Source organism: Spinacia oleracea, chromosome 3 (genome assembly GCF_020520425.1).
Source record: "Spinacia oleracea cultivar Varoflay chromosome 3, BTI_SOV_V1, whole genome shotgun sequence".
Taxonomy (NCBI): Eukaryota; Viridiplantae; Streptophyta; class Magnoliopsida; order Caryophyllales; family Amaranthaceae; genus Spinacia; species Spinacia oleracea.
In genome coordinates this window covers 51277661-51349749 of record NC_079489.1, presented here as the reverse complement: position 1 = coordinate 51349749, position 72089 = coordinate 51277661, and the positions used below count along the sequence as shown (strand labels likewise).

At 35.8% G+C, this 72089-nt stretch overlaps 2 protein-coding genes across 3 annotated transcripts; one reads left to right on the top strand and one right to left on the bottom strand.

Moving 5' to 3' along the window:
- Positions 1-11858: 11858 nt before the first annotated feature.
- Positions 11859-55059, bottom strand: LOC110797511 (transportin MOS14). 2 transcript variants are annotated; one of them, XM_056840292.1, is made up of 24 exons: positions 54583-55059; positions 52511-52609; positions 52098-52322; positions 51898-52017; positions 51556-51639; positions 51339-51398; positions 48964-49092; positions 48772-48833; positions 47004-47060; positions 46615-46738; positions 45508-45642; positions 34613-34693; positions 31249-31362; positions 31057-31136; positions 30034-30169; positions 27857-28006; positions 25471-25553; positions 22797-22984; positions 21686-21778; positions 15458-15645; positions 15242-15350; positions 14652-14809; positions 14023-14139; positions 11859-12681 (listed from the first exon to the last, which is right to left on the bottom strand). In XM_056840292.1, exons 1-24 carry the CDS (start codon positions 54802-54804, stop codon positions 12451-12453), a joined length of 3045 nt encoding a protein of 1014 aa, XP_056696270.1. In that variant the 5' UTR covers positions 54805-55059; the 3' UTR covers positions 11859-12450. The 2 variants fall into 2 exon arrangements, with proteins under 2 accessions (XP_056696270.1, XP_021858318.1); XM_022002626.2 differs by having other exon boundaries at positions 15242-15353; positions 54583-55057.
- Positions 55060-60788: 5729 nt separating this feature from the next.
- On the top strand, positions 60789-66210 carry LOC130469004 (uncharacterized). The gene is made up of 11 exons (XM_056838044.1): positions 60789-61105; positions 61204-61419; positions 61505-61774; positions 61887-62279; positions 62385-62645; positions 62738-63063; positions 63143-63322; positions 63415-63519; positions 65546-65615; positions 65727-65825; positions 65927-66210. Exons 1-11 carry the CDS (start codon positions 60821-60823, stop codon positions 66023-66025), a joined length of 2304 nt encoding a protein of 767 aa, XP_056694022.1. The 5' UTR covers positions 60789-60820; the 3' UTR covers positions 66026-66210.
- The last annotated feature ends 5879 nt before the right edge of the window (positions 66211-72089 follow it).

The following is a 72089-nucleotide window of genomic DNA, read 5'->3' as shown; positions in this document are numbered from 1 at the left end:
AAATCGAATTACGAAAATTGATTGAATTTAGAAAACGATCCTATCCGGTTTTGAATTCGAATCCTAAAACTAAACTCCTAAATCTAGCCCAATTTGATGAAGCCCAACATAATAAACCCAAATTTACTTCCTCCCTTCTCTTCCTACTTCACGTAAAAGAAAAAGAAAAAAAAAAAAAAACCCCTCTCCTTCACTTCACGTGAAACCCTCCATTCACGTGAACCTGCAAAAACGCTCAAGTCACTTTGTCCCAGCCGCCGCCAGTCACCGGCCACCTACGACCATCGGACCACCGCCAACCTCCCCTTCCGTCCGGTAACTCCTTCCTCCTCTCCTTCGTTCTTCTCTTTTTCTCTTTTGGTTTCGGTTTCTTGCACACCAATTAATCGGTGTTGCTCTGTTTTTGTTTCGCTCAGCCGTCGCACCACCGCTGCGTCGCCGCCGCTGACAACACCAGCCGACGCCCTCCTTCATCTCTCCCTCTGGCTCGTGGAACTCTTCCACTTCACTGCTTTTTTTGTTTCTTGCTCACAGCCACGTGCGGCCACCTGACCAACCACCGCACGGCTACCATTGCTTGCCACCAGTCGCGGCGCCTCCCCTACTCGCCGCCGCGCCACCCTGTCCACCGGCAGCCTCTTGTTTTCGTCTCTATTGGGTCATTTCTTAAACCCTAAGCTACTTAAACTAAATGTTTTAATTATATTATTAATTTAATTTATGTTTTGATTGAATTAAATTTATGATTTTTGTGATTTATTTATGAATTTCAGACTTTAATATTGCATAATTGAATTACTAATTTTCAGATTATATATTTTGATTAAAATAGGGGTTTTAATTATTAAAGCATGGATTTTTAAGGTTTTAATAGTTTTGAAACAATGGTAGGATGATTATAAGTTATTAAAGTTATTGTTTTTGTGATTTCTAACATGTTAATTATGTTTTGGAGTAGTTTGAAATTAGTTACATTGCTGGAATTTAAAGTATGATGCTTTGAAGAGTTTTCAACGAATTTCAAAAATTAATATAATAATTATGATGCTAGGAAATCAAATATTCAAGTTTTGATATTGGGGAAAGTTCTAAATATGTTTAGGGTGCATTTAGAATGCCTTATTATGGTTGTCAATGATTAGAAATTGATTGAGATTACTTGTTGGTTGTTTAGGCAGAGAATTCTCTTTAGGCGACTTTTGAAAGTGTTAAAGTGGCCTATCAGTTTGTTTACACAAGGTACGTACATACCTGTGTGCTTGGAATGTGTGCTAATTGTTGAAACCATGTTGAATCTTGTTGTTGAACTTGGTTATGTTGATACTATTGTTGAACTTGGTGATGTTGATATTATGGACGAACTGGGTTATATTGAATGTGCATGTTTAATACTGTTGGACAAACTTATTGAACTTATTTTGCACTATAAGAACTGTAACATGTTAGTATGGATGTTTGATACAAACATGTTGGTTGGGAACACTAGATTATTCTATATGATTGGGTTGGATCAATTGGTTGTTGTTCCCTTTCTATCTTTTCACTACTTTATAAGGGCGGAGGACCTTGTTTAGTAAGTTGAAACTCTATGCCCATATACAGGGTTGCTCATGGTTAAAGGAAAGGTTTGTTAAGTTGGAATGAGTCTTGATTGATGCTTTTATGATCACTTACTTAATTCCAAGATAAAAACAGTTGTGAACAAATGTGAATTGTCTGTCTTATGTAATGGTTGAGTCATAACGGAATCTCAATTTGTAAATCATGTAAAGTGAAACTGAATAGCAATAGCTTTAGACTGTGCACGTCTGAAGTGACGGACAAACAGGAGTTGGGGTTCATGGTGGTAGCCCATGGCCTTTTCTGGGACCGGATTGATCACCGTGTCCTATTTTTATTTAAACGTTCCTCGATATCGCAGGTCACTGAGGTTACGGAGTCGCGCCCGTACCTCGTCTTCCTTAGTGAAGACTTCTGGATGGTCAACTCGGTCCATTGTCTATTTCAACTAAAATAATATTATGGTTATTAAGCCCAGCTTAGTCTAGTCAAGTATAATCGTCAATTTATTATGTTTTGCCTGTCCTTACTTATATTTATTAGTATCATGTTAGGGTTGTTGGTTTGATAGTATCATGCTAGGATCGTTGTTGTTTTAGTATGTAGTACTCAGCTTTGCTGATTACGTGCTTGTTTGTGTGTGTTGATCATGGCTATGCCTTATTGATCCTGTGATGACCCATCTTTGGTGAGCAGTCTTTAAGGATCAATAAGCGTTGACCATCTACAGGTTTGAAGATGATGCATCATTGGGATCGGGATTAGAGAGCTTGTAGTTCTATTCGTTTAATTAAGTGATTTAATTTGTTAACTTGGATTTGAAATTTGTCGTACTATTCGTATTTCCTTAATTCAGTTAAATGGGTTTGGACCTAATATGTAATAGATTATTTATGAACCTAAAAGTTAGTTTTATGTTTTCCGCTGCAAAATTCTGAATAAGCCGATACGTTTTCACACGGGCGATAATGCCTTGATAATTCTCTACGTTTTATATTAAAAGGTTATTTTAGAAAAAAGGGAATTGTCGGGGTGTTACAAAGTGGTATCAGAGCTAAGGTTTTACTTTAACAATTTTTTTTAGGCGCCTAACTATCTAGTTATTTAAAATAAATTTCTTAAAAATCGAGCTTCTACGTATTATAGTGTTCAAAAATTGGTACTTTTTTTTGGGGGGCCGATTTCCTTTTATCTTGTTTGAAAGTATATAATATTTCTTATTTAAGTTCGGAATTAACTTATTTATTCGAAACTTTTCGTTTATGTGAATTAAGTACGTTTTTCTTTATTTTCGAAATTAAATTAAATATATTCGAAAAAAATAAAATAAAAATCTTATTCCTTAAGTATATTTATTCGTTTAATATTTATTCGTTTAATAAATATTTATTCGTTTATTATTTATTCGTTTAATAAAAATTTCTTATTAATTATTCGTTTAAAAAAAAAAAAAAAAAAAAAATTATTTTATTTATTCGTTTATTATTAATTCGTTTAATAAACTTTTTTCTTACTAATCGTTCTTGTTTTATTCTTTAAATTCTTCAATGTTTGACCTATTATGATTTATTATGAGAGATGGGTAATATAGGAAAGGGCATATAGGATAGAATTATATGTGCATTAGTAGTTAATTGCTAGCATAAGAAGTTAATTGCTATGTGCATGTGTTAAATGTTTAAGTGTTGCATGTAAATGTGCATAGAAATTGTTTGATTCCACAAAACTTATTGTTTTATTGAATTCTGATTATGCTTTGGCTGGGAAATCGTTAGTAAGATCTTAAGTTGTTTGTTTCATGAATAAAACGCTTCTTTCCAAGTACACCAACATAGGATCCTTCGAGAAGATCGACGAATACTGAGGATCTAGATTTCACTTCACAAATTTCCAAGGAAAGAACAGATAGACAAGATGCCTTAAACATTTGAAGTTGTAATAGTTAGTTTGTTCTTAAATGTTTTGGAGAATAAGTAGCGAAGCTACAACAGTTTAAGGTTAAAGTTTATTGAAGTTTGAAATGTTCTTTATTATTTTGAAGGATGTAATAAACCTTTATGGAGTTAGCAATAAAAGTTAAAGTTTTCAAGGAATTGTTCTTTATTCTATTTTGAGGATTCCATAATACCCCAACCTTAGGTAACACGTCATGGATTAATTTTTCTATTGGTTGCATACTCAGTGTGAATTGTGGATCAATTTAATTGCCACAATAATATTAAATGATTTGAGTACATAAAGGAAGTGAGGGCCAATCTAGACCCTCATGACCAATATGATTCAAAATGTTATGCCTTATGTGCAGTGTGTGAATGTCTTTCGTGAATTATTGAGGATGATTATTTTTCAATGATTATTGCATCTTGTGGACGATCGTTGCACCTTCATAAACGATTGTCGTGCCTTCGTAAATGATGTGTATTAATGTGAACAGTGTTGGTTGAGGCGATCTTTATGGTCAATTCAAGTATTAAATTGTATGGGATAACGTATAGGTGATGTTTCAAACCTAAAGTAGAGTATTCTAATTGCAGGTCACGTTCTAGAATGGCCAACAACAATGATCTAGCCGTGGCTATTCGCCTTTTGGCGGAAAAGCTGACTCAGGAAAGAACTGAGCGCCCTAATTCTGCAGGGGAAATGTTTGAAAGACTTGCTAGGGTTAAACCACCATACTTCAAGGGACAATCAGACCTTACCTTCTTAGAAAATTGGATTAGGGAGTTTGAGAAACAGTTTGAGGCTGTGAGTTGCCCTATGAGTATGAGAGTAGGTCAAGCTGTCCTTTACCTAAAAGATGAAGCCGATCTGTGGTGGAGAGAGAATGAAACTAGGCTAAGTACTGCCGAGAGATATAATTGGGACTCATTTGTTGTTGCATTGAGGGAAAAGTTTTATCCTCCTTTTATTACAAAACGAAAAGCGCAGGAATTCATAAACCTTGGGATGGGGAGTATGACCATCGCTGAATATTATAGCAAATTTATAGCGTTGTCGAAGTTTACACCTGAGATGGTAGCCATAGAGGAGACAAAGGCTCAGATGTTTGAGCAAGGGTTGACCGATGAGATCCAGTTGGAATTAGGTGGAGAAACCTTTATACCTTTAGAGAATGCGTATGGGAGAACCGCCCATATTCATGGTTTACAGTCTAGAAGGGACAAGAAAAATGTTGTTGGGGAGAAAAGAAAAGAGTTTGATGCTGGGAAAAACCGAGGGAATTTCAAGAAGAATAGAAACGTGAATAGGAATGAGAGTGGAAATGGAAATTTTCAGGGAAGAAGCAATCAGGGGCACCACAACAACTCGAACCAATCTAAGAGAGTGCATCATTGCAAGATGTGCAGTAGCAATCACCCTGGTAAGAACTGCAACGGAGAATTAGTGACCTGCAACTATTGTCAGAAAAGAGGACATAGGGAGTATGAGTGCTTCACCAAGCACAGAAAGGAACAAAATAGTAATAAAGCTGGAAACCAAGTGAGGTTTAACCAGTCTGGAGGTCAAAATTCAAAGCCTGGAGGGGCACAAAACAATCAAGAGAACTATAATAAGCCTGCAAATGATAACAACAACCCGAATAAGGCTCCAGGAAAGTTGTACATGATGAATCAGAATGAGGATGAACGATCTGCCGATATAGATTCTGGTACTTTTCTATTAACTCCGCGCAAGTTAAGCATTATTTAATTCGTGGTGACTTGTTCTTTTGTTTCGTCATCTGTTGTGAAAAGTCTAAAGTTAGTAGTTTTAATGAAATGGGAATTTTGAAAGAGAATTCGTCGAAAGAGAATTCGTCGAAAGAGAATTTTGGGTTAGCTATTCCCTGAGGTGAGTTACGAGGGCGTAACTCGTTTTCTTTAAGGGGGTAGAATGCGATAGAAATTCGCGCTTTTTACCTATTTTTATGGTATTTTTATGCATTTTATGCTTATTTTTAGCAACCTTTACAAGTTGATGCAAAGCAAATAGATTCTCCGCATAAGAAAAGGTGTTCATGAGTAACACAAACAGCTTTAAGTTGGAAAAAGTGCACATGAATGGCACAAGTACTTCTTTACGTAAGAATAAGTTGTAAACTTTTGAAAAGGGTGTGAATTTTCGTGTCAAGTTTCGGGACGAAACTTCTTTTAAGTGGGGTAGATTGTAATCCCCCGTAAATTTAGAAATATTATTTATATATTTTAACGTATAGTTAATTATATTTAAATAAGAATTTACGAATTTTAGAAATAAATATATAATTAAAGTATATTTATTTTATTACATTTTAAATATTTTTAATGATTTATGAAATCAAAAGTAATTTTAAAATTTTTCGTTGAAAAGAAATCGAATTACGAAAATTGATTGAATTTAGAAAACGATCCTATCCGGTTTTGAATTCGAATCCTAAAACTAAACTCCTAAATCTAGCCCAATTTGATGAAGCCCAACATAATAAACCCAAATTTACTTCCTCCCTTCTCTTCCTACTTCACGTAAAAGAAAAAGAAAAAAAAAAAAAAAACCCCTCTCCTTCACTTCACGTGAAACCCTCCATTCACGTGAACCTGCAAAAACGCTCAAGTCACTTTGTCCCAGCCGCCGCCAGTCACCGGCCACCTACGACCATCGGACCACCGCCAACCTCCCCTTCCGTCCGGTAACTCCTTCCTCCTCTCCTTCGTTCTTCTCTTTTTCTCTTTTGGTTTCGGTTTCTTGCACACCAATTAATCGGTGTTGCTCTGTTTTTGTTTCGCTCAGCCGTCGCACCACCGCTGCGTCGCCGCCGCTGACAACACCAGCCGACGCCCTCCTTCATCTCTCCCTCTGGCTCGTGGAACTCTTCCACTTCACTGCTTTTTTTGTTTCTTGCTCACAGCCACGTGCGGCCACCTGACCAACCACCGCACGGCTACCATTGCTTGCCACCAGTCGCGGCGCCTCCCCTACTCGCCGCCGCGCCACCCTGTCCACCGGCAGCCTCTTGTTTTCGTCTCTATTGGGTCATTTCTTAAACCCTAAGCTACTTAAACTAAATGTTTTAATTATATTATTAATTTAATTTATGTTTTGATTGAATTAAATTTATGATTTTTGTGATTTATTTATGAATTTCAGACTTTAATATTGCATAATTGAATTACTAATTTTCAGATTATATATTTTGATTAAAATAGGGGTTTTAATTATTAAAGCATGGATTTTTAAGGTTTTAATAGTTTTGAAACAATGGTAGGATGATTATAAGTTATTAAAGTTATTGTTTTTGTGATTTCTAACATGTTAATTATGTTTTGGAGTAGTTTGAAATTAGTTACATTGCTGGAATTTAAAGTATGATGCTTTGAAGAGTTTTCAACGAATTTCAAAAATTAATATAATAATTATGATGCTAGGAAATCAAATATTCAAGTTTTGATATTGGGGAAAGTTCTAAATATGTTTAGGGTGCATTTAGAATGCCTTATTATGGTTGTCAATGATTAGAAATTGATTGAGATTACTTGTTGGTTGTTTAGGCAGAGAATTCTCTTTAGGCGACTTTTGAAAGTGTTAAAGTGGCCTATCAGTTTGTTTACACAAGGTACGTACATACCTGTGTGCTTGGAATGTGTGCTAATTGTTGAAACCATGTTGAATCTTGTTGTTGAACTTGGTTATGTTGATACTATTGTTGAACTTGGTGATGTTGATATTATGGACGAACTGGGTTATATTGAATGTGCATGTTTAATACTGTTGGACAAACTTATTGAACTTATTTTGCACTATAAGAACTGTAACATGTTAGTATGGATGTTTGATACAAACATGTTGGTTGGGAACACTAGATTATTCTATATGATTGGGTTGGATCAATTGGTTGTTGTTCCCTTTCTATCTTTTCACTACTTTATAAGGGCGGAGGACCTTGTTTAGTAAGTTGAAACTCTATGCCCATATACAGGGTTGCTCATGGTTAAAGGAAAGGTTTGTTAAGTTGGAATGAGTCTTGATTGATGCTTTTATGATCACTTACTTAATTCCAAGATAAAAACAGTTGTGAACAAATGTGAATTGTCTGTCTTATGTAATGGTTGAGTCATAACGGAATCTCAATTTGTAAATCATGTAAAGTGAAACTGAATAGCAATAGCTTTAGACTGTGCACGTCTGAAGTGACGGACAAACAGGAGTTGGGGTTCATGGTGGTAGCCCATGGCCTTTTCTGGGACCGGATTGATCACCGTGTCCTATTTTTATTTAAACGTTCCTCGATATCGCAGGTCACTGAGGTTACGGAGTCGCGCCCGTACCTCGTCTTCCTTAGTGAAGACTTCTGGATGGTCAACTCGGTCCATTGTCTATTTCAACTAAAATAATATTATGGTTATTAAGCCCAGCTTAGTCTAGTCAAGTATAATCGTCAATTTATTATGTTTTGCCTGTCCTTACTTATATTTATTAGTATCATGTTAGGGTTGTTGGTTTGATAGTATCATGCTAGGATCGTTGTTGTTTTAGTATGTAGTACTCAGCTTTGCTGATTACGTGCTTGTTTGTGTGTGTTGATCATGGCTATGCCTTATTGATCCTGTGATGACCCATCTTTGGTGAGCAGTCTTTAAGGATCAATAAGCGTTGACCATCTACAGGTTTGAAGATGATGCATCATTGGGATCGGGATTAGAGAGCTTGTAGTTCTATTCGTTTAATTAAGTGATTTAATTTGTTAACTTGGATTTGAAATTTGTCGTACTATTCGTATTTCCTTAATTCAGTTAAATGGGTTTGGACCTAATATGTAATAGATTATTTATGAACCTAAAAGTTAGTTTTATGTTTTCCGCTGCAAAATTCTGAATAAGCCGATACGTTTTCACACGGGCGATAATGCCTTGATAATTCTCTACGTTTTATATTAAAAGGTTATTTTAGAAAAAAGGGAATTGTCGGGGTGTTACACATGAGTTTGCTATTTGCACTAGTGGAAAAAAGGTCATATTCCTCACTTCAAATGTACCACTTTTTAAAAAAAGTGACACATTTGGCTATTAATAATTTTTTTAAAAAAAGAACTTATTATATGTGGCACTTCAAAAAAAAAGTGGCACATTTAAAGATGTAATGTGCCAAATGTGGCACTTATTTTTCAAGTGCCATATTTCCCAAATTATTAGAATTAATCGCACTTACCAAGGGCGCGTTCTATTCAACTTATTAGACCTGAACCATCAAAACTTATCTGATCCGAATTTATGTGAACTGAACAAACCTTAATGGACCTCATTGGAACTTATTAATAATAATAAATATAATAAAATATAAAAATATAAAAATATAAAAAATAACAACAATATTAATAAATACTAAACAAATAATAATTATAATAATAATAATAATAGTAGTAGTAATAATAATAATAATAATAATAATAATATAATAATAATAATAATAATAATAATAATAATAATAATAAGTTATGTATGCTTGGATGTCACAGCCTCACGGGTGTCTCTCCCATCATTGGGCCACGTGTTGATGCTTTTGTTCCTGGAGTTGTTGTCTCTACTGCTTTTGGCAGGAAAAAAAGAAATATGAAGCGAAGTGCATGGATAACGGATATGGTTTTATTGTTTTTGCCTTCTCCACATTTGGAGAGATGGGGACTGATGCCCTCGAGTTTATGTCTAGGGTCGTCACCCGGGCTACTAAGAGTAACACGGCTAATGTTAACATTCGATCTTTTCTTTTTCAACGATTGTGTTTTGCTTTGAATACGGGTGTCGGGGCTCAGTTAGTAGCTAGGCTCCCATCCAACTCTGTGTAAACGTTTTAATAATAATAATAATAATAATAATAATAATAATAATAATAATAATAATAATAATAATAATAATAATAATAATAATAATAATAATAATAATAATAATAATAAAAATATTCAGGGGAGTGGGGGCCCAGATTGTATCTCGGCTTCCCACTAATTATTTGTAAAATATTTGACTTTGTTAGCATTTGATTTATAATAATAATAATAATAATAATAATAATAAAATAATAATAATAATAAATAAATAAAGAATAATAAATAATAATAATAATAATAATAATTAATAAAATAATAATAAATTTTAAAATAAAAAAAATAAAAAATAAAAAATAAAAAAATGATAATAATAAATAATAATAATAATAATAATAATAATAATAATAATAATAAATAATTGAAACTGGTTCGGGTTGAAACAAGTAAGAGATAAAATATGTCAACCAAAATCTTTAGATGGTCTAGGCCTTCTTAAGATGAGCCCTATGAATAGAGATTTTATAACTAAGTTAGGGTGGAAAATCCTTACTGATTAGATCAAGTTATTGTCATCTCTAATGAGAATTAAATATCTGACAAATAATTTCCTTTTCACTTGTAAGCCTAAACAGAAAGAATCCCTTATTTGGAGATATATCCTTAGCCAAAGGACAATCTTTTGTTAAGGTATTCGTTGGAAATTAGGTAATGGTTTCTCAATTTATAGTTCCACATGGGATTGCACTTTGAATCAAAGGCCTACCGACCCCTTCAAATGATACCCAAGAAGAACCAATATGGGGAGATTTCTCAATCAGCAACTTGGTTAGCACATGATCTAATGAATCCTACAACAAAATGGAAATATAACGGGATTTGGAAAATTGATATTCCACCTAAGTTGATAATACTTTATGGAAAATTTTCCATCAATCAAGATTGTCAAAATTGAGATTTTACTTCGAATCGCAAGGGACTCTTAGAATCGAATCGTAGAATTGTAATATTCTACGAACAAGCATAATCAAAATTTTATTCTCAAATTTAATTGAAATTGATTATATTGTAGGTGAAAACATAATAATTGAAATATATAGTTGTATACTAGCTAAGCAATGCCTAACAATATTTATCTATTAATATTTTTCTCTGCATAATTCAAAATTAGGAAGTATCCGCTATGTAGAATCCGTATAATCGTAAATCGTATCGTAAGACCATATGCGAATCGTAAAATGGTAAGATTCTACTATTTGAATCGTGATTTTTATAACCATGCATCACAATATCCCAATTAATAAGGAAAATATTATTCTCTAAAAAAATCTTACCATTCGCTTCTTGCCCTATATGCAACTACTATCATAAATCTATTAACCGTCTCTTCTTAACTTGTCCTACTACTAAACAAGTCTGGACTCACAAACTCACTAAAAAGAGGTTGGATAGCACCATCTCAAATGACGATTTCTTCCAAGTATTAGAGGAGCTTCAGCGTCATCCTCTTACATTAACCAAATTCTATTTCTTATTTGGTCTATCTGAAAAGAGAGGAATGATGGTCTTTTCTCCCAATCTACCTTCTCGGAAGACTGTTGCTTTTTAAAGCCTCCAACGCACAAAAAGAATAGAAGTTGCGACTCTTGAATGGCAACCAACAACCTAGAGGTACCCCACTTTCTCACAATGATAATCATCCGACCATCATTTCCAACCACCACCCCACTATCTTGGTGAGATGGTTCCCCCCCAACGGGTGCCTTCAAACTTAACTTCGACGGTTCGTGCAAATTCAGTAGCAGCAGCAGGCATCATCATCAGGGATAACACACTTTTTTCCCTCTCTGGCCATATTTTTGTTGTTGTATATGCGAAATTTACCTTTGTTGAAAAAAAAAACTTGTAAATCAGTAAAAATTAGCAAATTTTAAAGAGAACTAGATTAAGGATTTTTTGGAGAGAGAAAAAACTGAATCTTGAAGTCAAATATGATTATATGAAGTATATGATTTTTTTCTCAAACTAATGCACGAGTTAAACATAACGAAACTACGCTGTTTTGGCACACCATGCACTTGAATTTATTATCCAATTGTGAACTACATACCCCGGCTTACAATATTTACTGTACATCTACCTTATTTAAGAGTCCGTGTTAATGCAATGTTCATTTAGAAATGTTTCACGTTCCTGTGTATGAGATAAAATGTAGATCGCTACAGCCTTAATGTTCAAAAGCTGCAAGCGTGGAAGCCCATCAATTTTTCATCAGAGGATGTTTGAGGTTGTGTAACCTTAATATTTAAACTGAATATTAAACGTTCTTTCAACATAACGAGTTCTTTGAAAACTAATTTTGGCAAACTTGTAAGTTAGTTTTTATATTCTGTGCTCCTCTCTCGTGTACAATACCATGAAACATGGTACCAAATCTACCCTTTCCTTCCCAAAAGTACCAAACAAAGCTCATGGGTGCGTTTTCACATTCTCCTTGGTTATTAAAGCTACAATAACTAAATACAGCTTAGGAAAATGGATATGTATTAATCAGCTAAACTAAATCGAAACCATTGCGAAGTTCAGCTTGTCGCAGTGTCGCTTATTACAATAAGAATGATTTCACAAAAGAAGAGAGTAACAATTTCAACCATTCTATTTATACACCAATTCTCCATATGGACGCTCCTCAGAACTTCTGAAAAAAATGCACTCATTGCAGTGCTTCATTTGTGAAGAACACTTCCACTGAGTTTACACAATCTCACAACCCACCTCACAAAGCTCCAAGGGTAGGGGCTCGGGGTGATTTGATGTACGCATCGTTACCTAAGACCCAAAATTACATGAGGTAAAAAGAGGAAAACTGATGTTGAATTATATAGGATCAAAATTTGGCTGTTTGAATCCCCCAAAGAACGTCTAAATGTCTGTACAAAGGTTGGGATTTAAAAGATATAAATGGATCACTGCTTCATTTTGCTTTGAAGAATTTCGAGGTGCTATGTGCAGATAAATTCTCAAGCACTAGTATCTCCGTTATCAGGATTACGATGACTATCAGCAAATGCACGATTGACAGATCCAAGTGTAGTTTGGCAAGATCACTAACAGCCATCTCAAGTAAAATTTGGTAGATTACGATGACTATCAGCAAATTCACGTACCAAACGTTTCAGTACCCTTCCACCTTTACCTTGCATATGGCCATGCTCATAATCCATCTTTATTCCCTTGCATGTTTTACTTTCAAGATAATCAGAGGCTGCAGCTGCTAGGGCCTTGAGCCAACTTGGGACCAAAGTTTCCGCTTCACCTTGCTTCAAGTACTCAACAGGCATCCCATGAACCTGTTGACTAGAAGCAGTTACATATACGTTCACATCCAACATATATCAAGAAATAATGCAATAAGAATATCTATTATACAAGTTGAGAGGCAACATTGATTTTCTCTAAAACCAAATTTTTTTCTTTTAAGAGCATTATATCTCTACTTATGTGGCTCAACTTGAAAAGTCCAGTTACTAGAAATGGCACAAATGAGTTACAATGCTTAAACATTTCCTGCTGATCCATATCCAGAAGTTACTGTTTTCAGCCGTCCACTAAGTCAATGTCGCTTAATCTTCATGTCATATGTCAGAAGAGGCAAGACAGTTTCCATACCCATGACCAGTTTTATGATACAAGTAGTTTGACATATGAAGGAATTGGGATTTATTTGCCTGGGGCGTGGTGATGCAACCATTAAACTCTGGGAACTGGCAGTAATTCACTCTTTTTTGTGCCAGGGAGATTATACTTTCGTCTATGGTGATCAACATCACTTATCCTTTAACACAAATAAATTTCCAACCAAAATTCACAATAACTACAAGATAGTTTACATTTTTTCCATCTAGAGTTTGCAACAGTTTTTTTTTTGTTGCCAGCAGTTTATTAAGCTCTGCTTGTAATCAACTAATCCATCAAAGTTATGCAAAAGATCTCACTTGACATCATGTTTCCTTCGAAATCCATAGAATTGGCATAAAAATTAATATCAAATTGCAGTGAAAAGGGTTCTGAATTCCGATTCCTAGTTATTGGGGGCCAGATTTTATGTTTAACCACACTGATGATTGACCATAAACATTTATAGAACACACTCTATGAAATGAAATCAATATCTCGCGAGCTGCATAACACCAGTATTTACCACAAACAGCAGTTAATAATGGCGATCTAAAGTATAATAAATCCATATAATCCGCAACTTCGCCTCAGCCCTTGCTTGTTTAGTACCTAAAGCGAAGCTTTTGGTTAATCTAACAAAAACAACCTTTCTCAACTAATTTTGAGGATAGGACTAAAAAGACATCATTGGCTCATTGCAACCATATGGGCAAGGCTGCACTCAAAGACTCCTCACCTGAGTCACTTCACCCTATATAGGAGCCTCGTAAAAACATCAGGCTAATGGTATGTGTTATGTGTCATGTTATTTAATTTGGAAAAAAAGGAGCTTCTTGTTTCCATCCCAAGAATGCTGCAAATAAATATGGCCTACCTCACATGGTATCTCAAAATTCATATTTCAATAAATACAAACCAATACCACAGAAAATATTTTTATTTGTGTGGAGGTCTAAGAAAGTGTGACACTGAAAATATACAGTGAGCGCATAAGGTAGAACGGGAAGAGTTACCGCTGAATGAAGCCATCCATGAAGGGTTTCCCAACAAAGGACTGTTGACAAAGATGTTCTCTCACTCAAACAACAAACTGCAGCTAATTGTTGCAAAATGGTTGCAGATTTGTGAACCTGTACCGTAAGATTAAAAAAGTTGTAATACTTGTAAATCATGCAAATATAATAAGAAATCGGCAAGTCAATCATGTATTTTTCCTCTCACTCTTTTCTTATGTTCCATTTAGGGAGTCATTTTGGCATGGAAGAAGAACGACCCAGAATCTGCTGTTTTTAATTTCAAAGAATTTAACATGCTCTGCAAAATCAGGCTAGCCCCTTGGATGAATATGCTAATCCGTGATTAGAAGAACCAAACTCGTCCACTTAAGAATCTCGATTGTTACCCCACTTTTCCGTACTGCATTTTCCTAGCCTCTCAAAAGATACATAAACAAACAAATAAAATTCCATTTGTACAATCATGAACCTAGCGCCTGTACTATGATACAAACAACTTCTATGTTCTTAAACAACCCACACCCCAAACTTCTTACCTCGGGTCTACATCACAGGTCAACTCACAACGTAACCAAGGGCACAGGGTGGCAAAGAATATACAGAGTTCTTTTCTTAACCAGTCTTACCCTCGACATTGCAGAGGTTCCAAGCAGAGCGTACAACACATTGGAGACGAGTCCTTCACCACTATTCGATATGACTTGAATAGCTACACAAGTGAAGGCTTCTTCCGACATATTTGTCACCGATTCTAACAGCGAGATTAAAGCAGCTTCCAATAAACCTATCATACCAGGGAAAGTGGGAAAAAAAATATAGAACAAAAACAAAGTAAAATTAGAAAAGTAAATATAAGGAAAAATGAAAAGGTGATGAAGCTCAATAAAGTTGCAAAGGATAAAATGTAAAGTGTTATTACTTTCAGAGAATAACTTATGTTCAATGCATTCTTTGCACAAACAAAAGATTCAACAATTAGCAGGCATTACAAAAAACTACAGACAGGTTGATCTAGTTATGGCCATATGAAAGAGACTACCCTTGCCATAATTCACTGCGCATCAGCCAAGCATACCTAAAATATATGGACCAGTAGACCACACAGCAAGAGCCTCCCACTTCTCCCTTCCCCCACTTAACAGTAAAGAGGCGGTGAATATTTCGCAAAGAAGAGACAGAATTTTGGATCAAGTGATAACAGAAATTTTAAACTCACAGGACATGTACGACATAGCAGCAAGAGCAGCACCACGATGCATGGCTGTGCAGCATATTGCTGCCTTTTGTAAGGAAGCTTCTAGTAGGGAACCAGATGCTGCCAATACCTTCTGCATAAAATTAGAAATCTCATATTAGTGAACTTATTGTCTAGAAATTAAAAAAATCATTGACTAGACATGAAAAAATATACAAACGATAGAGAGGATTGTGCCTTGGAAGATACACGAACAAAACTGGATGTGAAACCAACAAAGGCTTCAACCAAATCGGGCTCTTGATCACATATGTAAGACGAATTAAGAGCTGTCACTGATTCTGCATTGGTGAATCTCTCAAATGTGCAGATAAATAAAGGCCCATATTCCTCCGTATGACCAAATTCTTCAACCACAATGGAAGCTGGAAAATATAATACAGGTCTTCAAGGTAGAGAAATCAAGAGGCACAAATATATTTTAACATGGAATTGAAGTACAGAATTTTGACAACTTTCATGAAAGGCAAAGTCCTTTCCAGATAAAGAAAATTTCAATTTCAATTTCAAAAAAAAATTAATACAAAGAGGAAGCTCCAGCTACTCTCCAGAGGCGAAGTAGATACAGCCCTTAAATCTTGATTTATACAGCAGACGCCTATTTCTTTATGTCCCTGTTCTCTATCCCGACCAGTATAGCTTCTAAGATAAAAAAAAGTTGAACATGAATTGCTGTAGGCTTACAATGATTCTGAGTCTCTGAGAAGGAATTTCATTAGGCTAAGTGCAAAATGTGTGTTGCCTCAAATATGCTGGAAAGCTTCGCATTAGGACTTAAGGACCATCCATAAGATGAATGATGTTCTTAAGGAGAAGTGGCTTTACAGGTTTGTGAATGAAAATGTAGCATTGAGAAAGAACGTCACCAAGCTCAAATTTATGATGTGGGTGACTTCTGTTAGTGAAGCAAGAAGATCTCTTCTTCTCATAGCATTAAACATTGGAGGGTTTTGTTTTGGTAAGTCATTTGTTGTCAGGATATATCTCTGAAAGCTCCATTTGCAGATTTACTTACCTTAAGGAGACTGCTAATTCATAAGTGTTGTGTGAAATGGTAATCAGATTCTTTAGGATGTTTCTTTTTCAAGACTTACTAGTCTTTTGAAGGGGTCTATCTTTAGAGGGGAATGCAAGATGCCTGGCTGGGAAGACAAGGAAGGCTACTTTTCTATTCAGAGCTTTTGAATTTTCCCTAACAGAAACCCATCTCAGTCTTCCCTGCTAATGATATTTGGAAGACACAAGCTCTTCGTACAGCCTTTCATTATGTTTTTTTTTTTCATTGGGCAACTGCCAAAGTAAAGATCCGAAAATAAAAAGGAATTTTCCTACTCGGATACCCATATCGGACACGGGTACATGTCCAAGTGTCCGACACAACTGTTTTGTGAAAATATTGCATGGTTTTGGTCTAAAATGAAATGTCGAAGTGTCCATACCCATGTCCGAGTGTCGAGGATTTGACACGGGTACTTGAGGTAAAATGAAGAGTCCATGTAACATAGGTTTCTGTCTTAAGGAGGACGAGTCGGTTAATCCTCTTTTAATCTTTTGTCTTTGGTTCTTTCTCTTAAGAACTTATCTTTAGCCCCTGTTTAGGATAAAAATTCCTTGTAGCTTGGAAAAGAAGGATTAAGAAAGACCGGCTTGCTTACGTTCAGAACATGAAACATTATCTTTAGCCCTTAGGATGAGTTGGATGCAGCCCTGTTATATGAAAAAAAACTTTGCAGTTGATAAAGAAGGATGAAGAAAGACTGGCTGGCTCAGGTTCGGATCATCAAATGTTGGTGATTCAGTGGTGCGCATGGAAAGAAATGAAACCAACGGCCTCGCCAAGGTTTCAAGTTCCTTTTATTAGGCCTTTTGTATAGCTGGAGTCAAATACTGGAATCTGAGTTATTCTTGACGTGTCTGGAATTCTGGATTTTGTAGATGAACTGCTTTGTGATAGCTTGAGGACATGGAGTTGTTGTCCTTATCCCTCCTTCACATATGGGTGACACCATTGGTTCAATGTTAACATCAGATACACCAGCAGCAAGTGAAAAAAGTTAAAGTTCACCAATAGCCACAACACACTGCTTTAAATTCTAGTCCTAACCTGTTATATATTACCATAAACACAAACGGAGACAAGGTAGTCTATAAGTAATTAACAATAAATATGGGGGGTCTTTAGCAGTTAAATCAGTAAGCCCAAGTTTTCTAAAAGTTTTTCTCAGCAAGAGGATTACAATTGTTTGTTGTGGCAGCCTGGGTTATATTCTGTATTTTCTACAGCAACCATCTTGAATAGAGTACTATATTCTCAAGTAATTAAAGACAAGGGATACTGGGGCGCAGAATCATAATATTGATGTTCATGCTTGTAAAAAATCAATGCTGAGCTGAGCTATATTGTTATCAAATTCACTATTTCACCAACAGACACCAGCATCATGTATGATACTTGACACACGAACAAGGACATGGAAATTGATAGTTTACTATAGAAGTGTGTTTGTTTAGTGGAAAATGTGGTTGTGAATGGAAATTTATTTCCCTATTTGTTAGGTGGGAATGGGAAATGAACATGGGTTTGGGAATGGGAAATGTTGGTGTCATTTCCCATGATTTTATTCCCTAGGGAGGAGGTGGGAATTTGATTTAAGGGATTAAGAAAGACGAAAAATATCCAATATGCCATTAATGAACAAGAAAGATATCGCACCATGATTGAATTTACATTTTGCAACACATACTTCGACTCTTAATAGCTCAAATTATGTATAAGTAAAAACTATAAAAATTGATTTTTAGAATATATATATCGATACGAATCTAACAAGATCTCACATGACTATACATTTTTTCTTGGGTATGAATCACAAAAGATGACCAAAAGTCCAGTGTGAATAGTGTAAAAAACAAGATGGTGCGATATTTATGGAATAGGAGGAAGTATAAGTGTTAGAATCCAACCTTCCTTTACTTGTACTTTTCTTATCTATAGCTTTCTAGGACTGTTCTTTAAGTTTCTAGGCTTTGGATAAGATTTAGCTTATTCAAAAAAGACCTCTATAGGGAATATACACCAATAAATCCTACCCGCAATGTTGTCTTGCTTTCTTACCAGCGTTGTTGTTAGCCTTTACTATATTGTGTTGTCACCTGTATTAAAGCGCGCCTACCGATCCAGTAGGTATCATATTAGAGCCATGGTTCAAACCTAGGCATCAAAAGACCTTAGTAAGCAATCCAAGATGGAGTCAATTGAAGAAAGATAGCCTAGCTAGAAGGAAAGTCAGAACAATGGACCCAGCCAGCTCGAGGAAATCGTCATGAAGCAAGATGCGGGGATTGACCAACTCGAAGCTGGGATCGAAGAATTGAGAACCCCGAGACTTGATAAGCGAGAATCTTAACTTTGTACAAGGTTAGTTGATGACTCGCTTAGCCTACTGAGTGTGAACAAAATCAAGCTACCCAAGCCCGTACCTTCAGTGGTGCGAGAGACTCAAAAGAAGTCGACAATTTCATCTTCGACATGTAACTATACTTCAGCCAACTGAAGGAAGATTTAATGGTGGACACTGCAACATGGCGGATGATTCCAAGCTAACAACTTTTCAACACTAGGGCAACATTCGGCACGCCAACATCAAAGCTAAAAAGGTGGTAATTGATATTTGGGAAGAGTTCAAGGCGGAGCTCGGATGAAGGTAACAACCTTGCAACATAAGGGTCCCATTCGAGAGTACGTGAAAGAGTATTACACGTGCATGCTAGACTTTAAAGACATGATCGAGATAGATTGGTTGTTCAACTTTGTAAAGGGATTGAAGGAATGGGCTCAACGCGAAATATGGCGCTTAAAAGTGGATACCTTATCAGGGGTCATCGCTGCAGCAGAAAGATTGAAGGACTACTCGTTTGAGAGGGCGGCCGCTCAAAAAAAGGGGAACGTAACTCAACGACGAGCACTTCCAGCGAATGGCTCCCAAACTAGTTCCAAAAGTGTAGGGAACAAGTACCGAAGTAGGGAAGAAGACTCACGAAGAGCAGTGCTTGTCCTCTTCCAGTGAAGGAGGAGCGCAATCAGGATATCATGGGACAAAACCCTCACTTGCATATTGTGGAACCACACAAGTGGTTCGAGTCCCGCCAGAAGGGAGAAATTGATAATATGGATCTGCATGACTATTTCGGAGCCAACCCAAGAGGAAGACCTAGAAGAGGAGTTCAGTGAAGACGAACCCTCGAAACTGGGCACCATCCACATGATGTATGCCATTGGAAAAGAATCACAAGAAGACACACTCAAGAGTATTGACTTGATGTATGTGAAAGTGTCGGTGAATGGAAAAAAGGCTTGAATCATGGTAGATACGGGTGCCACCCACAACTTCGTTACTTACGGAAAGCGAAGCAAAAAGGCTCGGGATAAAACTGGTGCGTGAAAGGGGGAAGATGAAAGTCGTTAACTCGACACCTAAGCACATTCACACATTGCAAAGAACATTGTCGCGAAGTTGGGGATTAAAGCGGTTACCTTAACTTCACAATGGCGATCATGGACGACTTCAATCCCTGGGCGAGGATTTCCTACGTGCAAGAAATTCTCCTGATGCCCAACCTTGGTTCCTTGCTCGTAGGAGGACAATAACCCTGCCTTCTCAAGATATGTGCCACAGACAAAGAGATGAAAAACAAAAAGGGCCTCTTTTATCGGTTAAGCAGCTGGAAAAAAGCGCTTAAGAGGAATGAGAACATTACTCACAACTCTATCGACGAAAGACGATGAATCACATGGAAACACGCGGATCTCATGGATCTACCTGGGAAGTTTACTCACATCCTACCAGATAAACTTCAAAAAGTCCTCCCGTCGAGGAGGGCTATCGATCACGAGATTGCGTGATCGAGCTAGTGACAGAAGCAAAATCCTCTCGCACAAGTTCCTTATCCGATGGCGGCTCAGGCGAGGACAAAGGTTGGCTTCGCTCGCCCTTCTAAAGCTCTCTATGGTGCATCGGTACACTTCCACAAGAGTCAAGATTGAAGTCTCCGCTTGTGCATCGACTACTAGGCGGTGAAACCACTATCCAATCCCTCTAGTGGAAGATTTGTTCAATCAGTTGGGAGATGCAGTCTACTTTACTAAACTAGACTTGAGATCAGGGTATCATCAAGTTCGGATCGCTCTAAGGCGACAAACCGAAGACAACATGTGTTACGAGGTATAAAACATTTGAATGGCTCATTATGCCTTTCAGCCTGACAAATTCCCCACGATCTGCACTCTCATCAACCAAGTCTTCCAAGAATACCTTGACAAGTTCGTTGTGGTATACCTAGACGACATTGTAACCTATAACAAGACACTTGAACAACACATTGAGCATCTAAGAAAGGTGTTCGAAAAGTTACAGGAGTATCACTTGTTTGCGAAGCGAGAGAAGTGCGCATTCGTGCAGTTTTGAGCCTTGGATACTTCGTGGGGGATGGTCGTATCAGAATGGATCCGAAGAAGATTCAAGCTATCAATGATTGGCAGGCTCCAAAGAACGCCTCAGTATTACGTCCGTTCTTCGGTCTGGCAAATTTCCATTAGTAGAGGAGCAAGATACAATCATTATTTTTCATAATATCCCCAAAAGTGGGATCTGTTCCAAAAGTGGCCTTAACTCAGAGAGTCTTTCTAGTAGCTATGGAGAGTTTCAATTTTTTATACTTGTTGATTTATTTATTTGAATTACCCATGTCCAAGGTTAGGTGAACAACAATGAGCATGACACGTATATATTGGTTCAAGCATGGTTAGTAGAGGAAGGATCATACAGTTCTATTGAGGTTGGATTTGAGGTTTAATTCGAGAAGATCTCTTTAAGTGTATGGATTTATATAGTTTGTCTTTGGGATAATAAGTGTAATATAGTTTCATACTACATTGTTTAAATGAGCATGCATTACATATATAGTAATATGTTTGTATGTATAACACCGTGATTAGTCAGCAAAAGGATGACGTTTATTTATTTGCTATGTGTGTTTGTGGCCATTTCTTTTTCTTATGGTGGCCATGTGACGATCCTTTGGGAATTTTTCCTCTGGGGTGGGCCAAGGTTGGTTGGAGCAAGTTGATCAATTGCAGATTCAAGTTCAAGGAGTTGAAGTGTTTCCGCTTAGTCTTTATAACAACTGCAAATAGCTTACATAGTAATTATATTAAGTTATAATAGTAAAAGTTTTATAAGCCTTAACACTTTGCAATGTGGTCTAGTGTGGCGGTAATACCTTCGTTATATGAGTAAGTTTCCGTAATATTTATAAAGTCTATATTATTTCTTATTCATTTCAGTTAGTAAATCGGGAGTGTAAGAAGAAGCCTAAACACACAAAACACAAACAAAACACTAATACCTGTTTTGATGTAACATTCATGACTCTGAAAAGAGATGAAGTTCGTAGATAAGCAGTCTAAAACTGTGGGCAAGAGCGCTGTGAAATGTTGACCTAGCAAAAAAAATAAGAGCGACACTTCAGAACTTCAGAAATATGGTGTGTCTCTAGCTAAAATTCATACTTCCTCCATTTTTTTATTAGTACCATTTGGAGTTTCACGCTTGTCATGCACATCTTTAACAATAAACTAGTGTGTGGCCTGTGCTATATCCCATTTTTACTTTGAATAATTAAAATTCTAGATTTTTCTTCAGTTTAATATTTGACCAAAATACATGAAGCGACAAAGTGAAAAAGATACATTAAGTTCATAAACAACAAAAGCACACAATTTCAGATCATTTATCATGCCAAATAATAATCCAATGAGAACATCTTACAATATGTTTAATTTTTTTTTCTAGTGAAGTTAATTGCTTTAAATTAATACGCGCTATTAGATACATGCATGCTTATGGGACTTACGAGAACATGTCTCTTTATGGTTGTCATAATACTTCATTTTTTAATTCCAAAAAGTCCACAGAAATAAAAAGTCACATAAAAATTAAGTTGTTTAGGCATCATTTCCAATATTTATAAATTAATGTGGAGGGATAAACCACAATCGGTAGTTGGTTAAGATAGCAATGAGTGTTATATTCCACTTGGGGTCAAATGCCCGAATCTCATTGTATTGATTTTCAGTTGTTAATGACATGAGATAACACTTGGTAAGTGGATGATGTGGCATAAAGAGGAGGGTTATACGTGGCAAATAGATATTCTTATAAACGCTTTTTACTATATTACTATAGATATCTTTAATCCTCTTGAAGTAAAAATTATTAAAAGATGATACTTCGAAAATAAATATTGAGACGAATCTAACAAGATCCCACATGAGTCACATGACTATGTAATTCCATATGTATAAATCACAAAAAAAATGTCAAAAGAGAGTGTGAATAGTATAAAAGTGCAAATGGTGCAATTATTAAAAAAACAGAGGAAGTATAAAACTTCTGCCCTTTTCCCCACTCGGTGGAGATAGAGGAAGCCTGTGGGAGTTCCTCAATGAGAACATTACCTGATGAATGAATAGCTTGGGAAAGAGCCCGGCAAGCAGCTGCTGATAAGCTGCTATTTTCCATGTATTCTGATTTAAAAAGTTTCTCTATCATCGGCCAAAATATGCTTAACATCACGAGAAGTGGATCATCTGCAGTAGATCCAGCACACAGGGGTGCAGCCAGTTGACTAAGAACAGTTCCTATCCTGTTTAAATAGCATATTTTGAGAGGTATTCAGCATGGAAGAACATAACAAGGAAAATTTGCAGGAAGCCATTCTAACATGAACAAGGAATACTAGGGCTGAGCGAGATTATTGTTATAATATTAACTACGACAATGACAATGACAATGACAATGACAATGATGATTGAAGACTCTTACTACCCACTTGTTAGGTTGCAGTTATCTCTCTTCCTTCTACATAATTCCATGGGCCATCACCCCATCCCCTCCACTTTTCGACTATCATTAATTTGTGTGCATAATCCATATATTTCGACAGAACATAAGAAGAATAAAAAATGTAAACACAAAATTTTATCTTAGAACTATAACATCCAACTCTATGAAGCATTGGTATAAATATGATGATTTTTTTATAATAAAATACAGTACACTAGCAATAGGAAAAAAGAGAACAAACACTGATGACAAGTTGTGCTATGATCTAGATTCTAGAAAATAAAATTACAGATTGCCACAACTTTTTTGTACCTCACCAACCGAGTAACTCTTGAAAGCCCCACCAACTTTAGCCCATAGGTGACCTTGCCCCACAATAAATCAGAAGGTAACAAAACTCGTGAAAAGACCCTCGATTTCCTCTCCTATGATCCAACCACACACACCACATAATTGCCATGAAAGCATAGCGCCATAAGAATATCTTCTCCTTACCCTCACCAAACCCCGTAAAGCAGATTTGCAGCCATCTGAAAGGCAAACCGAAGATTCGTCCGGAGTGGAAAACAATCTCCTCTACAGGTATCTTGCCATTTCACAGTGTGAGAAAACTGAAAACATGTGAGCATGACAGCCTAAAATGGGTGCATACAACAAGAAAGCCTATGATAATGCTGTATCCTGTCTATACGCCCTGTTCGGAAGCTGGCAAGCTATGAACAAGTTAAAACACTAGCCTAAACACAAGGAGCGTTTGACAAATGTTATAAACTTAATTGTTTCATCCCGTGGGGTAGGGTTCTCAAAATCTTCCAAAATTTTCAAAAGTCACGGTTCTCAACTTCTCATCATAATATGGAAAAATCTGTATTTTAGATTAAAAATTAGGTAAATTGCAAAAAAAGGGATTCATTTGTGGTTCTTTTCTGTCTGGCTGCTTTGAAGATCTGGTGACCATAATTATGAAATTGGGTAAATTGTGCCAATAAAGAAGTCAAAGGAGAGAAGGTTTCAATCCCTGGGAATATGGTCCATTAACAAAGTCCTTGTCTTATGATCTATTTTAGTTTACGAGAGTTATATATGGTTTAGTCTTAAACTATGCTTTAAAATTTTACAATTTGTTTAGTTGATTGGTGAGTGGAGCTTCGGCAGACATGTTTACATGTTACATTCCAATAATATATGTTACAGCTTTCTTTTACTCCAATTTCCGTTTATCAGTGATTGTAGACTTGCAATTAATTATGTAACTAAATTCTAAATGATTTGCATGTATCATATTTGTCTTTTGTTCTGTTCAAAATGCTATTTCGAAAACTGATACCTTGAGCAACTACTTGGAAATCTAACCATTAATAGTTACTAGCCGACATCTAAGTATCTAACCACTACTCTGAAAACTACCTACTTCAAAGCTAAAGCTAAAGCTAGCTTTGCCAAACAGGCCCCTAGTTATTGATCCTTGTAAAATTTATCCACATCTTTTGCAAGACAAACACTAACCGTGAAAGTATTAAGGAATTTGCTAAATACTTCCAATCTTGAGTATCCTACTCATCAGGTAAGACAACTGTTACCTGATTCGCTAGTGCGAGATTGGGTACGGTTCACAATTCGCTACCTAATTTTCTTATTTAGACCAAAATTGTACCATTTTCATGTTAACAATTCGCTTTTTCGGTGCGTGGTTCATGGGCTGATTAGAGAATTAGGTAACACTGGGAAAGACTATGAGGCACGCTTTTTTCCCATAAATCATATCACTTTTTTGGCAAAAAACACTCTATTGTAGGTAATATTATCTTTAAAGGAGGGTTGGAATCAAAAGGACAAGGAATATACCAATTCTCTAAAGGTACTCTCCCATTTAAGTACCTAGGATTTCCTATTTCTCATAAAACACTTTCTGTTAGTGATTGTGATATTCTCACTGATAAAATGACAGCTAGATTGAGAGTGTGCGCCTCAGATTAGCCTATCCAACACTAGTCGAAGACTTCTATTTAAACAAACAACTTGAAGATTAAAGATGTGCCTCTCGATTGCGCCTATCTCGCTAGGGTGAGCTCCAATGTCCTCAACGTGTCTAGAGTTGCTAGAAGCAATGAGGCAAGCACCTTGCGCCTAGGTGCACTTTTCAAATCTAAAGTAAGATAAGGTAGTATACGCATAGACCTCAACAGACATACGAGGCAAGAACTCATATTAGGATTTCAAATGATTTGATCTATTCATTTAGACACTGTCTCAGGGAAAAATTCGCATAAAACATGGTACTTAAACCTGTGCAATCCCCTGGAAGCAGAATTCAAGACTTGTGTATAAGCAGCTGGGTTCTGCCTCAATCCATGCTTCTCATCATTAACCTGAATTTGTAAATGCTCAGTTTTTGCATACATAATAATAAAGATTATAAAAGATGGAGGGCGGGGGGGAGGGGGGGGGGCATGTGTCACACAATTATTTCTTTTTAAAACACACGAAATACTAACTACAATAAACCAGTCCCCTCTAAATGAAAGATGATTCTTCTCAAATCATGAGATACCACGAAGCAACAAAGCTCGTTTCGTATCTATGATTCATGCCCAAGTGTCACGGTCGGAGTGTAGACACAGAATCGTGCGCCACGCTCTTCCCTATGGGGCGGCCAGGAAGCAAGCCTTGTGCAAAAAGTGTATCTCAAGGCTCGAGGGGCACGAGCGGGTGCTTGATTCAGAATGGGCATTCTTGCCTATTGGTGACAAAAGCGAGGGCAGGTCGGGGCGCTTAAAAACATGCGACAACACAAACTATAAAGGCTTACAACAACGCAAGTGATTAAGCAAAGGCAATTTCTGATGTAGAGGTTTAATTTGAATTAGATTTAAACTTCCAATGAACGCTCGCTGGATTGACAAAATATAATAATTTTATATAAAGCCTAGAAAACTAATTAGAAAGGTCCTAGAAAGCAATAGATAAGCAAAATACAAGGGAAGGTTGCTAACACCAAGTCACGCCTACAGTTGAATCTTGGAGTGCCAATATTTTCATGTTTTGAATGGGAGAGTAGTGGGAAACTGGGTTATTGGGAAGTGATGATACTTAGGATTAGACCCATTCACCCCAGTTGTCCAACCCCCCTTTTGAAACCTATAATTTATTCAAGAAACTTACAACAAGCCATGTGAAATAGTACCAATAATTTGTTCTTTATGCAAGTCAAGACTTGACAAAAAGCTCAATCTAGGACAGAATATAATCCAGGAAACAATCCCGTCCAAACACGCCATTTGTGAGAACTCATGAGGAAATTCTAGCAGATAAGATTCCCTGATTGTCAAAATGATTCTATAGAACATAGTTTATAATATAAGTAAAATCCCCTTATTGTTTCTGTAAATAACCCATTTTTTAGTACTATTTGAAGTATTCGAAAAAGGATATCACATATCCTAATATAGGCCACATCTATATTGTGGTTCGCAAATTAAACGATAACTTTTTCCATATTACATACTCCCTCTGTGACAAACAATTGTTCTGTATACTACTATTAGTAATTCCCCAAATGATTGTCTTGTTAACTTATATGGAACATTTACCCTACCAAACTCACTCAACTAATGTAATGTGAGCCTCACCACAAACTATCTATATCTCATTCTTCTTTCTCTTCCTATCTCATGTAATGTGGTGCCCTCCACTAAGGCTCTTTTCTGTTCACCTTATTTCCACTGATTTCCGGAAAAAAAATATCAGATAAGTTCAATTAAGTCAAATAAGATAAGATAAGATAAGTTCAGGAAAAAAAAAAGTTCACCAAGTATAATTTATAACTAAGATAAGTTCTAATAAGCTCTCATAAGTTCAGATAAGTTCAAGGAAATTCAAATAAGTTCTGATAAGATAAGTTCAGAAAAATAAGTAAAAATATAGTGAATAGAACGCACCCTAACTCTTTCTCCCTCAATCAAATCTTTATTCTTACTTATCCACTATCTACCAAAAAAGCCTACACTACCCTGCTATTTACTCTAGATATGTGTGCCCAAACGTAAAATGGTAAAGGACAATAATTTGGGGACGAAGGGAGTATTAGTTATCACATACGACAAGTAAAAGTTTTTAAGGAAGACGACACGTCATAGATTGCATACATTCAAAAAAGTTGAGAACAGATTGTGATTGTCGGGTCAATATGTGGCCTATGATATAGAGATCAAAGGAATAATAGTCTATGAGTAGAAAGGGTCTTTTATGTATATTTAAGTCTTTAGGAAAATAAGTCAACCCATCTTAGATTTTTTTATTATAAGGTTACTTGAGTGGAATGTCGGGCTTACATTGACAGTGTAAGGAGTAAAATGTCATGAAATAATTATGGAAAACTCAACTCATATCAAGATATTTTATTGAAAGGTTACATAAGAGATGACAATAATTTTTTGGAATTGGCAAAAGGAACAAAACACTAGCCACATATCACTACATGAAAAAGGTAAAGGGAAAGGTGTGTGAGGGAAAATTAAGCAACATCTAAATGACGCAAACTCCTATTTGAAGGATTGAAGGAAAACTTTCCTAGATGTACAGAGATATAGTCAACTTAAACAAAAAGCCAAAAAAAAGCACATGAATCAATTATCTACCACTTGAAAAAACTAGACAAGGAAATGAAGCTTACAAGTTTCTGAATGACATCATAGCAAGAAGATAGTAATCTAGACAACAAGTTGTTCTTCAGCTCATTACTAGGAAGAAAGCCAACAACTAGAGCGATTGCACCAACAACTTCTTCTTCATCTTCTAGTGGTAAATGCTGCTTTTCCAGACCCTGAAGAGCAGGCATTTTGGGATAGGATGCAAAGTGAATAAAAAAAAATTAACTGATCAATGAAGAGCAGGAAAATAACAATCTAGTATATGGTTGATTAGGAAGTAAGTGAAAGCACCTCATAAAAAGAAAAAGGAATACAATTATATAAACAGGGTTCCAGCAATATATCCATAATTATGGAGCCAACAAGATGAATAATTTGATATGTTTGGACCCAAAAAAAAAAAAAATTGATATGTCATTGAGCAGCAGGTTGTGCTCCAGCAAGCCATCAGACTAATATTTCACTTGATTACCCGCTACTTCCATTTTTTGCCAAAATTAACAATCTGGAGGACTAAACATATTAACTTCTCAAAAAGGACTCAGTAATCTGGAGGACTCATAAATCTCCATGAGATATTGAAGAGAACTACAACATAATAACTTTTCAAAAATCCAAAATTAAATAGATAGCATCATATGAGAATTTGGAAATGTCACAGAAACCACCTCATCTCTAACCCGAGACTATCAACTATCAGAATCCTCTCTTCATGACATGAACCTTAGTGGCCCTTTATTGTGGCAGATGATAATAAGTGATTTTAGAATAAATAATTATTCTTAAAAGTTCAAATAATGAAAAAGTAAACTCAAACCTAAACCCAATCACTTGAATCTGAGACTCTAACAAGCAAGCCAAAGCTTAAGTTACAAAATTCCCAATAAACGTCTACTTTGATTACACAGCCCTAACCCTCCGTGTATAGCTAACATTAACTTGCTTCCTACTCGAACATGGAAAAGAAAATAAAAATCCCAACAAACTTCCCTAAAGACAGAACTATTAACCTTACATCTTGGAACCCATTTAGAGGCCCAGAATAATAAAAATACATATATAAATTGAATATAAAAGCGCTCACTTTAGGTGTAAAGTAAAATCATGCAACTCACTAGATATTAATAAAAGGATTGAAAACATAGCATGTTGTTGGGGAAATAGGACTTGACTGACATCAGTACCTCCCTCTTAAAAAGAACTTGTCCTTAAGTTCGTCAGGCAATCAAGGAATCAAATAGACTTGACTCACATCAACCCAACAGAACATTTGAAAAGGTTTTAATTACCAACTCCGAAAACTTTTACGGAGGATAAGTTGGATAACTAATAAGAAACTCTTCTTTAAGTACCTACTATATATAGCACTTATTGGATTAAAAAAGAACTACCTTATAAATAATGTTTGCAAAAGATAACTTATGAGACACTTTCTTTACAGTATCACTACCTTCCTAGTAAAACAGATGTCCAATTTAGCCAACAGAAAGTCTTACATTAACAAATAATTCTTAAAAGATACTTCCTTTTTTCTTTTACTATTGCGACATATACTGGATGCAAGAAGTATGTTATGAATTAACATAACTAAGACATCATAGAGAAAGGAAATTAAGGACGGAAGATGATTTGATTAGTAAACTGGCATTACAGTAAAGTAACTAATATTCAAGCTTTCGAGAGCTTGATTCTCTCCCAATGAACTCTTAAAAGCTCAACCAAATAGTCATTAATATTCAACGTAACTCTCCCTCTATAATAAGCTTATATATATATACCCACCTAACTAACCACCTAACTTACTCCCAATATACCCATACTAACTTAAAAGGATACTTCCTAAAGCGCTCCTCCCCGTTATAAAGAGAGAGTATATCGAAATAAAAAGAGGGAACCATGTGATGAGAAAAGACGAGAGGTAGATAGAAATGATATACAAAAACGGTAATGTGGCAATCAATATGAAACTTCCGAAAGGGAAAGGATGCAATAAAATAAGAATAGAGCAAGTAGTTTGTTGCAGATATTTTGAAAAGTAATGTATACAAGGTAATTGTTGACAAATTTTCATAATAAATATCAATATTCATAGTAGTAAATATCTTATTAATTATTATCCTAATAAAAAATTGAAACACCATTTCATCTGTACCAAATAAAGCAATTGATACGAGCATATATAAAGAGCATGATAACTCACCTCTCCAATCCAGATTAAAATCTCCAAATTCGAGGGCTCAAACATTATTGCAGATGCATCTTCACATATTTTACGCAGGGCAGATGCGCATGGACTAGCAGACAGAGGCTGTGAGATCCCAGCAGCAAGAAACAATCTGAAAAAAGAGAAGCAGTGCCAAAAGTAACAAATACTTCATAATTAGTTATGCTATCAACAAAAATTCACAACTATGCTCCCTATTAACATGCATAAGTAGACAGTTCTTTACATTTAATTTAAACAAAAAACTTATGCCTATTTATCATTGAACCCTTGTTTCCCCCCTCCCGATGTGGTCACCATCATTGGTACTCAAGATATTGTGCCTGGAGAGGTGGATAGATAGGACTACTAGTTGCTCGATCAGGACCCTAGCTTTATTGCAAGCCAAAACCTTGCAGGATTCCCCTTCCAGCAAGAAAACTATAGCGCGTGAGGCCGTGAGTGCAACATTGCCCCAAAAGCTTAGCTTTAGCTATTACATCTGTTGCTAGTTTACTCAAATGATGTGATGCCTTTAAAGCGATAGAAAGAGAAACTCGCTGGTATTCTTATGCTTTGAGTTTACTCGCTTAGTTAAAGCATTTATGAGTTTACCACTCTTCGAGCTTTTGAGCTTAAGCGAAGCTTTCAGCCTAAAGTCTCTAACATTAGAAGGGTTAGAAACTTTAGGAACTAAAGTAATAGAAGCACAACTATCTAAACATTTTTGCAGAATGGAAAAATTCCAAAAAGACTTTCAGTCCAAAAGCTTCTAATAAGGATTGAGCATTCCTCTCCCGTAAGTCGAGAGAAGTAGAATCGCAAGGGCTTTAGTTTAGCTGTATGGCTATGAAAAGCAATTCACCCAAGCCCATATCGCTGGCGTGTAAGGAAAAATGACAACTTATCCAAAAGCAGCATCCGTTCCATATGTGCTACGGTGTACATTTATAATTGTTGACATTTTGCATAGTCGTAAACATAAAAAATACTGCAGTTTCATCAAGGAAAAGAGCTCACAGCAGAGGTCTAGCATTTGGTTGAAGAGTAGATATCCACTTAGAATAGGATCCAATAACATCAGCAAGTGATCTGTACACCTATAAGAGAAGATCATGAGATAAGAGAGATTAATAATTTATAAAAGCAGACAGCATCAGGAACATCGCATCACTTGAAATATAGAAAGAAATATAGGATATCTGTACGCACAATACACATGAATCCTTTAGGTTCATTAGATGTCCTGCTGGATAGAATTGTCACCAAATGCAAAACAATAGAAAAGTCGAACTTTACACTCTCCTGTATGACCACTTCAGCAACCTAAATAGGGAAAAAAAAAAGTTGGTTAAGTTTACTACTTGGACAAAGTCAACCATCGAAGTCAGCAAATAATGATGTCTAAAAATGAAAAGGAGCCGCTCATGAGTTTGAGAAGCCTAGAATGTCCAGTACGGGCTCGACAGTCAAACAAGATTAGAACAGTAAGAAAAGGTTAAATAGATACATCATACTCATGACTCGTAGTAACGGTGAATAATCAATCTTTATAATTTATTTCCAGCAACATTATTCAATTTTCTTAATCCTTTGGTTATATACTTCCAGCAACATTATTCCAGCAAAATATGGCAACAGGTTCCAAAAACTGCAGCAATATTACTTCAAAATAATCCAGCAACAACGCCTGAGAGGTTGTACAAGGGCAACAGTTGAGAAGAAAAGATGCACTTCAGCAAAGACATTTTTAGTTTCACATAGCGCAGCTCAAGCAAAGAAGAGAAAGAGTCTCCTAATCACCTCTAAACTTCTTAAACCTTTGGTTATATACTTCTATCTCTTTGGGAATTATCCCTAATTAACATACAGCAGTGTTCTTGTGGTATGCATAAACGTAGGAAGATATTCATCAAGAAATATACCCTTTTATGGATAACAAAATTTCTTACTTTATTTCTTTAGAAGCTTGGTCATAGTCTAAAGAGAAGACGTGGTTGGCTTTCTTCGTGTACCTCCCATTTATAAAACAAAATAAAAGTATGAAGATAAATTAATCATCAAAAGCGTTAATGACTCCATTGACAATTTGGCAGTTCCATAGGAAAGAATGATAGTTGAAGGTAGCACTTTGTCACATGTTGAACTTTTTCCTTAGTCTAACACGTTGTCTACTAGCTTCACACTCTCGTCGGACTAACTAGTCAAGGCAATTCGATGCTCACCTAATAGCTCAAGTGTGGAAAATGTTACGGCACAACTGCTTAAGGCTTTTTAAAAATGCTTTGTATTGCTTGAATGAAGTGTCCAAGTGTTTGATGATCTTGATGATCTGTACAAGTGAATTCTAAAGATTTATAGGCGCTGAAGTCTTAAAGACTTCTATATCTAGAGAATTCTCTAACCTCCTCTAAAGGAGTGTTCTATACGATTCTAGAACGTTCCCAGCTCCATAGGAACCCTTAGGCTTCTAGATACCAAAATTTGTACAAGGACGTTGTAGACTCATCCAAGCTAGAAACATCTAGAAAAAGCCAAGTTAGAAGCTCAAGAGCACTCTAGAACCTTCCGGATGCATCTCGGGATGCATGCAGCACCATCGGGTATTTATGGGCCTCAAAACCCAATTTTGGCCCGACCATCGTCTTCATCGGGCCAAAAATTGTGGGACCCCTAAGTTCCATCCTAAACAAAGCCCATTGGGCCCACCAAATAGCCCATTTTTACGTTCTTGTCAAGTTGGTGTTCACTAGTAACTTTTGCTAATTCAAAAAATTCCTCTATACCAGTGGGCACTCCGCCACCGCCCAGGCACGCCACCCATGGCCCATGATGGTGCCTGGAACACTCGAACAGGGAACGATCCCATGTTCCGCGACCCGGTGCGGCAAAGTTGGCGAACCCAATCGTAAATCTGAGTACCTCATGACTAGGGAAATAAAGAGGGAGGAAAAGGAAGAGAGAGAGAGAGATCCCATCTATCAATGGCTTCTTGATGAGGAGTTGAGGATGAATCAGAAGCGGCTGGGTGATAGGGATGAATCACAAAACCTTTTTTTTCTCTCTCCTCGTACTTTTATGCGGCGGGTTGTTAATGTTATTTCTCGAGGGTTTGACGTGGGGCTTGGGGTTAAAGCCCAGGAAAAAATTTACATTTATTTACTTTGTTTTTTTTTATATAAGATTAGGCTTCCATCACTACTGAGTCCACTAACTACTATAAAAGAAAACCCGTTTATTTTTATATAAGTACATAAGCCACCTCAAAAGTAAATGAATATGATATATATGTAATAAGTTATACATATAAAAAAACTCATCGTTTCGGGGAACTTTATCTGCAACGTTCCACGTTCCCATTCCTCGTTCCATCCCACGCTAGTGCCAGCGCCCACGATAGTGCTTGTGATGCACTCTGATGCCTTTGTTGCCTTGGTGAGGACTTTTAGAGATGGCTCGTGAGAACTAGCTTACGTCAAACGATTCACTCTTATTTATTTTGAAGATTTTATATTAGTGGAGCCAAGTTTTATTTTAAAAGTTGTGTTTGACTTTTCAAAGCTTGTCAAAAAAATGTTTCATGATACGTTGATAGCGAGAGGATTCGATAGCACCCGTTTGTAAATGGGTGACATCCCCACGGTGCCTTATTTCTACTTATAACACCATAGATTCATCTGTTACAAGAGACAATTTTCCAAAAAAAATCCAACAAATATATATTATAGAAAATTTCACACAGGCAATAACCAAAATAAAGGAAATAACCACAAGAAGACTAACTACTAACTACATCTGAGATATCAAAACCCAAAATAGATGAATTGTTAAAGACATGTGATATGGGAACGACATGATTCCTGGGCTTTAATATTTTGATGACTAAGATGGTCAGGCATCCAACCTAGAACAATCGGACTCCAATTGATTACTTACTGGGGTTAAACTTCTAAGCACCTATATATTACTCTGTGAAGACGAGTGAAACAGTTTGAAGAGGCAGAAGGTGTCACCAGTTACGCAAAAAGAGCAACAGAGAGAGAGAGAGAGAGAAGGATGGAGGGGGGGGGGAGGGGAGGGGGGGAGACAAGTAAACTCACCTTAGGTTTAACCCAACAACGATATATAGTGCTATGGGATACAATTCCTACATGGAACCTGGACTTCTACCATACAGAATGCAAGCCAAGTTTTCCACGCCTACTTTGACAGTGAGTGTAGTGAGCTTTTGCTTTTCATTTGGGCGAATAGTTCTTTAGGGTGGATAACGTAGTGAATGGGGTTGATAAACTAATAAGACTGTTGATAAACTAATAAGAGTGAACAAGAGTAACCATATGCCGATTTGCAAGGAATGTTTTGGAATAATTAGCAAAATAAAGAAACTTTTACGTGTAAGACTAGAGTATTAAAAGGTCAAAGAAAATAAAGAAAAACAACATCACCAAAGAAATAAGGAATTAATAGACAAAGGTACGTCATACAGAACTGCCGTCAGTATGCGATACAAGATAGTAAGAGTTACCAACAACATGAATGAAACACATGTAAGCATTGTCGAAGTTTATTTTCTCACCGCATTAAGTGCAAACATTTTGGCTTCTATCTCGCTCCAAGGAATAGGCATGTTTCCTGACATCCATCCACCCAGGAAAACCTATAAAGACATTGGAAACAAAAAACAAAAAATGTATATCATACAAGCAAGAAAAAAGTGAAACCTGCTGTAGGTATGCAATGTGTATTTCCCCTCAAAAAAATATTACGTAATATGAAAAGGTGAATGTGTGTGACACAGTAGCACCAGTTTTTATTGGACAGAAATATTTAAAACCAAATGTATCGACGACCTTCATTCAGGAAAATAAAATTCAATAGTGATCTCTCAATAAAAATGTAAATAATTTCCTGCTCTCCACCCCCCTTCATTCTCCTGGGTGTCATAGTACGGAGAGAGAGAAAGACGGAAATCATGAAACCATCATGCATTCGAAGGTTAAATGACTCATTGTCATGGAAATAAAACTCGATCAATCCGTTACGTAACAGCCGTTATATGACGGGTTTTGGATTTTCCGTTCCGCGAAACCGAGTGCGGCAAAATCATGTCTTTCTTCCCACGTCATCCGTCAAGTAACGGGACACGCGGCGTTTGAACATTTTTCCCCCATGCACAAATTGGCCTAAAATATTTAGTAATTAGTTATGTAGTTTATGAAACATGATATTTTGAGTGGTTATTTGTTCACGTATTATAATACTCACTCATATTATGATAGATTTGGTTATATTGTGTTGAAATAATACTTTTAAGACTTAAAATGCAACAAGAAGGCTTAGAACATGTTTAAGTGAATTTCTTTTTTTTAAATCACACTACGCCAACCGCAATCCGTTCTATTCAACAGTTACAAGTGGTTTCCGCGACAACATGACCGTCACCGCGAACGCGACCGCACCCGCATTTTTTTTCTATGCTCACTCTACTATAACTTTTCAAAGTTGAAAGCATCTAGTTCGTGTTGCATTATTTTTTTGGCAAATTTTTCATAAACCACCATTTAAAAGATATAATGCAAGAACTACCATATAAAAAAAAACTTGACAGAAGAAAAAACCCGATTTGTAAATTTTTTGCAAGAGACCCCTTTTAGCCGGTTTCCGGCGGTTGACTTGAATTTCCGGCATTGACTATACACCTGATTTTTTAAAAAACTTTTTTACCCCTTTTTTTCCTTTATCTCCCTCAATCTTCCTCCATTTCTCCTTATTTCTCCTCTGTACACCTAGCTATTCTTCTGTGACATTAACATTAATTTCCAGAATAAAAAACCTCATTAATCTCTTCCATACGCCCTCATTCGCCTAGATCATCAGTCCCGCTCCCTCCTCATAAAACTAGAACTTCCCCACGTATTCACGAATCAGTCTCGTGTTTCGGCGCCATTGATGGCTTCCTTCGGCGGCTGAACTTCCCATGTGATTGTGACTCCATTGCTATACCATAATCCTTCGTTTCTCTCTCTCTATATCCCCCCTTCACATCGATCGAAATTGAAGAAGGGGTTTGCAGCTGAACTTCCCAAGTGATTGCGGCTCCATTGCTATACCATAATCCTTCGTTTCTCTTATAAAGTTATATCCCCCCTTCACAGTGATCGAAATTGAAGGGGTTTGAAGGAGAGTGCAGTAGGGAAAGGAGCAAGAATGGAGTGTTGTGGGTCTTTAGGGAATTGTAATTGCAATTTTACTTTTTGCAATTTTTAACTAACTATAGATTGTCTTGCATCTGATTGTATAATTCGTGATAATATTGTAGTCAAATCAACACTAAGTTAGTAATTCATGAATATCATGATAGATTGTTTGCATTGATAGTAGTAATTCGTGATAGTTTGTTTGGTCGAATTAACTGTAAATTAGAAGTACTCCACTTCTGCATCTAATTGAATGAATTATGTCCTTGACATTTCCGGCAATTATTAAATATAAATAGGAATTAATTCTGAAGATAATAAGTTAATTATTTTAGTAATCATATTTGCTTGCTAGAGAATAAATGTGATTAGTAGGACAATATTAATTGGGCCTATAGCTAAAATATATTAATTTTATGAGGACACACATTGCAACATTAGTAGAACAAAAGCAAACAAGCCCATTAGTGACAATCCGTGGACTATGGACCATGGTGCACAATGAGCATGGTGCACCAAAAGAACATATGTGTATAAGCAAAAAAACATGACACTACGACAAAAGAACATGCGTTATAAAAATTCACTTTTTTGTTATACAGAATATTATATTATTTTCACTATTTATTAAAAATATAAATAAAAAATATATTCATGTTCTTTTCACGTAACAAGATATTCTTTTGATTATATACTACCATGCTCACTTTGCACCATGGTCCACCTTCTAAATTGCACATTAGTGGGCCTTGTACCAACCGGCCATAAGGGAAAGGGGATGGAGGTTTGACTCTCCTAAATAACATATAACTCTAATATGATATATTGATATAATATTAAGTTTACGTACAACAAGTTAATCAGTAACTTTGAAACAAAACAAAAACCCTTTGTAAACGCCGCTTATACTACCACCAAAACAAGAGAATTTTTTCCTCTTCCGTTCTAGAAGACGTTGGTGTTCAACCGGTGTCTGTGGACTAAATAGAGGAGCAACACTTGGGGCTCTCAGATCTTCGAAGTTTGCATACAAACGGGAGAACACGCTACAAAGCTTATTATTCTTCCACCATAAATCTGATTCATATTATTGTTATGCATGTGATCCTATGATAGATGTTAGGAAATTATTTCCTGAAATTCCGCTTCATGCATCTATATTATCCTACATTGGTATAAGTTTTAGGTTCTTGCATAATATTTTATGATAATGATTGTACGCAACGTTATTTATTCATGGCTTGAATTTGCATAATTGATACTTGATATTAATAGATTGGAAATTATAAATTGTGATTTATTTAGTTTGTGCTCAAAATAAATATATAAAATTCCAAAAATTTTAATGTATGGCCGAAATTAACAAGTAATTTCACATAAAAAATTTCGGATTTTTTAAAATTAAATTTGTTAGATTTTTAATTATCTATTGGTTAATAAGATTAATCAAGATAATAATTTGTTAACAAGTAATGATTTGACTTTTAATTTGTTAAATAAATTTACTGATCATCCCCTAAATTTTATACAATAGCCGAAATTTTTCGGTAATTTTTCCGCCACTTTTCGAAATTTTTGTATATTAATTATTGAATTGGTTAATTTTTATGTTTAATTCGATTAATCATAAAATTTAAGGATAACAATTAAAAAAATTGATTTTATTTGTAAAAAAAATTCAATAGATCAGCCTCATAATTACAATCGAATTTTTCGGAAAATAATTGTTATTTTTATGAATGTTTTGAATAAAGTACGATAATTATGCCCTAATTTTTTGAATTCTTGTTAGATAATTTTAATAAAGATTGTAAATTGAAATCTAATTCTTAAAAACCCTAAAATTCAGTTTAAGGTTTTTTGATTTATTCAAAATTTCTAGCATAATTTTCGGATAATTAAACCCTAATTAAATTGTTAATCTTTAAATAAAAGTTGGATAAAGATTAGTTTAAATTTGGGTAATTGTTACACAAATTAAAAGAGCAACCCCCCATGGTTGGGTGGCTACCACCTGCGACGGTGGAGCCACGGTGGAGGGTGAATTGGGGCGGCGGCTAATTAATACTCTCTCAGTCTCTTTTTGTTCTTTACGTTTTCCTTTTTGGGTATTTCAAAATGTTCTTTACATTTCCTTTTATATTATCACATAAATGACTTAGTATTCTATCAAAATTTGTGTCCAATTATTATTTTAACCAATTAAATTCATTGGGTTATTTAATCTCTCACACTTTTCCATTGGGATATTAAATTTTTCTCATTTCCCAATATCAGAATTTTGATAAAAGTAAAAACATTATAAATAAACGTAATTTATCTTGTTTAAATAAAAAAATTGAGGAATCTCGACGCAAATTAATTAATCGTTAAAACGCGTGAAAAATACCAAACGTAAAGAACAAAAAGAGACGGAGGGCGTAGTTAATAAGTAAAATAACTGGCGGCGGCAAAGCAGGCTGGCCACGCTGCTTGTTGCGCCGCTTTGGCTTCTGGGCCACGTTGTTGGCTTTGTTGTCGGCGTGCGCTGGTGTCGGGGTCGGCCGGCGTGGCTGGCCTTCTCAGCGCGGGCTGGCCGGTGGTTCCGGGTGGATGTTGGCCGATGTCATCTTCAGGTGAGGGCGTGAGGAAGTGGCTGGGTTTTGCAGCACGTCGTGCATCCCCAAATTTTAAAAAAAAAAAAAAAAAAAAAAAATTAATTGAAAAATCAGTTCTCCTAAATAAGTTTGGAAATGTTAGAAATTATCTTAATTTAGTTTTTCTAAATTTAAAAATAATTTCCAAAATCAATTTTGAGTAATTTGGAAAAAAAAAAATTGAAAATCATATTTTCTATGTTGGGCATAAATCCATAAGTTTCCAATAAATGCAAATTCTTGATTAATGAGATTATTTTGGCCATATTTAAATAGTAATTGAATTAAAATAATAAAGTTTCCTAAATAATGTTAAATTTAAATTGTTTAGGGTGTGTTCGGCATTGTTGTAGTTTTCAGTTTTTTGTTTTTTTAAACCAAAAATAAACATAAACGTGTTCGGCTGTGCTGTTGTAGAAAACAACTTTTCTTCACATTTTACAAAACTGCAACGAAAAGAAGGAAACCACTTAAAGTGGTTTTGATATTTTGGTTTTGGTTTTGGTAAATATGCTTCCATCTGCTCATCTCTCTCATTTGTCATCTTTGACCATCTCTCTGCTATGCTTTTGTGTCATCTTCCCTCCCTCTCTTTCTCGGTTACAATTCACCGGCGTCCGGCAAGGTCTACTCATTCAACAACCGGCATGGCGAAGGAGACGGTAAAGAGCAAAAATATATGTTAATTGACCAGCAAAGTGGGGACAGCGACGAAGGTCTTAAACCGGAATATATACCGCTTCCCAGCATCCTTTATCCGGCGAGGTACTAGGGAGAAACGACCCATAATCTGGGCCGAAAATCACAACCCGAAGAAATGAGTAAACGAGCAAATTTTGATGGCTAATTGGTCATATACGAAGTGGGGTTAGCAAGATGTTCTCCATCCACTATTGTTGGTGTTGTTTTGAAAATGCAGATTTTCTGGGCTTATTTTTTGATTTTTTGATTTATTTTGTGGAGGAGAGAATTAAAGATTGAAGTCGTCCTTCTTCTACTTGAAACTAGATTTCATGGATTGAATTGAACCATTGAATTTAATAAGAATATTGAAACTTCTTGGTTAGTGGTAATGAAATAAAAGGGGCTTTCATGGAGTATGAATTGAAGCTCCGGAGACATTTTGCTCAAGAATATAAAGATGATGAATTGCTGCCACCTGTTGCCAAAAAAGTTGCTGCCACCTGGTCACAACTACAAGATATGGAGCACTCCACAATTTCATTTTAACGCCAAATACCCCGTAGTTTTGTTTTTATTTACCATTTTCCGTATCAGTTTTGGAGAAATATGAAAACCAAATCTAAACTAATTTTTGGTTTTTATAAAACAAAAAACTAAAAAAGGGAAATGATACCGAACACACCCTTAAGGGTGCGTTCTGTTCACCTTAAAAAAATAAGTTTCAGGTCCAATAAGTTCAGATAAGTTCAGATAAGTTCCAATAAGTTTCAATAAGTTTCAATAAGTTCAGATAAGTTCAAATAAGTTCAGATAAGTTCAGATAAGTTCAGATAAGTTCCAATAAGTTCCAATAAGTTCAGATAAGTTCAGATAAGTTCCTATAAGTTCAGATAAGTTCAGATAAGTTCAGATAAGTTTTCAATAAGTTCCAATATTAATAATAATATTATTATTTATTATTAATATTAATATTATTATTTATTATTTATTATTTATTGTTTATTATTTTTTATTTTTTATTTTTTATTAATTATTTTTTATTAGTCATGTATTATTTATTATTAATTTATTAATTTTTTATTATTTATTATTAATTATTAATTATTAGTCATTTATTATTTATTATTTATTATTTATTATTTATTGTTTATTATTTATTATTATTTATTAATTATTTTTTATTAATATTTATTATTTATTATTTATTATTTATTGTTTATTGTTTAGTATTTATTATTTATTTATTATTATTATTTATTTATTATTATGTATTATTTATTATTTATTATTTATTATTTATTTATTATTTATTATTATTTGCTATTTGTTATTATTTATTACTTCCTCCATTTTTTAATAATTGCACCATCTTGGTTTTAGCACTATTCACATATTCTTATATAGTTATTTTTTGTGATTTATATGTAAGGAAAAATATATTCATGTGGGATCTTGTTAGATTCGTCTCGAAATATACTTTCAAATTATCAAATTTTTATAACTTTTTAAAATGTATAATGAGAGATATTAGTGGTTAAAATAGTGCATTGGCAAGCGTGAAATCACAGATGGTGCAATTAAAAAAAAATGGAGGAAGTATTTATTTATTATTTGTTATTAATTATTAATTATTTGTTATTTGTTATTAATTATTAATTATTAATTATTAATTATTAATTATTAATTATTAATTATTAATTATTAATTATTAATTATTAATTATTAATTATTAATTATTAATTATTAGTAATAAGTTTCAAGAAGTTCCAATAAGTTTCAATAAGTTCAGAGATAAGTCCCAATAAGTTCCAATAAGTTCAGATAAGTTCAGATCAGATAAGTTCAGATAAGTTCAGATAAGATCAGATAAGTTCAGATAAGTTCAGGTCAAATAAGTTGAACAGAACGCACCCTAAGTTTTTATAATTGTTATGGAAAGGTTATTTGCTTATTAATAGTTAATAAGTAAAATGTTTGTGTTTATTTTATTATGATATTTTAAATGCGTGGATGTTTATTATAATATGAATGACATTATATTTTGCATGGTTATGACTAATATGGCCCGAATTAGGATAGAAAATATGATTTGCGAATCGTTGAATATGAATGTAAATTAAATACTATATGCATATCGTTTGTATTTTTGTAATTTTAAATTTCAATTATTCATTACTTCAAATCGTGTAATCAAGCATGAGGATCCAAGGAGTTTCAAGGATGGTTATCCATGGAGATTCAAGAAAAGATTCATGAAGATTAGTTTCCTAAGTTTAGGGGTCATACTAGATCATTTTAAGTATTGCTTTTATTAGCTTTAGCATTTATTTTGTTTTAAATGCTTGCTTATAAGTTTACATGTGGTTAATTATTTATGTGTTAACTTTTAATTGACCAACTTGGTAAACTTAGGTCCCAAAACAATATTGAGTTTAAGTGAGTTTCCATACAACACCTATAAAGCCTTAGATCATAAGTAATAGGTTCTGCCAAAGCACCAAAGCAGGGTGTTACTTATTATTCCGGGGATAGTAGGGTAGATTTTTGAAACTTACATGTTAATGTTTGGTTTAACTCAACAAAACCATCAAAAGACAAAGTTTTGGATTTTGAAGCTAAGAGATAGGAAAATACAAAGAGTTGTTAACCTGTCTACCAAGAGTTATAATTAGTTATAATTAGTAAAATGTTTACTTACAGTAGCAGGGCCAAAGTCCGTTTGATTGTAGTAGGAGGGGATCTTGGTTATTTCTTTATTCAAAGGGGACTTCTAATTTTGACTAAAGGGTAGCAGTTAAGTAAATTTCTTCCTAATAATCTCATTACTCAAACGATCCTTTCTTGTATGCCCACACATCCAACGTAACATGCGCATCTCCGCCACATTCATCTTATGCACGTGATAATATTTCACTACCCAGCATTCCATGCCGTATAACAACGACCGTGCGGTAAAATTGTCGCTTCAATCTTTGGGGCATGCCTGGATCACATAGGAACCCCGTGGCACTTTTCCACTTCAACCAACAAGCCTTGATTCTATGAGCCACATCGACATCCAATTCCCCATCCTTTTGGATAATAGATCCTAAATAACGGAACATTTCAGAGCCTTGGAAAATTTTCCCATTGAAGTAATCGCCCCTGTCTCTCTGTCTAAGACTCCACTAAACTTACACTCCATATATTCCGTCTTGTTTCTACTCAACCTAAAACCCCGAGATTCCAAAGTTTGTCTCCATAACTTCAACTTACTTTCCACTCCTTTTGTTTCATCAATCAACACAATGTCATCTTCAAACATCATGCACCAGGGCATACCATCTTGAATTGACGAAGTCAATTCGTCCATGACTATAGCAAAAAGAAACGCTAAGTGCGGAACCTTGACGCACTCCAATCGTAATGGAGAATTATTCTGTCTTACCAACACTAGTTATCACACTCGTGCTAACTCTTTCATACATGTCCTTGATGATATCAATATACTTCCTCGGAATTCCTTTCCTACTTAATGCCCACCAAAGAATTTCCCTTGGTACCTTATCATACACCTTCTCCAAATCAATGAAAACCATATGTAAATCTTTTTTCTTATCCCGATAATTCTCTATTAGTTGCCTTATAAGATGAATGGCGTCCATAGTCGATCTCCCAGGCATAAACCCAAACCGGTTCTCCGAAATCTTCACGGTTCTCCTTAATTTTTGCTAAATAATCCGCTTCCAAAGTTTCATAGTATGACTCATTAGTTTGATTCCTCGATAGTTGGCACAATTCTGGACATCACCATTATTCTTGTACAAGGGGATGATAGTACTTTTCCTCCACTCTAATGGCATCTTATTACTTCCCCAAATCTTGTTGAAAAGAATTGTCAACCATACAACCCTTCTCTCTCCCAAGCATCTCCAGACTTCGATAGGTATACCATCAGGCCCCACTGCCCTCTTGCGTCCCATCTTTTTTAATGCTATTTCGACTTCTCTTTTCAATTCTTCGCATAAAGTCTAGGTTAACCATATCCCGAGGGATATTTGTATCTCCAATATCGTGCCCTTGATCCCCTCTCCATCCATCCTTGATTTCCTTATCTCCAACCAAAACTTTTTGATCGACATCTTTCACACATTAAATCATCCTGATGTCTCGCGTCTTTCTATCTCTCATTCGAGCAAGTCTATAGATGTCATTTTCCCCTTCTTTTGTATCCAATCTTGCGTAAAGATCCTGATTAACCTTTGCTATAGCCTCTCTTACGGCCTTCTTTGCTTCCCTTTTAGCCTCCTTGTACTTCTCGTAGTTCTCATCACTTCTACATTTTCCCAACTCTTTATAGCATTCTCGTTTTCTCTTTATATCTTGTTGCACAACTTCGTTCCACCAATACTTGGTGGCATGATTCCTTTAGATTGCCCTAAGACCTCTTTCGCCACTCCCTTTATGAAGTGCTCCATTCTTGTCCATAATGAGTCTATATCCAAATCCATATCACCGGCCCAAATACGCCCAAATACCTTCACTTGCCAACTTTTCCACGAATTTTAGTTGTTGCTTTCCTAGAAGTTTCCTCTACTTGATCCTAGGCTCCACTAGTGGTTTTCTCCTCCTTATATAACTTCTACCTCGAAAATCAAGTACCACAAGTCTATGAAGGGTTGATGTACTCTCACCCGAAATCACCTTACAATTGGTGTAGCATTGTTTCAAAGCAATCATTACTAAAAAGAAGTCGATCTGACTCGTATTACCTCCACTCCTATAGGTTACTAGGGGAGAGTGTCTTTTCTCAAACCAAGTGTTCATTATACTCAAGTCATATGCCAATGCAAAATCCAAAATAGCATTTCCCGCTTCATTCCGATACCCATACCCAAAACCACCATGAATGCTTTCAAATCCATCGCGACTCGAGCCTACATGTCCGTTGAGATCCCCACCAATGATCAGTTTCTCACTTTTAGGGAAACGTTGCACCACTTCTTCCAAATCCTACCAAAATTCTTGTCTAGTTGAAACATCTAGTCCTGCTTGTGGTGCATAGGCACTCACAATAGTTACAACTTCATTCCCTATCACAAGCTTAATACTCATAATTCGATCACTCTTTCGAGACACGTCCACTACATCATCAACATATTCTCGGTCGATAAGGATGCCTACCCCATTCATACCCCTAGTTTTTCCCGAATACCAAAGCTTATAACCCCATGGAGCTATTTCTCTTACCTTGTTTCCAACCCACTTGGTCTCCTGCAAACTTAAAATGTTAATTCTCCTTCTCATAACCTCTACTAATTCGTCAAATAGCCAATGTTCCAAGTCCCAAAACGCATCCTACTACCCTTACCCTTACCCCTACTCGTACCATGAAACTTTGGATAGTTAACACCGAAAGAAAATAATTAGAAACACATCAACAACCACAAACCACAAACCACAAACAAGCTAAAAAACTATACAAAAGCATAGAACCTCCTATCAAATTATAATAGACGTAGTCACCCAACCAAATAATAGCCATAACTGCAGACCTCCACAATATATTCTGATAAAAATCACAAAACCAACCAAGCTGATACACATAGCACTCAAATTTTTTTAAAATAAATTTATAAAGCGAGCCTCGCATGGCTGATGTGAATCCTTGCACATCAGATTTGACCAGACCCTTGCACCTTCTACAACAATCCAAGCATATAACATTAATGACCTAAGCTACGGCTTCTTTCATGCAAAACAGACCTTGTTTCTTCATTTTGTATTTACAATTCTCTTAATGTTCTAGCACCATTTTTGGAATTATATTTCGTCGAAACAGTATTTTTTTTGCATCTAACTAGAGAAAAGACTTCCCTATAACAATTGAATCCGACAAATGAGAGCAAAAAGGCATAATGATCGTATTTTTTTGCATCATAATAAAGGCGCAAATCCAAGATGATTTCAAGTACCTTTTGAATGTACGTCGAAGGTCCTAAAAAGTGACAAATTTCCATCAGAAGTTCAGCCAAGCTCATTCGGAAATTTGCAAGACCATCAGGCAGCTCATTGTTTCCTCCATCTCCGTCATAAGTAGATTCATCAACCTATGCATATAAATAAACAAACACTTATGGTTGGGAAATTCCAAAACAACAGATATCAGAAGGGGTGGAACATGCGACAAAGTGTGCAAAAATATAGTAGACAAGCACTACCAAGTTACCAAGTACCATTGAGATCATCCAACCAAACTCAGTAGAAACCAAGTGTCAAAAGATGCATTGTACAGACCAAAAAATCAGCTACACAATGAGCACCTAGACAACTCAAACATAAGGCAAAGGCAGAAAACTAACCATATGCCTCAGTCAAATAAAGTACAAGTAAAATATTTGATTAGAACAATCCAATCTGTACGATGCTAAAGAGAACTGCAACTTGTTCATCACACAAGCCATTAGCCTCGGTACAACACACCAGAAGTGATAATAATACTGACCATGAAATACCAATGATCATAAACTTAGACATAGTTCAATCTGAGCAAAGAAATTAACTAACTTTTCATAGAAAATTATAAATGGTTCAAAAGGGCAGGAAGTAAAGGGTGCGTTCTATTAACCTCATTTTCACTTATTTTTCCTTAACTTGTTTTATCTGAACTTAACTAAACTTATGTGAAGTTAGAACTTATCAAAACTTTATTTTAGTTACAAATTGTACTTGCATAACCCTTATTTTTCCTGAACTTATCTAAACTTAACTGAAGTTATTTTTCCTTAAATAAGTGGAAATAAGGTGAACATAATAGAGCCTAAGTAAGAATTGTAATATTGACCATGAACTGTCAATGACTATAAACTTAGACAACTGAGCAAAGAAATCAACTATTTTCCATAGAAATTAGAAATGGTTCAAAAGGCCAGGAAGTAAGTAAGAATTGTAGTACACCTAGCAGCGGAGCATCGAGTTAAATTAAGAAAGAAACATTTTCCCATTTCTTTGTTGTTTATGTCATCCGTACTTACATGGGATTTTACAAATAGAACATGTAAAATTAAGAATAAAATTGAAACCTGAGTGCGCAGCAGTAGAGCATCAAGTAAGGCTGAGAACACAGGGAAAAACATTTTTTCAATATGTGCTCTTCTTTTCCTCTCATCCGCATTGAGAGCTAGTATATAGCTAGCAAGGCTTCCCCTGAAATATATAAAAGGGAAGTTACTAAGTTGTTGGGGCTTATTTGACCCCAAAAAAGATAAAATAAATCCCTTCATCTATTTCTCTCTTGCTTCACTCACGGAGTCACGGATGTGAGCCACATGCACAACACATTCATAGGAATCAAATCACAAAACAAAATCTTAATGCAGCCATATGAGTTTATAAATTTGCTGAATTCAAGGGTGGTAAGTTTAGAACTCCACAGGAATACTAATAAAAATACTACAGGGGAGAACTATACCAGAATTGCAATGTTGAATCTGCTATATCCCAATCTTCACTAGAAAATACCACACACCTGCAAATATATGATGATATTAGTATTTCTAAGTAGAAAACACTGAACTTCTACAAGACTGAGCAAACGGAATCTTCCATACACACACATACAAAGTATTATAGCAGCTAGTCATTCACCGGTATATAAAGTCACATAAAAAATTTCAGGTCAAGAGATATAGTAATAACATTAGTACTAATTTAAAAGTGCCATTAATCTTAACTCCTTTGCATAAATGAATACAATATAGTTAATATTATTCTATTAAGAATTGACAAATTACCCTTAAGCCTTTTAAGCCACCGTTAGTTTTTCAATTCCAACATCCACAAATTTCAATGTTTTGAAGGACTTCAAACTCTGGCATCTCACCGTAATCTTAATCCCTTGAAGAGTATAGAAGAAAAGAGTAACAGAGCTCCCTTTCTTCATTTCATCCTACATAATGAGCATCACATCTGTTCTAGTTGAGCAATATTCTTTGAGCTACAACTTGGTCTATATAATGAGTGCATGCTAAGTAAAAACAGAAAAACTTACAGGTCATGTGTTCATTGACATACAGCAATAGCACACAAAAAAATTTACGTTGGTGATATAAAACCTACTTCAAGAAAAGTGACATGTCATGCTCTAGTTTCTTCCTATTCGGGGTATTAAATCTTGAATGCATCACCATATCGCAATTGCTTAAAGGTTTTTAACTAACTATGATTGTGAAACTAAGCTGCAACTACCACACGCGTAACTAACTATGATCGTGAAACTACGCTGCAACTACCACACGCGTAACTAACTATGATCGTGAAACTACGCTGCAACTACCACACGCGTTGCCTGGGAAACTAGTTCAGAATTACTTATTGCGAATACAACTTCTAAGACATATAAGTATAAAACATTTCCTGTTATATTAAATCCATCCATCTTTTCATTATTCATGATATTTATGCTCCAACAATCTCAAACTTCATAGTGTTTATCCTAGTTGCCTACAGAGGAAATTAAAGTAAAACGGACAAGAACCACTAGGAATAGATTTTAATCAAGCAGTGCAGTAAATGCTAGAAAAACAATAGATAATTAGAATAATAAAGTTGAAACTTGTAACATACTCCACCAGTAATTTTTTAGGAGTTACATTTCCCTTTTTGGTAACTTTTACATTAAATATTACACCTAAGGTCCCTGATCCCCATTGTTTATTATTTTTCACTTTCCCATGGGTCCCACTGATATTACAAACAATTCTACATGGGTTTACTTCCCTTTTTCATTATTTACCCCACTTTCTCTCCTTACATTTCTTTATTGCCCACTTGCATCATTATTATAAGAAAATCAACTCACCTTCCTTAATCTTTGTGCCGATCAACATGTAACTCCTAAAAGAATATGGAGGAAGTACGTAAATGAAAAGGAGGACTATGAATGAGAAACAAAGTATTATTATTATAGCCTTATCTTCCAACACATTAACATTGATCGCCAAAACTTCTTTTTCCTCTGGTACAAGCAGTCAATTTTGCTAATTAAGGATAATGCACATGTGCAGCAGTCAAACAGAGATAGGAAAGACAAAATGAGAATGGGCAATAAATGCACATGTGCAGTCAAACAAGCATGTGGAGCCGTAGATGGAACAATCATCAACTTCAAAAAGCACAATACGAGATGAAAATCACCTCCCTTGAATCCAACAGAAACAAGTTAATAAATGATAACAGACCTCAAAAGTGCATCTGCTAAGATCAGAGCTTCGGAACTTGCTTCTACAATCAGAGATGGTGCCTAGCAGAAAACAAGGTAAGAAGAAAGAAAATTCGTCTCAGCAGTAATTTACTACAATATTGCAACGATAAAAGACAGGTAAATTTTGAACTTAACAAGTCTAAATATTTAGCTGAGATTATCAACTTACAGCCTGACCAATTTCTGACAGCAAGCATGCAATTCCACTGACAATTTTTTCATCTCCACTGCCAAGAGCTGGAAGAAGTAGAACATCCTTTAAAAACTGAACTCTACATAATAAAACCTGAGGTAGCTCCTACAAAGCCAAGTAAGACAATATATAATAAGATCACCAATAATTGCTGGACAGAAAAAAAGAATTTAGTAGCAGCACAAAAGACTCTTTCAACTTGATAAATGGAACAGATATAGTTCTGGGGGACCAAAGGACCTTAAAAAAGAAAAAGTAACAAAGTAAGATCAAAAGAGCTAGAGAACCAAACTGTAAGCTTGTAAGAAACCAAAGACGCTCCTTGGAATGCCCCAACAGGAAATAGCATAAAGAAAAACAAGCCAAAAAATTTATCAATTAAAACCATCCACAGCAGAACCAGCATATGAATCTAATTTATTTATTTTCACTCATAAGCATATAAATCTACTGAAAAATGCTCTGTTAAAATTGCCCAAGTTCCATATTTTGTGGTGCGCTTATGGTTGCAGCCAAGGTAGCATGGAAACGAACAGGATCAGGGGAGAGATAAACCACCAAAAATATGAACCACATAGGAACAAGTACCGAAAAAATAGTAGAACAAAAAACAATTGGGAGGGTGAAATTCATCCGAGAGAGAAAGGGTAAATCTCTTAGACAAGAACTACAGAGAATTAACAAGAAAGGACGGAATTCCGGAGACTCAGAGAGTTTAAGTCCTTAGTCTGGCAATGCACTTGACGACACGGAGAACCGCCGCGAAGAGTGGGCTGGTGACAAGTAGTTTGCCGGCGACTTGACAGCAACAAAACGCATGGCCACCGGCACCGGAGATGTTAAATAGGCGAGAGACTCAAGTCAGCTCAGGTTTAGGATTGTGTAAGTTTTACTTTACAGAAATAAAAAGTTTTTTACAGATAAAAAGAGGAGTGTGGAACTGCGGATTTCACCTACCGCCTGAAATCACTGAGACAAACATTTTGCACATTTTCAAACCGCCAAAAAGTTTTCAATTACTAGAACTGTATTTTGTATGTGTTTCATTCCCATTTTAAGCCACAGCGGGAACGTTTAACGGTGACCCTCAAGATGAATCCGTGATTCATATCTAGCAGCCTTTAACAAATATTTCAGGAGTATTTTACTAGCACTGAAGCTTTATTCTGAATCATATGATGCAGAAGAACAAGATTAAACAGACACAAAACAAAAAAGAGTATCATAGTCAACAGCAGAATGTTGGAAGCAGAAGCCAGTTGTGTGAACATTTTGACGTAAGCCTCCATTTCTCTCTATATGAAAAAAGTTATTTCAAGCTTGCAGGAAAGAAAAGCAGGCGGGAAGGGAGATTATTACAAAACTGGAGACTAGTTCCTCACAGAGAATATCATCGAAAGAAGAGACAAGAGCAAACAAATAAGGGGGGGGGGGGGGGGCAAAAAAAAAATCAAATTGGTATCCTTGCGAATGATAGTTCTAGTCATTCTATGAGTTTCTCCCCAAAATGTAAGAGAATAGAGAGGATTTAGAACAATTTCACAAGCAAGCACAATTTCTCTTTTCTAAGGGGAAAGCTATTGGCAACCCAGAGGTATTGCACTATTGCACAACTCATAGGTTAACCTTATTCCCCATAAAATCGGCTCAATCGAAAGTTGACTAGGATATACTACTTTTTCAAGGAACGTTAGTTATGTTCGAAACACAAGGTATTACATTACTGGGGGAAATATGAATCAAATATGAACCACAATGCCCATTAAATTTGAATAAAATTAAACTACCCTCGTTTCACATAATAGAACTTTACAAATATAAATAAAACTACTATAGAAAACTAACAATGCTAGCATCGAGTAGACACTTTTAAAAGTTCAAACAAACAAGTTACTTCCGGTTACTAACCTTAGGCTAGGATTACCCTGTATATAATACCATCATGTTATCACGTGAATGTTTCTTTTCTACATCAGTGTTTTTCATAAAGTGCAATTCTTCTGGATACAGATTCCAAATCAAAAATTTATATTCTACCACAAACAGTGCTACGGAAGTTTTAAACGTACCAAACTAGACTCCTATCGATCTACCTGAATGTGTTGGGGCTCTGTATATATTTGGTTAAAATTGTACACTGAAACAATAACGTAAGAAACTACTGCTACTGATCTATACTATGGGATTCTCAAGAAAAATATTTTGTTTTCTATGTTTAAGAATTTCAACAAGAAAAGGCCTACGACTGATAAGTTTGTTACACTAGCCAGTTCAAAAATGAAAAATGTAGTTAAATTCTGACACAATTTTCAGCTATCTGATATGAATAGACATAATTACAAGAGCAATACCTCATGGCGACTAACAAGCTCAACAAGTACTTCAACCGCTAGATCAAAAGAAGATGAAACCTAAATGAAGAAACAAGACATTAGTAGAAACCTTTGTCGATAGGTCCCCTTTCCCCCCTGCCCTTTCTTAAATGGCAGGTTGTTAGAATAATGAGCACGCCAAAAATCGCCAATCAAATGACACCGAACACGACAGCTAAGGAGCTGACTAACAAACCTGCAAGGAGTTGAACACATAATTCAGAAGAGGATGAGAAGGCAATGAGCCAGAAGGAATCTCCGAGAAGCACCCAGCTCGAACCTGCAATTGAAAACACGTAGCTTAATTTGACAAAAGCAGTGAAGAATAAAAAAAATACATGGAGATTGAATCCTGTCCGTTGTGCGAATAACTAGTCATAACTCATCAAAGTAGTGAATCATGAATTCAGGACTATGAAATCCAGCTTAATAGCGGCATTTAATTTAACTACAGACAATAGGAAATGAATGAAACAGCTTAGTCCAGCAATCCAAGTTTCATTAACGAGCGTTAAATAATTTACGACACTGATCTTACCCAGCTGAGTAAGCACCGCAATATCTTCCTATTCCTTTCATGCATCTGGTTGTTATCTTCGAACCTTTTCTCTGATTGCTGCCTCAGGAACTCAAGAACCATAGAAGTATGTGATAGAAGCTGCATTTCAACAATTCGTAAGAGGCAGGACAAAAAGAACGCAAAAGCAAAGGATATGCTAGTTCTGGTTGAGGGGACACCTCTCTTGTATACTGAGACCGCTGTGCAAAATTTATGCTACTATCAGTACTTTGATCCTCAACTACTTCTTCCGGCAAAACAGTTAGCATCTCTATAACAGCAATGTTGCCGTTTTCCTGTGTTTGAAAACTTTGAAGACTATAAAAAAGTTGTTCAATAGGTTGCCTATACTCTGCTGCTCGCAGTACAAGTGCAGAGAGCGCCAAACATATCTGCGTTAATAGCTGCCAAGAAGGATAGTGGAGACAATGAAAAATGGTTGCTAAGAAAAAACTAAGCAAACACATGAACATCAAATATGCGATATCCAGAAGCAGAATTTACATGGTGCATTCAGAAATTGTTCGACATGACTTCGTCTTTTCTATGAATACCGTGACAGACAAACTAATTAACTAGAGAGATTAAAAACCTGTGGGGGTCCTGAACTAAATCTTCTAGCAGCCACCAAAAGAGCATTCAAAAGTGCATCCTTTGCTACTGACTGTAAGTAGTAACCCTCATTGTGTATCTGCCAAAGAAAATTATTATTCAAAAGAGAGTTATCACGCAGCAGAAACTTTAGAGTTCACCACAAATTCCGGCCTTCTTTTTTTCCACTGTCAATTTTTGCAGAACCAACTTTAACATTCTAGATTCAAAATACGTGGAATTCAGAATTTCAGAAGCTAGGAAGAAAGAATTGTTAATTTGATTTATCAACATTCCCAACTCTATACTGGAATTTACTTTAACATTTTCAAAACAATAAGCTGGAGAATAAAGGACAGACCAGTAACCACATAAATTATCAGCAAAGTAACCCAAATCAATCATAGTAATCAGAAGCTTCCAATGTGTCCATCTTATGAAAATACTATATTTCAAGACTTCTGAAGAACATATACATTTCTTTGGTCAAAATAACTTCTGCCGGTTCTGTATTTCAGTATGTTAACATCGGGAAAAAAAATAACAGAGTGCAAAAAAAAGGGCGTTTTAGATATTTTAGATGGACACCAAACTCCAAGAGTTGGCTTATGTAATAGAGATAATAGAAATTAAAAAAAAAACCTATAAAAACTCACTATTGACCAAATTTCACAATACGTGGAGACTATCGCAGAGGCTTTTGACCTGTTTTGCAGGATAAAGTCAGGGGAAGAGTGAAGAGTGAAGACAAAAAAAATCGGACTTTATGCAAATAAAAATATTAGCCCATCGTTCTTCTAGTCAGTCAAGTCCCAATAATCGAGAAATCCCACACTTTGGAAACTTAACAGGGTAGATCAATGAAGGACGAGCATGGTATCCACATAACCTTCAAACCACTGGAATACAAGTCAAGGTATTTTAGTAAGAAAAGAAAACAAACATAGGAAGGTAGAAGGCAAAGGGTCCTTCAGAAAAATCCGTGAAAGAATATTGCTTGGCGATCACAATTTGCCAAAACCTACAAAGAATCTTCATAGAGAAGAAAGATATACTATTTTATCCTATCCTGCAAAGCATCAATATATGTAGTTCTAATCCTGAATGTGTAACTCGATTCTTTCCAGCAACAAACCAAACAAAAATAAGCAAATCATGCCAGAAACTTTCTCCCGTTATTCCTTCTAAATTTTGCACAAGTGTCCTGCTTTCAAAATGTACTTCCAATCAACTGTAGCAAACTAGCAACAGAAGAAAATAATCCCATTACACAAGTCACAACTAAATTAGTACAAAGCATAAATATCAGAAGGAAATGGGGAATGCACTCTTCCGGCCAAGAAGTTCTTTCCCCCTGTCAGTATCTTGTGACTCGTAAGTTGAACCATGAGTAAGATAAGGCAAGCGCAATTAACACAAGAATAGAGCAAAATAATGAACAGCCATTCTTCTGTAGGGTCTTAAAACAACACCAAGTAAAGATTGAGTTTGGCACACATCTACTCAGTTGACGAGGGTATCACCCAGTACAATTACTCAACTTCATTTCAATCCTAGCAATAAATAAGGACATACAAAATTACATGCTAACAATGCTCTTCCTGCATATTACCTTAACTGGAAAGTTACTATCCATCTCAAGAACAATGTAAACTGTAGAAGCACGAGCTCGAAATCACCAGGATGCATATCCTCACTCTTCCAAAAACATCAGTTCGTCACAGTCATGAGTTAATAAACCAAAATGTAACTACATTGATTCCAAGTGTTCCAAGCCATAAATTATAAGCTAGAATTCACCAGGATGCATGTCCTCACTCTTCCAAAAACATCAGTTCACACAGTCGTGAGTTTATAAACCAAAATGTAACTACATTGATTCCAAGTGTTCCAACCATATGTCAGCACTTCACAATTACAGCAACAAAAAAAATCACAAAGAAACAATTTAATTCCACAAAATCCATTTGACAACACCACCAAAACAGCAATCCAACACACCCATTTCACTATCCGTGCAACCCAAAAAACTTTAAAAAAAAAAGCTGAAAATCAATGGAAAATCAAACAAACCTTGCGTTTAAGAATCTGGGCAGCAAAGAATTCGACTTCGAATTCGGAGAAAAGAGGCGGGGGATGTGAGGAGGAAGTGAGGAGAGAAGTGGCAACCTCCCAAGCAGCTTCAGATTGTTGAAACTGAATCAGCCATTGATTTGCTGCAACTCTATTGCAAGATTGTGAATCATGGTTCAACACATTAACTGCTTGCGCAACCTGGATTTGTAGTTCCTCCATTTTCTTTAAAGGGGGTTTCTTCAATTCAAATTTTGCTGCGCAAATTCAAAATAAAAATTGAAATGGGATTTTTATAATGATGGGCGGAGAAGACGACGCCTGTAATTCTGTGCGGTTGATCTGACGGTTTTTATTGGGTCCTAAACTGTAAGGAAGAGGGGTGAGCCGTGAGTGAGGGGAGAGAAAATGAAATGTCAGAAGAAGCACAATCTGGAGAGCGAAAATGCTACACAATTTGGGTGCACGGATCTTGTTACCTCCTTTTGGGCTGAACAATCGGAGTGGAACTTACCCCTTCACTTACGTTCTTCGGGTAACCAATCTTCGATCGACCTTGCGCGCAACAGGTTTATATTAAAGTACCGTTTGGTTCACACGGGGCAAACCGAATGAACTCAATAAAGGAAAAGAGGAGGAATGAAATGAATTCCCTTTGATATAAAGTGTTGTTTGGGCGGCAGAAAATGCAATTACTACTATTGTGATTGATACAATTAAATGTAGGTGTAGGAAATGCACCATTAAAAATGTATTTAGGCAACTAATCAAATAAAATCTAACAGTGTTGCTTACTTACATGAGGGTTACTGAAAATGAAATGGGCGATCCGATTGCATCACCCAATTGTGTAGTTCTAGTCCAATTGTGTAGTTCTAGCTTGATGTTGATGAGAGAGAATCATAAGACAAAATACGGTCATCGCCGTCATTGTCGTCTCGCTGTCAACAATTTTACCACTAACTGAATACGTCAATCGAAGCAGCAGAAATCTTCTTTTTGCTTGAACAATTTACATCGTCTCTGAAATAAATCCTCTTATTGTTCGACTTTATTTGATTATTGAATTACAGGAAACCCTAATTTAAAAAACTATTGCCAAATTGAAGAAAAAAATGGTGATTTGGGGTGGTTGCGTGGGTATGGTTAGGGGTGGCTGGGGGTGCGTGATGTTGGTGGCAGTCGCGGTTGCGTTCTCGGAGTTGGGTCGGCGGTTGGGTAAGGTGAGGTGGGTTGACGACGAAGGTGGTTCAGATGGTGGGTGGTGTTGATAATGTTGGTTATTGTGGTCAACGATTTTGGGGATGTTGGAGGACAGGGAATGGAAAAAACATGGGGGGTATGTATTCAATTTATTCAATTTAGAGGACTTTTAGGGCAAGTGAGAAAGAAAATAAGGTAAAGGGAACGACAAAAAGGGCCTAACAAACAACAACAAATGGAATCATACAAATTCATTCTCTTACCCTTAGATGAATACGCTCAACCAAACGCCCCATAATATTAACGTACACCAAAGTTTCACACATACGAACGAAACAATTAGGACAGTCGCGGATAAAATTGCCAGCTCAATTCCTCTCACGCAATTTCAAGCTACCTGCCAAATAATAAGAGGATAGAAAAAACAAAAAAATAATGCAAAAACCAGAAAAGAGAGCAAGAGATAAAAACACAGAGAAACGACCGAAAACGCAGAGAAGAGATCAATTTGCGATCGAATGCAATGGAAAATCTAATTAGAAGCGTTATTCAATCAACACAAAGCATACAATTGCCAATTGAAGTTGATATTGGGCATGCAACAATTGAGGACATTCTCAATATCTCTATGCACAACAATGGTTTGGCAAAGGAAGATTCAAATTATGAAATCAAAGCTGGAGAACAAGAATTCCTTCTGAATTTGAAGGTAATTTAAGTTTTAGCTTCTGTAATTGTGTTTTACTAAAAAAAACCCAAAATTAGGGTTGTGTTATTATGTTGAACTACCAGTAAATAAAAGTTAGAATAAACAGGTTGTGTGGTTAGCTTTAATAGTGTAAAAGTTATTATATGCAGTATTATAGTCAAATAAATCATTATGTTATTGCAAAGCATCAAAAATTATGCGTTTGTAACTTATTTATGCATTTGGAGTAAAATTTACGGTTGCGAGAGTAAAAGTTACAGTTGTTCATGTAAACATTATGTGGAGGTGTTGGTTTGGTTGTACTATTGGTTTAGATTATGCGTTTGTAAAAGTTACATTTTTCCAAGTTAAGGTTACAGTTTTCGTAGTAAAAGTTAAGTATGTACAAGTAAAAGTTACATAGAGGTGTTGGTTTGCCTACAATGTTAGCTTAGATTATTAACATGATATTATTAAAGTTCATATTTTTTTAATCAAAGTTAAAGTTTGGATTTTTTGGTATTTACTACCTTGAAAATACACCACTTTTGTATTTACTACCTTATGAAAATTTTATTTTAAATTACTACCTTAAAGTTCCAATTTATTTTTATTTATTACCACTTTATAGTTTTCTCATTTTAAAATTAAGATATCTCTTTCGTTTCTTAATCATTTTAAGTGATTCAAATCCCATTCTTCTCATTTATGTGTAAGGATTCCATTGAGATCTTGCTTTTAAAATTTTACAAAAGGTAAAACGAATTAAATATTATACGTAAAAGTTTAAAATATATATGAATTATCAAACGAATTTTTTTGAAATGTCGTTCTCAATGAAATCCCTATAGAGCAAGGAGGATAATGAACTTTGAATCACATTAAAGGATTAAGAAACCAAAGAGATATCTTAATTTTAAAATGAGAAAATTGTAAAGTGGTAGTAAATAATAAAAAATTGAAAGTTTAAGGTAGTAATTTAAAATAAAAATTTCATAAGGTAGTAAATACAAAAGTGGTGTATTTTTAAGGTAGTAAATAACAAAATTTCCTTAAAGTTTTATGCGTAAAAGTTAAGGTTTTGTAATTAAAAGTTTGTGTTGTTTATATTAATTGCAATAACACAATCGGACAATGATATTGTTGGATCGCTGATGAAATTCACCGGAGAAAAAGTAGATGAAGTGCTAGATTTCTACAAAAAACATGCTAGTACAATTGGATTTTCCATAAGGAAACACAACAAAAGATTCAAAGTTAGGACAAGAATCGTGCTTGAAAAAGTATTTGTTTTTTCGGCAATTCAACATGAGTAACAACCAATAGAAATAACAAAAGAAGAAAGTGGAAATAGTTGTTCCAGTTGTGCCAAAAAATAGAGAAAAGCAAGGCAAGTTCCGATCACAAGAACTCGATGTAAGGCATGCTTGAGGGTGAAATTGAATTCTCAAGGGAGGTGTGAGGTTGTTCATCTTGTGATAATGCACAACCATGATTAACGAGAAATAAATGGCACTGCCTGCATAGATCTAAAAGGCAGATAACAAAAGAAAGGGGAGAGGCAATTGAAACTATGCACAATCCAGTACAAGTTTCTGTGATGTTAGTAAAAGTTACATGTTTGGTAATAAAAGTTGCAGTTTTGGTAGTAAAATTTAGTGTTTTAAAACTTTAAATTTTAGTTGTTTATTTACATTATTTTATGCACACCTGACATATCTTTCATCCACCTCTTCTTTTAAGTACACGACAATTGAAGCTGGATGAGAAGAAAATTTGGGGCACTCGAAGAAGGACCATCTTAATTACTGCACGAGGTTAAAAGTGAAGCAAATAGAAGGAGGTGATGCACAAGCAGTAGCAGACATAATGTATCTAGAGCATGAAGGGGACCCAAACTTCTTTTTAGATTTAGATTGGATGAGAAAGGCAAATTGAGGAGCTTGTTTTGGAAGGACTCTATGATGACGGAAGACTATGATATTTATGGAGATATAGTTTTTGACACAACATATAGAATAAATAGGTATAACCTAATTTGTGCTCCAATAGTTGAAATAAACAACCATTGGAAAATTACATGTTTGGTTGTGCATTCAAATGACATGAAAAGATCGAGTTGTTTGTGTGGCTTCTGTAAACTTTCAAAAAGTCAATGGGAGGAAAAAGTCCAATATCAATATTTACAGATTTGGATGCAGCAATGAACAATGCCATCAATCAGGTAAAAGTCAATAAGGATTTGTTCTTAAAGTTTAAGTTGTCTTGATAAATGTTAAGTTTTATTAGTTAAAGTTAGGTAAACTAGTATAAAACTTTTCTTAACTTTTACTACACCATGTTTAAATTTTATATTGATATTCCTAACTTTTCATTTAAGGAAAACCTCAGAAGTTAAAGTTGGTCATTTTGAGTAAGAAAAAGTTAAAGTTAGCCTTGTTGTATTAAAAGCCAGGCTTGATGTAGTAAAGTTAGGTAAACTTACATTAAAATAATTAACTTAAATTTTAGCAAAGATTTCCAAACTTTTAGTATAACTTTACTGACTTTTACTTAACTTCACCAAAAATCAATATTTACACCAAAAGCCTACAAAGTTGAAGTTGTCTTGGTAAAAGTTACGGTTTATTAGTAAAATTTATAGTTTTTTAGTAAAAGTTATTGATATCTGTAAAAAGTTACTGATGTGTAGGTAAATCTTGTGTTTTATACGTAGGTCTTCCAGACGTGAGACACATATTATGTGTATGGCATTTGTATTAGAATGCTATTACAAGATTTGGGGAATTGAAACGAGATGCAACTTTTAAGAAGACATTCAACTATTGCTTGTATAAGTGTGTCACTGAAGTTGAATTTGAAACCAACTGGAGAGCAATGCTGCAAACATATGAGCTGATAGGGGAAAAATGGTTTAAAAATGTCTACGATTTGAGAGAAAAATGGTGTCCTGCTTTAAGAAAATACTTATTTTCTACTGGAATTTTGTCTTCACAACGAATGAAAGCACTCATCACGCCATCGGGTTTAGAGCAAACAGAACATCAAGTTTAACTGAATTCTATAGATTGTTCAAAGGTGTAATTCCCCGTAAATTTATAAATTTTATTCATATATTTTAACGTATAGCTATTTATATTTAAATAGAATTTACGAATTTTAGTAATAAATATATATAATTAAAGTATATTTATTTTATTTAATTACATTCTAAATAATTTAATGATTTATGCAATCAAACATAATTTTTAGAATCATACTTTGAAAAGAATTTGAATTACGAAAACACGTTTGAATTTGTAAAATACTTCTAATCGGTTTTGGATTCAAACACTAAAAGAAAAACCCAATTAGTAAAGCCCACAATAAATAAACCCCAAACTCCAAAGTTACTCACAATTATTCTCTCTCCTCTCAACTCACAAACCCACAAAAACAAAACTCACGTAACCCCCTTTCACGTGAACTTTGTTGCGCCTCCTCCTTGCTTCAGCTGCTGCTGCGCCACCGCCTGACCACCGCAGCTGCTGACAGGCTAAAGTCGTATCACCTTATCAAAAATAAACCTAATTCCACTAACAAAATAGTAAGGGAAGTAGGGATCGTATCCACAGGGAAACAGGCGTTCTTTCTACTACTAATTAACTAATCTAGACTATTGGTAACAAAAGGTTTGGGTTGGTTTGTAGATTAAACTAAAGCAATAATCGAAATGAGAAATATCAATATTAAGGGAATCTAGGGCAGCGGTTCACCATGGTGGTGGTTGTTCAAAGGATGATGGATGGTTACACCTGATACTTCTTTATTCAGGGAATTTCCATACTCCTTGAATTCTTATGCAACTGGTCTCTATATTATGCTCATGGAGCTGGATATTATGTCATCCATGTTTGCACTCCCAAACTACCTCCCAACCCGGAAAAAAAACATCTTATTTGGATTTAAGTGTCTGCTAAGTTCCTGTGTACCATCTAATTGCTGGTTGTTAGTATCTGAAGGTTATTTCAGGAGCTTGGTTGTGCTTTCTTTGTTGCTTAATCTTTAAAGAACAGTCTGTTTTTGGGTGGGTTTGTGGACCAAAATTTTGCATATTCAAATTCATTCCCCAGCATTTGTACAGAACTGATCAGAACTGACCAGTTCTGTGCACTGATCTGCACAGCTCAGATCAGAACTATGCAGATCAGTGCACAGAACTGATCAGTTCTGTGCACTGATCTGCATAGTTCTGATCTGAGCTGTGCAGATCAGTGCACAGAACTGGTCAGTTCTTTATTTTTATTTTAAAATCATGCTTTTGAAGGTATGTAATTTTGATGATTTTCCAATGCAGTAGCGTCAGGCATGGATGAAGATCAACACGCAAATTCAGGTCCTTCTAACAAATCACCAAATCAAGTGCCCCAAAAGCAAAAAAAGAAGCCAAGAGGCCCTACAAAAGGAATAAAATCCATGCCCGGGGTTCCAAGAAAAATTGAATGGGATCACTTGGACCGACCCACAGGGAAATGGGCAACGGATTACAAGAATCACATTGGCGAGATAAGTCGCGCAAAGGTTTCAATATTGATCAGAACCTGGGAAGATGTTTCACAAGGAATAAAAGACACTTTGTGGGAAGACGTCAAGGTAACCGGTTTTATTTTGGAAATTCAGTTGTACATATCTACGTGTCTTTTTCATGTGCTAAAAGACTTTCTTGTTCCTTTTCTTTTTCTTTCATTTAGAGAGAATTTCATATCACAGATGAAACTAAGAAAGAAGTTGTCTTAAAGAGTTGTGATAAGCGTTGGAGGGAATTCAAATCAAGATTGACGACTGGTTGGATCCGGGGTACAAGGAAAAGGCCAAAAGATGAAAAGATGCCATATGATTTGTATAGTTATATAACTAAGGATATATGGAAGGAATTTGTGAAGATACGTACCTCCGAAGAAGCTGAGGTATAAAAATTATTCTTATTTAAAGTCTTGTTATAATCTAAGTTTTATTTTGTTGTAATAATTTCTTTTACCCCCCTAAAATTAGGAAATAAGTGAGAAAGCAAGACAAAGTCAATCTTTCAACATATATCCTCATCATATGGGACAGAAATCATATGCTGAAATGACAAGTGAATGGCAGAGAAAAGGGTACATTCCCTCAGTTTCTTCGTCATCTGAAGGTTCCTCTGCGTCTACAATTTCTTCAAGTTTGCCGAGTAGGACATGTTTATGGCTTCTTGCAAGATCGGTACCAGATGAGAAAGGAAATCCTTACTTGCCGGATGAGGGCACACAAAAGGTCAAAGAAAATATTGTAAGTTCATTTAACAATTTTGCGTAATGTTGTGATTCCTCTAATTTCATATATGTTCTTAAATATGAAACCAAGTGTTGAACTTTTCTCAAAACCATTTGATTTCATGTAGGATGAATGGAAAAGGAAACAAGATGAAGGGGAATTTGTTCCCAAAAGTGCACGAGATGATGTCTTATCTCGTGCACTTGGTAAGACTAAAGAAGGGAGACCACTAACATTTGGTGGTGGAGTAGGCATCAAAGCTGTGTGGGGGACCGGAGAGCGGCGTAGCTTTCGACGGTATGGAGATGCGGAGATGGAGGAAATGGAAGCAAGAGTGACCAAAAGGGTCAAAGATGAGACAATACAAGAGATGAACTCCAAGATGGATGCCATGGTCATGGAGAAATTTATCACATTTGCTAAAGAACTTGGTGTCCAAATACCAAGCCATATGAGGATAGACGCAAATGTTCATAGTAGTTGTCGTTCCGGGGGTTTAGATCCATTTGCCGACATTACGGTATGATAATTTGTGTTTTTCAAGTACTTTGTTTCTAGTTAATTCTATTGAACTTTTCTAACATGTTACATTGTATTTGCCTTATTGTTCAAAATAAATAATAAGGAACCTGTCCCGTGCCATCTATACCTGAACATAGGCTCGGAGAAAGTCTTTGTTGCCTATGGTACCATATGTCCAGAGTTGCTCCTTGATCACCACAACGACGTCACGTCCGATAACGTGAAAGTGAGCGTTGATGATTTTGAGCCCGCGTACAAAGAAGCTCCCGTCCCCGTGCCTTCTCAATATATTAAGAAACTTGCTCAAGCTCATGGTACCTTCACTCAGTGGCCAAAGCATTTGGTGTCGCTTACGAATGAGGAGGTAACTAACATATGCATGATAATTTGAAGTAGAACTATTATACCATGTATGCTCACTAATATGTATATCGTTATTTGAAAATCATACCTCAGGTAAACAAGCCTACAAGTAAAGAGCCTAAAGGGAAAGGGAACAAAGGGAAAGAGATAGTGGTTGGGGGAAGTGGAACAAAAGCGTCCAACACTAAATCAAAAACCTATTTCCTTGAAAATTATAAAGTGCAAAATTTGAGTGGTAAGTGCAATGTGATGAAAACTATGATGTTGGGATTAAAAGAAGGGGAGCATGTTAAGGTACATTGCACTAAAAGGACATTCAATATGGAAAAGGACTTTGAAATTAGTGTCACCGTTGAAGACACCGATCAACTTCTCTCGGGAGCATGGCTCAATATATCAATAATACAAGTTTTTGCTACGTGAGTTACCTAAATTCATATTTTGCCCCTAAATTTGATTTTTATGATTGTCTTAACGTTCTTACACTCTATATTATAGGGCTTTGAGTGAGTTGTGTTTTCACGATGATTGTCACCCCAATAGCATTGGATTCATGTGCCCGGAGATGATATCGGCCACCATGTTAAAGTCCGATGCAGATCGAATTCTATTGTACATGACGAGGTCCATGAGTGCACTTAGTTCTAAGACATTCATCTTATGTCCATACTACGAAAAGTATGAAAATTACTTTGAACTTCGTTTTTAATTGATTGTTATAAATTTAACTTTTTTTTTTCTAACTACATACGTTTATTGTTTGTATGTAGGAGTCACTGGATGCTTTTAGTTCTTTGCTTGTCTAAACGTGAGGTCTACATATTTGATTCTCAACAGAAGAAGAGAAATTTGATGATTAAGGAGCCACTAAACAAGTAAGTAAAGTATGCATATGAAAATGCCATTTTTGCCTAAATTTTTGCCTTAGGTTCTTTAGTTCAAAGTTGGGTTCGAAAACATCATTTTTGCCTAAAAATGACCTAGGACGACCCAATTAGCCTTAAATGTGAAATAATAGATTGTAAAGGGACTTAGAAAGTTATAACTATGCATATGAGACGTGTAATAAGTTTGAAAACATTCCTTAGGTTCTTTGGTTCAAAGTTGGGTTCGAAAACATCATTTTTGCCTAAAAATGACCTAGGACGACCCAATTAGCCTTAAATGTGAAATAATAGATTGTAAAGGGACTTAGAAAGTTATAACTATGCATATGAGACGTGTAATAAGTTTGAAAACATTCCTTAGGTTCTTTGGTTCAAAGTTGGGTTCGAAAACATCATTTTTGCCTAAAAATGACCTAGGACGACCCAAATAGCCTTAAATGTGAAATAATAGATTGTAAAGGGACTTAGAAAGTTATAACTATGCATATGAGACGTGTAATAAGTTTGAAAACATTCCTTAGGTTCTTTGGTTCAAAGTTGGGTTCGAAAACATCATTTTTGCCTAAAAATGACCTAGGACGACCCAATTAGCCTTAAATGTGAAATAATAGATTGTAAAGGGACTTAGAAAGTTATAACTATGCATATGAGACGTGTAATAAGTTTGAAAACATTCCTTAGGTTCTTTGGTTCAAAGTTGGGTTCGAAAACATCATTTTTGCCTAAAAATGACCTAGGACGACCCAAATAGCCTTAAATGTGAAATAATAGATTATAAAAGGCCTTAGAAAGTTATAACTATGCATATGAGACGTGTAATAAGTTTGAAAACATTCCTTAGGTTCTTTGGTTCAAAGTTGGGTTCGAAAACATCATTTTTGCCTAAAAATGACCTAGGACGACCCAAATAGCCTTAAATGTGAAATAATAGATTGTAAAGGGCCTTACAAAGTTATAACTATTCATATGAGACGTGTAATAAGTTTGAAAACATTCCTTAGGTTCTTTGGTTCAAAGTTGGGTTCGAAAACATCATTTTTGCCTAAAAATGACCTAGGACGACCCAAATAGCCTTAAATGTGAAATAATAGATTGTAAAGGGCCTTACAAAGTTATAACTATGCATATGAGACGTGTAATAAGTTTGAAAACATTCCTTAGGTTCTTTGGTTCAAAGTTGGGTTCGAAAACATCATTTTTGCCTAAAAATGACCTAGGACGACCCAAATAGCCTTAAATGTGAAATAATAGATTGTAAAGGGCCTTACAAAGTTATAACTATTCATATGAGACGTGTAATAAGTTTGAAAACATTCCTTAGGTTCTTTGGTTCAAAGTTGGGTTCGAAAACATCATTTTTGCCTAAAAATGACCTAGGACGACCCAAATAGCCTTAAATGTGAAATAATAGATTGTAAAGGGCCTTACAAAGTTATAACTATGCATATGAGACGTGTAATAAGTTTGAAAACATTCCTTAGGTTCTTTGGTTCAAAGTTGGGTTCGAAAACATCATTTTTGCCTAAAAATGACCTAGGACGACCCAAATAGCCTTAAATGTGAAATAATAGATTGTAAAGGGCCTTACAAAGTTATAACTATGCATATGAGACGTGTAATAAGTTTGAAAACATTCCTTAGGTTCTTTGGTTCAAAGTTGGGTTCGAAAACATCATTTTTGCCTAAAAATGACCTAGGACGACCCAAATAGCCTTAAATGTGAAATAATAGATTGTAAAGGGCCTTACAAAGTTATAACTATGCATATGAGACGTGTAATAAGTTTGAAAACATTCCTTAGGTTCTTTGGTTCAAAGTTGGGTTCGAAAACATAATTTTTGCCTAAAAATGACCTAGAACGTACGACCCAATTAGCCTTAAATGTGACTACTACGTATATAATTGCATTTACATGTGTAAACAAAGTATATAATTGCACTTACATGTAAAATATTCTTTGCATTTACATGTGTAAACAAAGTATATATAATTGCATATTTTATCGAATGTGTAGTGCTTTTCGGAGTTACAAGAGACTAGGTGGACAATCTAAGGGAACTAAATTAACATGGATTCCAGCACAGGTATATATATATATAATTAGTTTATTATTTACCTAAGAAATAAGTTTTTCAAAATTATAACATACAATGTGATAGAAATTTTACTTGTGTTATTTATTTTAATGCATTTAGTGTGCTCAACAACCGGGATCACTAGATTGTGGCTACTACGTCATGCGTTTTATGTACGACATAATAATGAATCATGGTAATAGTCAAGATCTTACTAAGGTATGTTCTCATAAACTACGTACTTTATATAATAAATTGAAGTACACAAAACTATTATATTGATCAATCGTTGATAAATTGAATTATTTACACTTTTTTAGGATTTTTCAAGAACATTGCCTTATTCAGCGGAGGAGATTAATGAGGTGAAAGATTTTTGGGCAGATTACTTCATGAACAATGTCGAATTTTTAGCTTAATTTGTAATATGAACTTGATCTCTAGCTAGCTACGTACCTTTGTTGTAATAATTTTATGTTTGTTGTAACATGTTGGTTGATCGATCTATGACGAATTTAATTGCCTTTTATTGGGAACGTTAATTACGTTGTAAACTTTTGTGACAGGTATTAATTATAAATGTATTCCCGGTATTGGGAATGAACCGTCTAATTTCAAAGACGATCATGTCGGAATTTCCAACTAAAATATTAAAAAACGAATATTTTTTTTTAAAAAAATAAGTCATTTGCAACGCACGTTAGCTCAATGTGCGAGGCAAATGACTTAATTTTTTGGCGCTAAAATTGTCATTTGCGTCGCACATTAAGCTATTGTGCGTGGCAAATGACTTTTTTTTTTGCGCCTAAAAGTCATTTGCGTCGCACATTTATCTAATGTGCGTTGCAAATAACTTTTCAACATGGTGCCTGAAAAGTCATTTGCAACGCACATTAGCTAATTGTGCGACGCAAATGAACCTTATTTGCGTCGCACATTTAGCTAATGTGCGTTGCAAATGACTTTTCAGGCATCATGTTGAAAAGTTATTTGCGTCGCACATTTGCTAAATGTGCGACGCAAATAAGGTTATTTGCGTCGCACAAATGTGCGACGCAAATGACTTTTAGTCATTTGCGTCGAGAGCTTTTGCCACGCACGATGTGCGACGCAAATATGCTTAAAAGTGCGATGCAAATGACCCTTTTTCCACTAGTGCCACAAATGCAGACCGGGATTGGAAAACGGACAACAACAATCAATTAATAATCATAACTAGGAAAACATGCATCTCTCGAATCTTTTGAATTCCTTAGGATAATAAAACTAGCAGACTCTCGCTATGTATTAGAAATAATTCCTATCTAATAGCCACAGACCAAAAACATCAGATTTATACCTCTCGGCACATAATCTAAGGTTAATCAAACTCAATCAAAATAGTCTGGCCGAACTGAATTGACGAGCAATAATAATAAGCTATAGAAATTACGATTAATTAATCAACTAATCAAGTCCACAATTAATCCAAATCATGCATCCATGGATCCCCTAAACCCTAGAAAAGTAACTACTCACACATAATGAAAATAGCTAAAACAATATTAATCAATGGAGACATAATTAGAATAATTAAATAAGCAAGTAAAAGCAATGAAATTGAATGAACAAACTTTAAATTAAATAATACCTAAATGAAGAACAACGAAAGAACTCAAAGGTTTGAACTTTCAATTTAAAATAAAGCTAAGTGTTTTCAATGTTTTTAGAGAGTAAACTAAATTAAGAGTAAAGCTTAATGCCAAAAACTAGAATAAAATCAAAGGTGCCCGCTAATAAAAACTCATGTCAATATATATAGATCCCCTAAATACGTACGGAGAAAACCGAAGAAAATATGGGAATGCAGCGAAAACCGGTCGGGTTCTGAAACCCAGTCGATTTTTGGCACATAAGCTTATTCCAAATTCTGATGTCTTCAAAACCGGTGCCTCCGGATTTCCAAATCCGGACGAATGCGAATGCAGAAGTTTAATTCCATGATCCAAAAACCGGCCGGTTTCTAGAACCCGAGGCCACCGGTTTTTGGTGCAATGAAGCTTTTTCCATGAGCTTTGAAATCTTTAACTCGAGCCTAACTTCTCCGGGCTTAGTTTGACTTTTGTGGCCCCTTAAAGTTGGCTAAAATTCCCCGCACTAGCTTGGGGTGTGTGTAGTCGTCTAGGAACAACAGATATAGGTCTTAAAAGACCAATTATCACCAAAGGGAGGTCCTGCAACTAATTAAACTACACAACACATATTAGCACTAAAATAGGCTCCGAAGAGCTCAAATGTGATGAAAAGTGCATACGGGACGGGGGTAAAAACTATATAAAATATGAGTGTATCAAATTCCCCCAAGCTAAACCTTTGCTTGTCCCTAAGAAAAGAGCATCAATGAGACGTAGACGATTAACTCACCCCAAAATCAATGCAAAAGGTGTATGATAAAACAAGGATCAAATCAAGGCAGGCAAATATCATGATCGAAATCTCTAGTCCCCACAGTTACACATCAACCGGTACAGTTCAAGCAAGGCTCACAAGGCATACGTATAAAATCAAGATTGGGCCTCACCAAGTGAATCACTCCTCTCGTTATGTGGCGGGCTAAGCGAACCAAATGTGGCCCGTTCACTCACCTTCCCATTATGAATATGCATACTATCAAATGAGTAGTAGCCCCTCCCAACTCACAACACTTGTATGTTTGAAGGTTCTCCAAAACACTTAACCTACGCCGGAGTCGACTCGAAATGCGCATATACTCCTTGGCCCTTGATAAACGACTATTTTCAACCTATTGTTATACACACATTGCACGATGATAAAAAAAGGTCTTTACATAGGCTTGTAATGTTGGCCGGGTATAAACAAGGGGTAAGGAATATTCTGGATATGTGAGAGTATAAAGTCTAACTCGGGGAGCAAAAAAAAAGCAATATTACCACTGAGATCATCTCCGAAACTACAACTCACTAACAACCAAAATATAACCATAAGAGAAGAAATAACCAACGATCTTGAAGTATGAACCAACTTCTACCCTTTTCCTTGCCTTTCTAAACTACAAAAATAAATGACATAATTTTTTTTTTTGGTTTTTATTTTTTTTTTTGCTATTTTTTTTTTATAATGACGAAAATGAATAACTGGATATGTACAAACTTTAATACCCGTAACCACAAACTTTAGGTGCCAACTAATGATTACACCTCTTCCTAGCTAACTTCCCATATAACACAGAAGCACAACCTTGAGTAACATAGGCCTATAAAGCCAACCATCTCAACAAAAAGAACCGATACTAACAAATGATAGCTCCCCCAAGCTAGACTTGGGATAAGTAACTGCGAGGGGGTCGAAAAAGCACGAGGCTAATGCGTGACCTCGTCCCTCGTGGATGTGACGATTCTTTTTATTCAATCAAGTGTAATTGGATTTCCTGTGAGTTTACACCCAATTGACTAATAATATAGGAGTCGCCATTCAGTTTTTAACGACAATGAGAAAAACTGACAAAACCCGGTTATCGTGACATAAAGGGAGTGCAATTATGTTTGACCACGACGGCCGTAGGTTCCCTTGTGATCCCTGGTGTGGGGATCTCTCAACATACACCCGCAAGGTAGAGATTGAGGGTTCGGGGGACTGTAACTACCGAGAGGAGTACTTCGCTCGTCGATAACTCCAGAGGCAGGATATCCTTACTAGCTCAGCATAAATAATTGAAGGGACATGCGTTAACTATTAAACTAATCTGAATTGATTTTAGCAATATGCAACATATAATACTAATTCGATCGTGATTATCTGATTTAAATAACATTAAGGGACCTAGCATGATAATCCGATTTCCCAAAAATATTATATTTATTAGGCGTGATAGAACAATCATATTAGGTTAGTTTAACAGTTCATAAAAAGGGCGAGGAAAGCAGTTAAATCATCGAAAAGGGACACATTACGACGCACCCTTGAGAGGTGCGTCACGGTTCTCAGAAAACTAACCACTTTGACTTTGCTATTTCTCCTTTTTATTTAACGAATCTCAATTATGGGACAGGATACGTTCTGTTCGATTTATGGATCGATTGCGACAGAACGCGTGAACAGTTTCGCAGCGAGAGGCTTAGGCTAAGGGGTTTTGAGTCAATACTCAGAGTATATTATGTGTTGTTGTGTGTCGTTTCACGTCGAAACTAGGGACCTATTTATAGGGAAGAGTTCGTGGAAAGATAGAATTGCAGAGTTCTAATCCACAAAGAATTAGGAAAAAACACGTACCCAGGTATTTTCAGCGCCCAGGCCTGGGTGCCGAAGATTTCGGCGCCCAGAGCCAGGCGTTGAAAATAGGGTATGGGCTATTTTCTTTAGTCAGATTCGGATTCCAGAAATCCGTAGAGTTTGAGATTTAATCGAGTCTTTTAGCGCGTATCAATTTTATGACGGAATGCGTCTGGGCCCGTTACGAACTCTAGGCTCGTTAGGATTTTAATTAATACGTAACTCTTATTTCCGAATCATATTAGGAATAGGATTCTCGCAGTTTTCTATCTCATTTAGGGTTTATGTTGGAATGCAACACCTAATTTTGACAGGTTTCTATCCTTTATGATTTTCCACTTTTAGAAGCTACCTTTTACGGAAGTTACTATTTTTAGCAGGTTTCTATAAATAGCAGGTTTCGGGTGAAATGAAATGGGGAATCGAGATTCGTTTATTTTATAGGAGATGCGTTGTCAAGTGGAGATTTATGTTTTCATCACCGAACCTTCCCTTTCGGGAATGGGGACAAAAGTAGGTGTCTACAGTTAGCCCCCACTTTGACTGAGTCTTGGAGTAAGACGATGGTCAAAGTATTTAGACGGAGTGCGTCACACAAGCCATGGTATATGTGACCTGTTTTGCGAGGGTCTCACGAGCCCCCGAGTGATAACATTTGACTTAAGGGTCATCACTTGAAGTGTCGACATATCCCTCACGTGTCATTGGAATATGTCAATTGATATTATAGAAACTTCCTCACTTTGTCATTGGAAGGATCTAAAGGTGCGTAGAAACTCCCTCACTTTGTCATTGGGAGTAGCTACACATGTTTTCGAAAGCAAAGCTATAAAGTGTAATTGGGCCTGGCCAAGCCCAATCACGAGGTAAAAGTGTTTTTAAAGATTCTCATTTTCAAGGCTAGTTAAACGAGAAAACCCCCTTGTTTTTATAGGACGTAAAACGAAGGAAAATCCAGCACCCTTGTTTTTATAGGACGTAAAACGAAGGAAAATCCAGCAAAAGTTATCACTGCAGCGACTAAGGACCTGCGCGGTTTAATGGTGCAGACCCCGCCGGCTAAAGATGGCGAGCCTGTCCTCTAAGGGTGGACACCCCGTCCGATAGAAGTGGACGAATCTGTTTTTTTGAAATTTGAAAATAAGGACCTACGCGGTTTGTGACGTAGACCCCGCCGGCTAAAGATGGCGAACCTTGTCCGCTAAGGGTGGACATCCTGTCCGATAGAAGTGGACGAATCTATTTTGAAATTTGTTTTGCTTTTTTGAAAATAAGGACCTACGCGGTTTGTGACGTAGACCCCGCCGGCTGAAGATGGCGAGCCTGTTTTAATTTTGAAGACTTTATTTTTCGAAAACTGAGGACCTGCGCGGCTAGTGACGCAGACCCCGCCCGCTGAGGGTGGGCGAGCCCTGTCCGCTAAGGGTGGACGTCCCTGAATTCATTTTTTTGATTTGGGAACTCGCGCGGTTGGTGACGCGATCTTGCCGACTGAAGATGGGCAAGTTCCTATTTCTTTGTGATTTCTTTTGAGAATTTCTTTTTATTCATTCTTGCAAGAGCAAATTCTTTCGAGGGATGCTCGAATTTAGTTGTAACCTGAACGTGGGCTGACAACGTGTTCAGACGGATCTTTGTCTTGCGACCGTCTGCTTTCGTGATTTTGAGCTAGTATTTACGGCTCGACTTGGTCTTTGATCAGAGAACCGTGCACAAGTGTCAGTGACGTCCTTTCGATGAGGTCGAACCTGTTGTTGTTCTTTTTTGAGATATCCAAACATGATATGGTGTATGGCACAGTGCGGGAATGTGATTTTGATCGCGCGCTCCTCGTTGGAGTCTATTTTTTCTGCGAACCCCCATGCACTGGGGCTCGTCGGTTGTTTTTCGCATCTTATAATCATGTTTGGGGTCATGTTCGTATGTGCGAGCGACCTTCTATAGTAGTGTGCTACTTTAGCGAAGCCGTGGAGTGCGACTTTAGTTTTCAGGCGACATCCGGTTTTAGCTTGGCCCGGATTAACCCTTTGACAGACAAACATTTTTTTTGGAAAACCAATGACTTGACGACACATATTTTTGGTGTTTCGAAGAATGACCATGATATTTAACTTGTTTTTTTTTTGAAAAGTGTACATAAGCATTTTCTGAGACGAGTCTAAGTTTCAACCAAGTTTTAATGTTATATTTTTTCTTGCTTATTTGGGAGCTAAA

Excerpts from the sequence above, each read along its gene's own strand:
- LOC110797511 (XM_022002626.2), bottom strand. The coding sequence starts at position 54,804 with ATGGAGGAACTACAAATCCAGGTTGCGCAAGCAGTTAATGTGTTGAAC. Across the intron at positions 25,554-27,856 it reads ATGATGTCATTCAGAAACTT|GTTAATGATGAGAAGCATGG; the intron begins GTAAGCTTCATT and ends TTACAAATTCAG. Across the intron at positions 12,682-14,022 it reads ATGGATGGCTTCATTCAGCG|GTTCATGGGATGCCTGTTGA; the intron begins GTAACTCTTCCC and ends TCTAGTCAACAG.
- LOC130469004 (XM_056838044.1), top strand. The coding sequence starts at position 60,821 with ATGGATGAAGATCAACACGCAAATTCAGGTCCTTCTAACAAATCACCA. Across the intron at positions 61,775-61,886 it reads AAAAGGTCAAAGAAAATATT|GATGAATGGAAAAGGAAACA; the intron begins GTAAGTTCATTT and ends GATTTCATGTAG. Across the intron at positions 62,646-62,737 it reads TGTCGCTTACGAATGAGGAG|GTAAACAAGCCTACAAGTAA; the intron begins GTAACTAACATA and ends ATCATACCTCAG.